Source organism: Cyanistes caeruleus, chromosome 2 (genome assembly GCF_971803275.1).
Source record: "Cyanistes caeruleus chromosome 2, bCyaCae1.hap1.1, whole genome shotgun sequence".
Classification (NCBI taxonomy): Eukaryota; Metazoa; Chordata; class Aves; order Passeriformes; family Paridae; genus Cyanistes; species Cyanistes caeruleus.
This window is the reverse complement of record NC_141702.1, coordinates 81203778-81275866: the sequence shown is the minus strand read 5'-3', so window position 1 is coordinate 81275866 and position 72089 is coordinate 81203778. Positions and strand designations below refer to the sequence as shown.

The window sequence follows — 72089 nt, the reverse complement described above, 5'->3', positions numbered from 1 at the left end:
CCCTCCCTGGCAGAGTAATCTGGCCCTGAGGATCTTGGTGGGAAAGGTTTGCTGCCTTCCGCCAACTCTCCCAGCATGGCTGCTTCCCTCACTGTGCTCCAAGTGAGGAGGGAGGCTCCTCTCCCCTTTAATCCCTCAGCCACAAATACCTGGGGGCTGCTGGGCAGCTGGCAGGCACCAGACCAACACCTGTGTGCCACATCTGTCCAGCTGTGCCCGTGACACACCATCCATCTGCAGCACTTCTCATGTGCTGCTGCCAGTTTCTTTCCCTGGGGCCAGCTGGGAACGGAGATGGGGTCATCAGTGGGAGGGAGAGAGGGAGCAGCAGTGAAATTTTATAAAAATGATTTGCATCCAAATTTATTTCCTCCTGTTGTCTCCTTGCATAGGGCAGGGCTCACAGCTGTTGTGACCTGAGGGTGCTGAGCCCAGTGGGGCCAGGTGGTGCTGGCTGCTCCCTCCAGGGCCTGGGGCTGGGTCATGTAACATTCCTGGTGTGGCTCATTCCAGGTTAGCTAGGGGTTCCCATGCAGAATATGGCTGAGAACCCTGGTGCAGCTACCCAACACTTTGCATGGCTCAGGCACTCCAGGGATTCACTGTGTGTTTTGTTTTCCCTGCCTTGCCCAGCTTTATGCCCAGAACAGTCGATGTCAGCAGCAAAACTTCCCCTGACTTTGCAAGGACCAGCAGGGGGCTCTGGCCTCTGGATGGGCAGCAGAAGAAGCAGACCACTGCTCTTCCAAATTAATCCTGGAGTCTCACATTCACTGGAAACTGAGGCCTACATGATTTTGCTCACCTTCAGAGACTCGCAGGAAATGAAACAGTGCTTGAGCAGTAGTGTGCTCTTGGAGATTTGATGGAAAAGCTTTTTGTGGCTGTATTGAGGGTCTCTGACCCACCACCTAGCATGCACATGGCCTCTCTCTTGGCATGTGGCTCCCAGGGTGGCCACTCTCTGAGTGTGCACCTCTCACTTGGGCACCTGTCCAGGCAACTACAAAGGGCCTAGCAGAGAAAGGAGGACACTCCAGAGAAGTGAAAGATGTGGACACCTTGGTGTGAGCCAGGCAAGCAGTCACAGCGTGTACTGGCAGTGTCACCATGGCCTTGCTTAACCCCTCTCGGAGCGAGACTGGATGCTAATTAAAGGGATGCTGGGTGCCAGTGAAGCTGGTGGTGTTGCTGCTGGTCAGCATCAGTTCAGTGGAAGATTTAACAAAAAAACCCTTGGCTCCCTCACTGCATTTGCTGCAGCAGAGGGGTTCACCCCTCACTGCCATGACCCGCCCTCCCATCGCTCACCACACACTGGGGCACAGCGAAGTGTTTCCAGGCACGAGGTCCCTGGAATGGACAGATGGGAGCAGCCAGAGCAGCACTTAAGAGCCTGCTTCTCCCCTGATGGGAATCCTCAAGTTTCCAATGCTTTTCCACAAACTCATCTGTGACCCAAAAATTCTGCATCCTGCTCCTGCTTTTTGCTTTGCAATCAAAAGGCAAGAAAATTCCTCCTCCTACCACCCCGCCCTGCATGGAAAAGTTCCTTCCCCCATGCTCATTGCTGCACTTCCCAAATGCCTTTTGCTTTCTTGCTTTTCTTTAAATACGTGCCCTAGTTGTCTTGTCTGGGTCAAACATGAGCTCACTGGTTCCTACGTCATTGCGCTCCCAGCTCAGCACATCCTTCCCTTCATCGTCATGCAGAGCATCATTTTCACCTGTTACTGAAAATTCAATATTGGGAGCTTTTAATTCCAAAGATTTTGATTTTTCAATAAAAAAGTGAAAATGAATCTCGGCAGGATTGCGGCAGAAATGTTGCAAATGAGCTGGTCGCATAAGGCAGAGGGGGAAGAAAAACATGGAGAAAGAGAAGGACAGAGTGAAAAAGATGTTGCCCTTCCAGAAAAAAGCTTAAATAATTCAGATGAAAAGTATGACCAGCAGCAGTGATGTAGGTTTTTGGGCTGCTACGCACAATCCAATGAAATATAGTGCTGCTTGTTTGCTGCCCTGTGAGTTGGCTGGACCATAACCCACTGCCTCAGCATCCCTGATCGCCCTGCTTACTTCAGTGCTCATGTGCCAACAGCTCAGTTTAGACCTCTCGCCTATCAGGGCCCCCAAATTTTGCAGTCATATTATATAGCATGTCTATATGTCCTTGTCAATATTATCCTCATTAAATCAGATGGGACTTTTCTATCAGGGTTAATTGGATGGTTAAAACAACAGAAAAGTGGTGTTTAAAAAAAAGAGTTTAATAACCAAAGTTAAATATGGGCCTTTTTCCCCTATTACTTCTAATAAAATAATGTATAGTAAGTATTAACATATTGCTTTTTTGGTCTTCTTCATAGCCAGAAATATCAGTGGATGAAGGGGAAAGTGTTAGTCCTTTGTTAGCCACGAATATATTTTTTCTCCTAGATCTAGTGCATTACTGGAGACTTGACTCCTACCCAGATGAGAATCTGAAGTCTCATCTTTGTGTGGACAAGCAGGGATGAGCTTGCATACAGCAAGGGTAAAACACAGCTTCCCATCTTTTGTCTCACCCTTTTGCAGATGGATCCCTGTTTCTGAGAGCTCTGCACAAGCCATTCTTCCCCCAGCATTCTCCCTCCATTCATGCTTCCATCCGTTTCTCCTCACTGCCTCTCCACAGAGTCACCTGGGCAGCGACTCCTGTGGGTGCCTCCCCTGGGCTCACATCCAAGCTCACTCTCTGCTGCTTGCAGATTCTTTCTGCATAACATCTCTGAGATATGGCCTTCCTTACCCATCTGTACAGCTAAAACTCTTGTCAAGACTCTCAGCATTTCACATCTCAATTACTGTAAAATCCTTCTTGCTTGGCAAATGCAGTCTCATCCAGCGCTTCCTACTCCATCTCCCTGCCCAGCCACTACCATACCCGCCAACCACAGCTTAAAATCATTTATGCTCAAAAGGATCACACACAAACACCTCCTGCAAGTTATTTTTCTTGCTGGTGATCACAAAACAACAGTGATGGCACACGTTCCCATCTGGATGTGATTTTACAGGTGCTGCCCTTGATGTTAGGAATGGTGAGCAGGAGCTGGCTCACACATCTCACGTCGCACCAAGATCAAATAAAGCACCTGGGGCCAACCTCGGCCGTGAAGTATCCCTGCCTTTAGTTCCTGCTGGGAATGCTGTGAGGGCGCTGGCCGTGGCTCAGAAAGGCCCTGTCCCCGCAGTGGCACGTGCCATCCCCCAGCACTGACCCATCTCCAGCCCTACTCTGCCTTATGCCTTTTGCCAAGAGGGAGTTGCTTTCCGTGGATCAGCCCTTTCCTGTCCTGTGTGTTTCATCCTTACAAACCCTTTTGCTGTTGCTCTGTAGATTCTTACATTTTCTTCCCTCATCCTCTCTTCCCTGAGCTGCTTTTCTTCTTCCTTCTCCTCCTGCTGCTTCTCTCTTCCCCTCCACCTCCCCTCCACCTTGTGAGGAAGCCTGGAGCTGGCTCCCACATTTCACTCCTATTTATTCTCAGGTCTGTGTGGCTTTTACTTGCTGTTTTCTATTATGAAGATGACAGCAAACTGAGAGCTTAAACAAATTTGGCTTTAGGTGCTTTAATGAAAAATTAACAGGTTTAATACTGGCTTCACCATCAAAAGAAGAGCATTAATGTTTTATATTTAAACAATGCATCTTCACAATCATTCCATCGCATTTCACATAAAGAACTCACAGTAAATGCCTGGGGTAAAGCAATGAAAATCCAAAACTGTAACACTATTTACTATTTTAACTGTATCTTTCACAGTTCATACAATACTCCTCTACAAAGAGAATAATTTTTTAACGACAACTCCCTCTGTCCTCTGCCACCACAAAAGATAAGAATATTAGATTTCAGATCACAGTCCTGGCTCCTTATGCCTTTTTAAGACCAAGGACATGAAAATCTTACGCAAATGGGTTGCCCTTTAAATGTATCTTTAGGGAAAAAAAAAAAATGTGACAACACCTCACTGAAAAATGATTGAGTTGACATTTCATCCACAGCGCATGCTGTCCAGGTAGAGGTCTCAGAGAAAAACTTCAAATGATAAAGAGTGGCTCCAGCACCCATAAATTTGTGACATTTCCCCAGATTACTGTATTAAGGGGATTTTTTGCCTTAAAATTGAGCTCTGCCTTTCATGGTGGTCAGAGTATCACCCCACACGTGTCCGGACTCACTCTGGCCAGGAACACCTTTCCTGGAAAGGGCAAAACCATCGTGAGTTCCAGTACTTTGGGGCAGATGTTGATGGTGACACTTGGCCTCAGGAGGAGCTGTGGGCTTGTTCTCTCTCCATTTTCCCTTCAGCTGAGGGACAAGACTTCTGTATGTTCATTATTTATGAATAACCTTTGACTACGCAGGGCTCTCCCTAATACAGCATACAACAACTTGAGAGAAAAACACCTCACAAAGGAGGAAACATCAATTACTTTGCATTGCCTGGACTGGCTTCGAGATCCCTTTGCATGTAAAATGAGAATGATTTCTGAAACTGAGAGTATTTAATTGGAGAAAAGATTCTCACTCTGGGAAATCTTCATCTATAAAAAAGCATGATCCAGCTGGATAGCAAGAAAACAAATCACGTGCACTGTAATACAGAGGAAAGAATCTACAATGCGTCCAGATTACAGGAAAATAATTAAATAGCAGCCCAGGTAGGAGACATCATGTTTGAAGTAGATAAAGAAGAAAGCTTTGTTGACATGAACCCAGAAATAAAGCAGAGGAGGAAAGCACTTAAATATAAAAAGTAATCAAAGAAATTACGTGTCTGCCTTGATCGTGCTTCCAGAAAGTTTGTGGGTCATCTGTCCATGCAGTTTTCCTGCCTCCAAATCTAAATCCTGTAGCATAACAACTATTAGACAGGAAGAGGTGGACAGTGAAACAGGATGCAGACAGGGCTTCTCGAGCCACGACAAGAAACATCTCCTGACGATGCTGATTAAAATGTCTCGGCGCACTTTACCCGGCACAAATAGGAAGGTAAATACATCATTAGAAAAAACGCTGGAATGTGACTTCCTCAGCCACAGAGCTGGGACCCCTGCTTGCATGAACCCCTTGCTATCCCATACACCATGAGGTCACACATTAGGATGTTTTGATTCCCCAGGTAAAAGATGTTAAGGTCAAGAATGTTCTTCTAAAAGCTGCCACGTCCAGACAGTCATGGAGTATGTGTGCTGAAGGTTAATGTTGTTTTTAATCATCCGTCTTCCTGGAGCGGCTTGGAGAACTGTTTGTATGAAACGTAATAGCTTCCAGGTGTCACCCCCCTCCAAAGTTCCAGTGTCCCAGCACAGCCAGTCTTCTTGCTGATGGCTACCACACACCCTCGGTCTGTGAGGCTGCAAGCAGTCAACACAGAGCCAACCCCCTCCACTCCTGTTCTTCGCAGCATTACCCAGCTGCCTTTTTGGTTCTGCAGCTCTCTGTGATACCCTTAAGGCTTCCACAAACTGGGAGCATTTCTTCCTGCTCCTCTCCCTGTAAACTGTGCCCTCCACTCCCAGTAGAGCTGGCTTCCCTCCCCCAGGCAGGCTGATGGGCTCTGGCTGGGGGCCATTTTGGCGGGGTGGGAGGAAGCACCCTGCTCAGATCGCAATCAAGTGGAGAACATGCCGTCCTGTAATTATGCAGTTGTGCATGGCACAGTGCAGAGGGTCCTGCAATTCAAACTGCAGCTGCAATTCAAATCACAAGTAAAACGAGTAAATTTTTCAAGGGGAAACAGTGACACACAAGCCCTGGCTGCACAATGCCTAATTCCACTTTCCTTGGCTGTAATTTATTCCCCCAGCAATCTCTGCCCCATCTGTGAGGTCTTCAGCAGGAGGAAGACTTCACGTTGAGGACATCAGAAGGGCAATGTGGGGACACACTTCGACGCTCAAGAAACTTGCCTCTGTGCTGAATGGCAGTTTTGTAACAGGCTCAGCTTCTCTACGGTCTGTATCACATTCAGCAGCAGTGTTACATGTGCAAGATAAAGCCTTTTAACTCAGCTTTCTCACTTGTTTCCAGAAATTTTCACTTGTGGCAAGTACTAGGAGAGGGAGATGCTGCTTCCCTGCAGGGGCAGGTGATACCTGCTAGTTTAGGACGGTTTCCATTAGCATACGAGGCCAGGAAAATGTCAAACTAGGAAGGAGAAGAGGAATGGCCTCAGATGCACTCGCTGCACTACTCTGGTAGGAAAAGCATTTACTTCATTCAGTTGCTTGTCACAGCTTTTTTTTTGTGTTGGAGCCATACACAACTATGCACTTAGAGCCAATTTTTGCACACTCTTGCAGGCCCTTCACCTTGGGTACAGGAACCTGGACTTGCTGTTGATGCGCAGTGCAAATAAACAGGGTTTTATCCAAGAACTTCTTACTGTTTTGTAAGTTTGCAAAGAGCTTCACATGAAAGCCTACATTGTTTTGAAGTGCTAGACATTTTCCTGCTCTAAAGTTTCTAACAGGGAACTTCTGCTTGGTTTTGGATTCAGGTCTTGTCGGTTCCTTGGCTGCCAAAATGACTTTTGTGAAGCAGATAAAACTTGGAATAGATCTGGTTCAACCTTTGCAGCCAGCTCCTACGCCTATGAAGTTTCTGAAACAAAACCCAGAGTCTCTGCGGGAAAGAAAAAAAAAAAAAAAAAAAAAATCCATCCACCTCCAGCACTTTCGATTGTGGTTCAGTTCTCAGTCGGGTTTTATCGTTTGGGCTCGTCGTAGCCCTAAAAATCGGCCAGCGAAAACCCCTTTTGATGCGGCCGTGGCTTTAATTTTCCTTTTCCCTCCGGAGGTGCGAGCCCCGGGCAGGGCGGGCCGAGCGCGGTCCCGGGACATTCCCGCATCCGCCCCGCACGGCGCTCCGGCCCGCGCCGCTGGCGAAAACACCTGCACGACACGGTAGAAGAGAACAGCAAATAAAAAGACGACAGCACGCTAATAATGCCGGAGGCGCTGAGTTGCTTTGAAAGCCCCGTTCGCCGCCCGCTCCCTCCGCCCGCTCCCCGCGGGCCCCGCTCTTGGGGAGGCTCCGAGCGGAGCGCTGGGCGCGGCGGCAGCGGGCTTTCCTCGGCGCCGGCGGAGCGGAGGCGCTGCCCGGGGGCGGCGGGGAAGGGGAAGGCAGCGGCGGGGCCCCGGAGCCGCCGTCCCTGGGCCCCCGCCCGCTCCCGCCCGGCGCGGTCCCGCTCACAACCGCGAGCGGCGAGGGACCCCTGGCGGCCGCCGCCCGCTCCGCCCGCAGCCCCGGGAGGCGGGGAGAGCCCTCGCCTCCCCTGCCGCCGGGTGCAGGCTCCCCTCTCGAGCTGCCCACTCGCCTTCGACGGGGAAGGACAAACAAAAAAAGTGCGGCCGGGTGGTGGTGTCGGTCCCCCGGGGATGTCTCGCCGGCTTGGCCGACCCCCGCCAGCACCCAGCGCTCCAGAGGGGTCTGGCACGGCAATCGAGAGCACAGGGGGGCTCTTTCCTCGCAGAACAGAACCCTTAGAGCCCCCCTCGGGCAAGGGCAGCCTGGGTCCACCCCCACACTTAGCTCTTTCCCGGGGGTGTGGAGGGTGTAGGGATGTGTCGGACTGCTTTTCTCTGGAGGGGCAGCAGAAGAGTTGGTGTTTGGGCAGCTGCTGTCACTTCGCAAAACTTTTTAACATTCAGCCCGTGTCCAGAAATACAAAAGGTGCTTTTGTATGTGTACGCACAAATAAGTATATATTATAAATAAACATCATACATAAATATAAAACAGGCTTTTGTATGGAGGCAGCTCTGGAGGCCTCTTGGCTTTTCCCTCTGCAGTTCAGTAACATCTCACGTGCTCATGGGCTTCCCTGGCCCTTTGCCTGCCCTTGGCCCTGCTCCCTGCTGCATCCCCCTCCCTAGCCTCATCCCACTACGTACAAAGCAGCAGAAGAGCAAAACCCGATGCATTTCTCTCAAGGAAAACCCAAAAGTGACTTTAAAGAGTAGAAAGGTTGCATTTGTATAACTCTGTACACGAACTGCCGAGGTGATGCTGTGGCAACCATCCCACTCCCTCTCTCTGGCATATTCATCACCCCACCATGCAGGCACAAGCACCTCACTTTTCCAAAAGCACAACCCAAGACTCAGGCACAGCCAAGCCTTGGCTTGGGGGATTGATCCCACTTCACACCAAGCCTTCACCAGCAAGCAGCCACCACTTGTCAGGAATGGTCAATGGCATTGCATTTCTTCACTCTAGAAACGAGGGGACAGAGGGAGGACACGGTGATGAGGAAAGACAGAGGCAGTTTTTCATGCTGACTGGAAGCAGAGAGGGAAGTGGCACTCACAGACGTCTGCAAGGGAGAGTGTCACCCAGAGAAGTGCTGCTTCTTGGCTCAGCAAGCAGGCATTCACTGTGCTCACCCTTTTTTTGGGAAAGGGCTTTTAAACAAGAGCTGGGGAGAAAATGTGCAGGGGCTCTTTGCAGAGGTTTCCCTGCCTTGCACAAAGGATCAGCAGCAGTTTTTGGGCACCCTACACACATCTATGGATGGCACCTGAACAAGTGAGCAAAAAAAAGGGGTTTGGTGGTTGTCTTGAGGGACCTCAAAGTGTGTGCATTTTGAGATTTAGGAGCCTGAGGAGAGCAGAAGTCTGGCAAGAGTCCCCAGCTGGTTTCACAAAATACCTAGCAGAGCTGCAGAACCAGCAGCAAATGCAGTGCCAGAGCTGGTGCACAGGCAGATGTTCAACATCCTGAGGCTCAGGGCTCTGCCACTCAGTATCTCTGCTGCTTCCACTCTCCCCATAGTCCAGACCCGGCCCCTGTTCCCTTTGCCCAAAATCTGTTTGCCCTAAATGGTTGCCTCCTGAACTCAGCCTGCAGGCAGTCAATGTTTGCCCTCCAATGAAATCATCCCCAAGCAGCTGTTGAGTACATTGTGAAATCACCACACCTATTTCTGACTGTTTATGAGCTCTTTTAGCTCTTTTGTCCTTCCTCTGCTGAAACATCCAGCACTACAATAAAGCCATTTCTGATTCCTGCTCTGTGTCTCCTCTTGTATGAGTCCGCCAAAAGTCAGATGCTGATGTACAAATACGTGACAAAATTCCTTTATTTATGTGAAAGAGAACTGGAAAAATCACCTACAATACAAAGAGGGTCTATTTTCCCACCATACAAGGTAATGTTTGCCTTGCCCTGCTTTTTTTCTTGGAAGCCTGGAAGGATGACAGAGGAGCTTGTCAGATGGAGACAGAAGAGGAAAAAATCAGGTGAAAATTGATTTGCAGGGAAGTTACTTAATCATATTTTTGTACTTTTCATTGTGCCTCGAGCTTTTGTTTATATCTGCATATCTCATATATTTTGGAGATGCTGGAGATACATGACAGTCCTGTTGATGCATCAATTAAGGACCACAGTGACAAGTGCCATGCTCTCTGAGGTGCCCAATGAGCTTTCCAAGACAAGAATCAATGTTCCTGGAAAATGAACCTCAAAAGGAAAACAAATGTCATGGCTGGGATATCTTTTATAATTTTATCTAGAAAAGTAAAAATTGCTTTTGCCCTCGTGGCCGTATATCATGAGCAATGAAGCAAGACTGTCCTTTTATTTTTTTCCAGAGAAAGCTGCCTCCAAAACAGGCAAAGAAGAGCTGAAAGACCTAAGTATGGAGGAGGAGGAGAAGCAGAATTGTGCATGCCGATGCCATTGCGTGCATATCAATCTTCCCACAGTTGTACAGAATGGTGCAGACAAACACACGTGCCTGCCTCTGAGCCAAGTGCATCCTCAGTTATGGAGAGCCCTTGTGTCCTCCCTGCTGTGGAAGCTGTGCTGGACCCACTGTGCTCATGGCCTGAAAAACATCATCTTAAAACAAAAGGCAGCAAGACACCTTCTGGGGCTGAAAATTGCTGGAGGCTCTTTGAGGACAGTCAACCATCCTGAGGCAACGTCCACCAGCTCCTGCAAGGTGGCCCCTCAGCATCAGCAGCAGACAAGCAGAGGGGCCATGTGCAGGGACAGGCTTGTGGTGGGGTCTATAGACCATTCCCAAATCAGCAGTGCCAAAAACTGCAAGGCCCCATCAGCTGAGTCGGGGAGGATAGGCTCAGGCAAGAAGAGTACAGGAAGGGCATGGAATCCAGGAGAAGAGGAGATGGTTGAGGGTACTGCAGACCAGAGAATGCAACCAAGACATGATCTCCACACCAACACATGACCCAGAAAGTTTGTATAGAAGAGCAGGTGAATTAGGAGAAAGCAATAAGTCACTGAAGGGCTGATCCATGCAGTTTACCAACAGTGGCTCCATCCCTGAACTGCCAAGCAGTGGGCACAGGGGAGGCATTGCAAGGTAGGTGTTTGCCACCTGTCTCCCAGTATTAGAGGGACAGGCTGGAGAGCTGCATGGACCACTGTGCTCCAGCACAGCCTGCTCCTGGCTGGGCAGCACAGCACCTTACTAGGGCCAGGACCGTGGTCAAGGAGGAGAAGGGAAATGCTGTCACTGGAGATGAACAGAGCCAGACTGCAGGGGAGATGGCAGTGGGCGAGGCTCAGCCTGCGTCGTGAGGGAATGCTGGGCTCCTTGTTAGCTCCACGTTTTCCTTTCCTCTCCCTGCTGGTGTGAGAAAACGCACGCTGCATTTGTTCAGCTGCCAGGATTATGGCAGCTCAAGCACCATCTTGTTAGCTTTGCTGTGTGTCTTTTCCCACAGCATTGCTTTAAATAATGAAGGGAGTCATGATCCACCAGCTGGATTAGACGTTATGAACTTATCTGGCTCAAATCCAATGGTGATATATTTGGCCTCATTATTTTATGCACAAATGCCACAAAACAGCACAAGATATTTTTTTTTCCTAAATACTCTTTTTCTTTTAGCACTGACATTTCTCTTATTTGCATTAAGATTTGCAATGAACAGCCTGTGCCAGACCAAATTTGTCAGATACTTCTGCTTTTATAGATGGTTTGTTCCAGGAAATCAGGGTTGGAATTGTATGCCCTGACCTCGGAGATAGGCCAGCAAGTACTCCCAGAATGGGGAACATCTTTTCACTTTCAGGGACCTACTGTGGAAGAAATGGGGGGGGGTGGGGGGTAGCTGGTGACTGCGTCATGGTGCCATGGCCAGGACATCAGCTTAGGAAAATTGAAAACGAGGTTCTCATGTGATGGGGCTTTTAGCAAGCATCTGAGCTGTAGAGGGAAGATAAAAACAATCAGCCTTCCTCCTAAAGTACTCAGAGGCTTACAAGACATTTTTTAAATGTAGGTCTAGATGGAAGAGGTGGGAAGTGCTGTTGCATGAACCACACCCATGCTCTGGCTGCTCCCAGCGCAGGGACCCAACAACGCTGGTGCAGGGTGACAGATGCAGCGGGGTAGGGAAGCAGACACACAAGACTTTCTATCCCCTGCGGTGGGAATCAGCCCCACGTCACTGGGGAGACAGAGACGGGGAAGGTTTTGCAAGGGAGGACAGCTGACTGCATGCAAAAGCCAGAGATACAAGAAGATCAGAGGTCAGGGATGGATGAGAAATGCTTTGAGCACAGAAAGATTAGAGGGCAGAAGCCTTCACTGTGGATGCTTTGAGCCTGAAACAATACAGAACCTACAGAGTCTGGCCCTACCTGAGAAGCATGGTATTGCTCCAGACCAGGCTCTTGCATCCTTTGCTGTTCTAGCAAAGTAAAATAAAAAATTCACAAAGAGACCCCAGCCACCTGGGATGTTAATACCCATCAGCTTCAAAATGATGATTTTTTAGTGATAAAAGTTCAAGAAATGAGGGTGCTGTGTGGGATGCTTTACCTAGCCATCCTGGCAAGATCATGCTGTGTTAAATTCAATTCAGCCTTCAGGCAATGCACTCCCCCTCTGCATCCAGAACCAGTCAATGTCTGCTCTGAGTATTTCATCTGACAGTCCAGAGAGAACAGGAGAATAGAGAAGCAGAAACATACAGCATTTAGGGGGGAAAAATGAATCTTTTCCCCTCACTTTTGTTTTGTGTTTCATGTAGTGTTAGTCCTGTGCATGCTGTTTCACTGAGTCTGCTGTTTGAAGTAGCTTCTGAGAAGTCAAGACCAAATTCATGAGAATCTGGAAAAAACATGAACACAATGAACCTGAAAAGCAAAATCAGGCTTTCCCCATTTTGTTTTTCATTAAGCAGAAAAATGGAAGAGAGTGCTCCATGTATTCAGCCATTCAAGTGCCACGTACTCGGATACCGTCTGGGTGAGCCGAAGCATCGCTCTGCAAATATTGACAGTCTCTTCATTTAAGCAAGAGCCCTCAGAGTCTAATTTTAAGTGCTCATTTTGTGTATTCCTCGATAAAAGTCAGGCAATTAGGGGAAGAACAAGCCTGAGTGTGGTTGGTATCTCTTCCAGACATTTCCACCCTGTATGACAAAGCACCTACTCATGACACGGCTGCATCGTTGCTATTGTCAGAAGCAAACCTCCTCCCCCAACAGTTCAGCTCCTACATGGATGTTTTAGTCTCTCATGTGAATCAAATGATTTAAGGTGAAACCTAGCGCATTAAATTAATGAAATTATCCTTCTATTTTTTCTTTTTTTTTTTTTTTCTCTCTAATCTTATGGTCTTTAGCATACTCTGGGACATTTTACAACCTGATTAAAATGCCTGCTGAACTAAAGATTTCTTCTCAAGGTGCTAAGTGCTGTTCCCAGGCACTTCACAAACCAGAATGACACGTTTGGATCTTCTGAATTCACAGTGGAAAAATTCCCAGTTCTGGGACAACATGAAGAAATTGTTTGATTTCCTACAGTTTATTAACATAAGTGGAAAACTCAGGGCAGGAAGGAGGTAATGCCTCTTTCTTGCAATATAGTAAGGATGTGGGATTTAGGAAGCTGGAGTGCATTTCCACCTGCACACAGACACAGACACACACACACACTCACACAGACACACACACACACACCTTGAATGTGCTCAGGACATGGGTATTAGTCCTGCAAAAAGCACCACTGGATGTTTAATGGCCACAGGTGGCCAGGATTTTGACTACACATCATGTGCAGACAGTTCAATAAAAGAAAGGCCAGTGAGCTTTCTCTGCTGGGACAGTTCCTAATCCCATGGCTCCTGACGTAAATCGCAGGCCATCTGTGCATTAAGATGGCCTTCTCTCTTTTCCTGGGTTACAGAAATGAGATACAATAATTAGGTCCTTTGAGCTGAAAGGACATAGGGCCATGCCTCCTCCTTAATGCGATGATACGAGGCGACAGGCAGAGGTTTCAGCAGCATTTTAAACCCGCCAGATAATCAATACAGAGGTTGAGGAGGAATGGTGGGGTTTACAGCTAAACTGATAAGGTGTCGCATCACGTTTGACCTATTTCACAGCATAAGCATCACTTCTGCCCCAGTTGTCTTTTAAAAGATATCAGTGGATACCACTACCACTGCAGAACTAGAGCTAAACATCGCGGTCATCAACAGGGTGTTGAATGGGCTCCCTCAAGAGTTAAATCACCAATCCCCAGTGCAATATCTTTTGTAACATTAACACTGAAAACGAAAACAAACAGTCCAATGGTTCAGTGGTTCAGGGCAGACTGTCAGCAGGCTTCTGCTTTCTCATACCCATTGGTCCACTCAGTCAGCATCAAGTGTATTTAGGTCCCTCCCAGGCAGCCCCATCCCTATGGAAGAGTGGGGTATCGTCACTCCCATTCCCACTCTCCTGCAGCCACTACAGGCTGACTCTTGCCAAATTCAGGGCCCTGCCAAGCTTCCAGACTGGAGTAGGCAGGCCCAACAAGGTAGGAGTGCAATCATCCCAGCTCATCTTGTAAAATGAATCCTTGCTACTGGAAAAACAAGGCCATGCTGATCAGCAGGTATTTGTGTGTCGGGGTCCTGCCCCAAAGAGGTGTGTTGGCTCATGTCCCAGCACCTATGGAAGGTCAGGCCCAAATGCCATCACATGCCACAAGAAGTTGCTAGGTTAGGAGACTCCAGCCATTATCCTGCAAGTGTTGTACTGGAGGTATAAGGCCACTAGGTCAGTAAAGGTGTAGGCAATGAGGAACTGGTCCAGGTTCCTCACATATGGGGGAGACGGCAAAAGCAGCCGCAAGGACCTTTTTTCCAAGTTGTCCCACTACCTGAATGGCTGGCACTAATGACTGCCTCCAGTTTTTATGTTTCAATGTACAGAAATACACAAATGATAGATGGTTCTTCTTCCCAACGAGGGCACAGATCTGCCTTGGGTGAAATCCAAGAGCATGCAAGAGAAGGACTATCCCTGACACGGCACAAAGTGCTTTTCACCGCTGGGACTCCATGCACCACGTAATTTCCTCCTTAGGAAGCTGATCTTACACTGTGCTCCGGATCTGTCGTTGCAGGGTGAAGTGAAGGCCTATGTCAAGGATATTTAGAAACACAGGTAGCAATTTGTATCCCTCCTTTAATGAACGAAGCCTCTATGCTAGATTGAAACATGAACTACATGGCTTGGATCCTCATCTGGCATTTAATGAACTCTCCTCCTGGTGCTACTGGCCAGGAAACAAAACATTTTGGATATATCTGATTCATAGGCAGTGGGCCTGAAGAGGACTTTCAGCCTCTCTGAACCCCTCACACATGAAGAGAGGCAGGAGAACACTCCTCCAGCTTTCAGGTTTGCACACCTTTCCACCCTGTTCTCCCATGTTGACTGGGCACTGCCATTCAGTGCAGCTCAGTGCAGTTCAGGACATCTCCTATGTACCCTAAACTCCGTCCTGTCAATTTCAAAGTACACAAACATGTTTCAGCCCCCTGGATGGAGAAACTCATGGGAATTTCAGATTCAGTTTGAAACTGAATTACAAATTACAAATAAATGCTGCTAGGCAGATGAAATTCTGCAGGTTGGATCTGTAACCGCACATTCTGCTCCTGAGTCACCTTGTGTCTAATGTTCTCCCTTTAGCAATTTCTCCATTTTGTGCTGCAAAAGGCAGATATCTGCTGCTTCGATGCTTGTAAATCTCATTTCCTTCATGGCACCTGCTAATGCTGCTCCTGAGGTCCTGCAGGTCTGGGTTTGTTTTCTTCTCAGGTACCCATTAGGACAAAGGAACCCAACTGCAGGGACTGAACACCTTTGAGAACATCACCTTCCTCAAACTGGGCAGAAAGTTTGGGATTCCTCTGGAGAGAGCTAACAGGATGATTGTCTTGGCCTTGTTTCCACATGAAACAAGGTTACATAAAAGCCCCACAGATAAAAAATTATGGAAGCCTCTTTCAGCCTTAGGAGAATCCTTTGCTGTCATCCCCAGTACAGCCAGCTGGTACTCTCACCCTTCCTCTCCTCACAGAAGTGTGCCAGACACCGAGACTATGACCTGTGTCGCTCACAAATAGTCTCAATTTTTAGATTTCCTTCCCAGCCACTGTGTGTCCCCAGGGAGACCATCATCTTATTTTACAGTAACAGACTAGTTCAATCTGGTTTACAAGTTGCTTCCAGTTCCTGGGTCCTTCCCTCTTGCTGCCACAACCCAAAAGCCAGACAGGTTTCTGTGGGGTGGGAGCTGACTTCTTGCACCCTTTGTTTGCTCCTGCTCACGCCTCACTGATCCCCCTCCAGCACGAAGCTATCCTACATCTTTCCATTCTGTGATAAGGGCAGCATATGTCTGGATCACATATCTGGATCAAAGATCCAAGCTGTATCTTTAGGAATCGCCAAGAAAAAAATACTCCTTGATCCAGCCCATGTGTTGCTTCTCCATCCTGGTGCCAGAGCGTATGATTTGAGCGAGGCACCCACCCACCTTACGCCTCCTGAGGAGAGCTCTGCATCAAAGTTACGCTCGTGCACGAGAGCTGAGAGCTGCACAGTGCTGCTCCTCTTCCTCTCTGTGAGAGTTAGATCCAGGCTGTCACACTCCTTCGCTTTTCTTGCTATTGCAGGTCAGCCCTCCCTGCAATAGTGGGTGCTTGTCCCTGGCATTGTGGGGGGAGTGTTCTGCCTGGGTGAGCCTTGGAGAGCAGTTTTCCCAGAGCTGCTGTTTATGTTAAATCACTCTGTTATCTTCCAGGGAAATTTTTTTTTTTTTTTTTTTTTCCCCAGATGAAGAACATTAATGCCATTAAAATAATAAGAGAGTTGGAGCATCCCTTTGTTTATAGAGTGACATGCCACAGTGACAGGCACTATATAAATAGCTAAACACTGAGGTAACCAAACACTTAAGCTGATGAAAAAACCCCAGCATTTTTCTCATTCCAAATTCTTTAGAGTAATCTGATTTGACCTCCAGCACAATGCATACTTTAATGATGCCTGAATAATGACTAGGCAAGGAATTAACTCCTACAGTGGGTTAATGCACTCACTTTCACCCAGAAGACCTAGGCTCAAATCCCAAATAAATCAAATGGATTTGGTGATCTCATTCCAGTTCCTCACGGTCCTTTGTTCACATCCCGTGATTTGATGGAGCCGGCAGCCCCTGCCTGCCTCCTGCAGAGAGGGGCCAGCCTTCAGGGAACAGAGATGGTGTGGGTTGGGGGGGGTGCAGTAGCAAAAACCAGCAAATCCCTCCAGGGATCTCAGCTACTGAAACAACAGGGACAGGGATAGGGAGGGCTTTCACAGATCAACAGTGTTGCCACACCACTTCCTGAGTCCGGGACATTCACTGTTGTCAAACACCTTGATGTTAAAAAAAACCCCATTTTTAACTGCATAACTGGTGCTTGAATATAAAGTGCCTAAGTGTGACCAACCAGAGATTTGTCTCCCCAGGTTTGCAACCTCTGGCAAGGTTAAGGGAAGTCTTGAGTAGGTGCCTGTGCTGACAGTGTTTATGAATCTTATGAAGGTGTCAGCAGGGTGGGATGAAACCATGCACCTATCAAACAGGAAACACAGAGAAAAGATATTTTTCTGGTGTCCGGTTTTCTGCATTACTTTTGTGATCACTGCTAAGGTCACTTGGATGACAATGGAACCTTTGGGTGGCATTTCCAAATCCTGTAACCAAAAGCCAGACTGCTGGCACCCATACTGGAGCCTACAAAATACATCAGTGAAAGCTGGAGTTGTCCACAACTATGAAAATTACATCACTCCTGCCTAGGAACTCCACTTTGGTTGAAAAAACTTGAAAGGCTGCTTTGTTTTCTTCTATTTTTTTTATTTTTTTTTAGCTTCTCCTGCTAAGACTGTACCAAAGTCACAACCAGTAACACCACAGACAAGTCCCAAGGAAATAAATGAGGGAGAATATCCTTTTACCTTTCCAAAGGTGGGCAGCAAAACATGAAGGTTGATGAAACAAAGGCCGCGTATCCATGCAAATGTAACTGGTATTAAAAACACCATGTGGGTGGTGTGCTCTATCCCAAAGAAGACAGAAACATTGGTAGTTTTACTGATTCAGCATGGAAATCTAAAATGACTAAGTGGTTTTTAAGATATTAACATGGACAAGTTTTAACAAGTTTAACTGTGCCTTTTTCTCCAAGTGCCGTTGACTGCAAGGCAGAGGCCCCCAAAGCGATGTGAAGAGAGTTTGTGAGAAGCTGAGTAGCGCCAGCCGGTGAAATTCTGGTTACACCAGCATCCATGGAGGTTGCACCATCATTTAAATAGTGACAGGATGTCATCCTGTGTTTTCAAATTCTTGATGCATGTATTAATAATCCAGTCTTTGTGATGATGCCCATTGCAGAAACACTTAACACTTAAGAAAAGAGTTTAAGTTTCAGTCAGGAAATTAGAGGAATGTTGCTAGCACCAAGCAGGATATCCTTCCTGTGCTGACTTGACAGTGAGAAGCTTTACTTCACATGTGAAACACACAGGACAAACCAATGCAGCTGAATTATGAAGCCCCAATGATGTCTGCCAAGCAGGCACAGTCCTCAGCCTTTGTCACATCAATCCTATTTATTAGCAGTGGCAGAGGGGGTGTGCAAGGCTCTTTTCAAGCTGTAGCTCAGCAGTTAATGTTTCTGGGCTTAGCTCAGTATTTGTGAGCCATACCTGAGGCACAGATGCTCTGTGCTGACAGAGGAAACTAAGGCATGCAGGGATAATGCGGCCCCTCAGCCTGATCTCTGGGAGCAGTCACATCTGGGGAGCAGAGCTGGGAAGTGATCCCAGCAGGGCACCACCCTCTTCCTACCTCAGGAGCACCTGTGGCTCTTGCCTGGGAAGTGCAGGGAAGTCCATGCTGCGTCTCCAGGTATGGAAAGCCACATCCAAAACCACATCCACTCTGTCACAGCTCACCGCCCTAAGCCAGCACAGCCAGTCACCAAGTTCTGGTTACTGGCAGGAAGCAGGAGCCAGCAACCACTGAGGTGGGTGGGAAAGGTGGCAAAACCTTGGGTTTGTACCCAAGTGAGCCCACAAACACCCTGATCTTCTGGGTACTTCAGCAGGGAAAGCACTGCCACGCTGGGAAGTCCACAGCAGCTCCCAGGACGTGACCCACGTAAGCCACGGGAGGCTGCAGCAGCAAAGGATGGCTTTTAAAATAATCAGGCAGACCTGCAGGAGCCGGATGGGATCAGCCTGGCTTCCCAGCAGAGCAGCCAGCGGGCACAGAGAGGACACAGGCTGGCAGAGGTGCTCCTGCCGGCGCGGAGAGATGAAGCCATGGAAGCGGGCAGCGAGGGACCGAGCGGGATTCACCTCGCCCAGTAGACTGGGCACACGCACCGGGGGCTGCTGCTCCCACAGAGGCCGGCAGTCAGGAGAGGCTCCTTCTCTGCCGGGAGGGTTTGCGGCGCTGGTACAAGCTCGAGGTACAAGCCCGCGGCGATGGCTTTGCGGCAGGGTTTCCTGAAGCTCTCTGGCTCCCGAGGGATTTCCGGAGGCCAGCAGGGCCGGGCAGGCAGGCTGGCAGCCGGGGAGCCTCTGCCTGCGCCGGTGCCCCCGGGACAGGCACGGCGGCCCCGGGAGCCGCGCGCGCCGCACTGTTTGTGCTCGCGCTGTTTACACACACCAATCTAAAGCATCTCCCCCGGTTTCTCCGCAAATTGCTGCATTCAGATGAAGTGGCAGCTGCTGTAATTAAGACACAGTTAATTACATATCCCCTTAATTGCAATGATAGGATTTTGTCAATTTGGTAAATAAGAATTGTTAGGTTTCTTCCGGCAAGTGCAGCCTCAGCAGGGCTCAGATGCGGCTCCCTTTGTCTCCCGGCACGGGGCGAGCGGGCCGGCCCCGGGCACGGACGGCAGCGCTCAGGTGCCAGCGGTGCCAGCGGTGCCAGCGGTGCCAGCGGTGCCAGCGGTGCCAGCGGTGCCAGCGCGGCTCTGTCGGGCTCCTGAGCAGCCCTTGCAGAGGGCAAATGTTGAGCCTGAGATCCAATGAAAGTGTGGTGCTGCGAAACTTCAGGGGCAGGGCGGGTAAGTTGGTAGGAGAAGCAAATTTTCTCCATTCTTTTTCTTTATTTATGAAAGAACAAAAAAAATGGAAATTAGTTGGATTCCTGAAATCTCCCACTCACCTGCTGCTGGGCACAGACCGTGGCCCTCAGTACGAGCACTGTCACAACCTTTTAAATTCCAGCTCTGCTCCCAAGAATGAGTACAAAAAAAAACTGCTTGTCTATTTCTTTATTTACTGTGTCTGTTTTTCTCCCTTACTGCCTCTGTGGAATTTGCAAACTGTTCTTCCAACTCGCCAAGCTCTAGCACATACCCTCTGTCCCTGACAATTTCTGGCTCTCACATCCTGTGCAGCCCCACAGCTGGCAGGCTTCTCTTCCAGGGACAAGACTCCACCTGCACCAAGATTACCACGTTGATAGAATTTTGTCTGAAAGGAGAAAACAGGAAGACAGAAGGGCTGCTAAACGCGAGGGCTGAGTCTAACCATCATCACCTGTTTCTGGATGAGAGCTGAACTGGGCTCCTGCAGGAATGGCCAGAGCCTGGAGTGAGCAAAGCAGTCGGCATGGAGACCCCTTTCCATCCTGCTCTGGAGGCTGCTTGGTACCGATGAGATGTATGTCCCTTTTGGAATTTTAGTGATTCGGTATACAGAGCTGTCATCCACATTAATTAATGAAATGTGGTTGACTGAACAAATATGCTCAGAGTGCTTGCACACAGAAAGAAAAGTGGCAGCAAAAAATTATCTAAATACAGCCAATTATTTAAGATCACCTAGACTTAGTAGTTAGTTATGATTATCTAGAAAATAATGAAAATACTGTTTATTTGCCTCCCAATTCTTCATCCAACAGGCAAACTCAACCTTTCCCCTCATGGGAAGCAGCAAGCACCACCTCTATGTGAGCAAGGCAAACTGGTTTGGCACAAGGCTCAGCAACCAGAAAGCAAAGATCAGGGTATTTTCTTGACAGCGTTGGAAAGCTGTTGGTATCAGCTCAAATGGTGACACATTCAGACTTGTAGGATGTTTTCGTAAGCCAACAGAGGAATGTGGTTGGATGAAACTACTTTGGAGTAGGTGCAGAGTTGGTCAGGCAACAAACAAAAAAAATCACATCAAGCAAGTGGTTCATCTTCAAACAAGCAATTCAGTGAATGGGTCCTGTTTCATACAATTCAAATTTTTATCAGTGAAGTCAGCAATAGTAAAAAGAGTGTCCTTAGTAAATATGCAGGTGATGCAAAGCTGAAAGGAACTAAAAGTACATTAGAAATCAGGGTAAGAGTTCAAAATAATTTTAACAAATTAGAGAAATGGTCTGAGAAAAATAGGCTGTAATGCACTAGGGCTGTGGGCAAGTTTCTAAGTGTAAGCAAAAAAAATATCAATAAAGCAAATGGAAAATGGACTGGAATATGAATCAGCAAAGCAATGACATTGAAAAGCTGGAAAACATCATACCACAATCCATAATTAAATTTCCTGATACAAGATACTTGATTTCATCCATCCCTTACACTCACATGCAAGCATCAGTGAACAAACTGTGACCATTTTCAGGTCTCAAGTCCCCAGGGACAGAAAAATATAAACAAAACACACCACTTTGGACATCTCTAAAAATTACCTGCAAGCAGAACCTCAGAGAGTTAATCAGCCTGAGGAAAACACTGGGACACAGCAAATACACAGAACAGTACTGCAGGGAAAAAAAGGGAATAACCTGTCCTCCCTATCCATAGCAACAGACCACAGAAAAGCCAAGCCTAAATTTGCTGAGGAGGGCTCTAAATGGCTGGTAGGAGAAACTCTCCAAGGCTGAAACACTGGAACAGATTAGTACAGAGGGCTATGAGGTCTCAGGATAAGAGTTGAGGTCTCTGTCAGTAAAGGCAGAAATCCTCCTCCTATCCCAGAACCTCACGGTCTCTCCTGGCTCCAGGACATTGTGTCTCAGAAAAAAGCAAAGTCCTTCCTTCTCCCCTGCCCCACCTTGTTTTTCTTGAGGTCTCCCTATTCCAGTGCCAAGATGTAGGTCATAGCTCATATGACAGAAGGGTGCATAAAAAAATCCAGACTCAAATTACACCTAGGCTTCTAATTCCAGAAAGGTTAAAGAAAGATTTACCTTCTGTCTACAGCAAGTAAGATGCACTGGAGAGTATGTCCAATAAGACATCAGAAGAAGATTTACCCTTTAAGACCCAAACCTGGCCTCCCTTCCATGTCACATCTTTTATATTTTCTCACCCTTTGATATTCTTCTTTAAACTTCACCAGTTAGGAAATGCTTCTACACTTAGATCTAGGAGTAACTTGAGGAGAATGCAACCTGAGGATTAGCAGGTACTAGAGTTTAATTTACCAAAGTGCAGCAGCACTCAGGATGATGACTCAGGTATGCAGGGACACAAGTTTCCAAGTGATTTGTTGACACATCCTCTCCCCTGTCCAGCTCTTAATCTCCCAAGACACCACTCCATTTTGTTGTGTATATACTCGACTGCAACTCTGCCAGTAGCCTCACAAGGCTGACAACTGTGGGACTGCTCCCCTTACCCCTTGAAAACCAGTAAGGAAAGAAGGAACTATTACAAAGCCAGACTTGGTGAGGTCTTGCTCCCAGCAGCTTAGCAAGGCAAAGGGAGCCCAAGCTGACAGCACCTGTGATTGTACCTGCAAGATTTGCCTTTCCTAATCTTCATCATTTATCTAAGTCTGTAACCTCACTGCATGGATGAGGAAAGGTAAGTTCACATGGCAGCCTCAGTCTTTGCCCAGTCTGTAAGTAGAAATACCACTTTGTTAAAAAAATATTGCTGCTATGGCCTTTCTTGGTTCTCAAAAGCAGTGTAGATTTCATCCTAGAAAAACAACTCTTTTTCAGCATATAAAGTTTGAAAAAGTTCAAAATCAAGATTAGGCTATTTTTTAGTGGATTATTATTTAGCACAAGAAGTAGATTATGGATGGTCCTGCAAGTTTAATTGCATGGCTGTGGTATTTGGATGTACTGCTTCCCCTTGACTGCACATGCTCCCTGCAGGTCCCTACATGAAGTATTTAACCTTTGCCTTAAAACTCCTCTCCTCCTGATGGGGCTGTTAAGTCTGTTAAGACTGGAGCCACTCCTGCTCACAGCATGATGAGGTTTTTCAATGCAGCAGGTTTGAAAAGGTTCTGAGATTTATAACTAAAGTTTTATGTGCAAAGTTACTAGAGAAAGATGTAACCCAAGCATTCTAATGGCAAATTCAAAAACTATTTCTGGATGTATATCCAGGGTGAGAGATAAAATTCTGTAACGAGGGCCCTTGAATTGTACACCAGGAGACAGACAAGCAACCCAAAGTTTGGAAGAAACCTTGTAGATTCTGTAGTAGACACAGTCACTACTGGCATTCTCTCAGGTAGCTGGGCTGGCAACCTGAATACATGATTCCTGCTGGAGGAAGAAGATGCAACCTCCCCCATTTCCCAAAGATGAGGGATGAGAAATGCTTCCTGCTGAAGCCACGCCAGGGTAAAACTGGAGAAGAATCACCCCCGGGGACGAGTTGGGGAGAGGAGAGGAATCTCTGTTGGTGCTGCTGACTATGATGAGGACAACAGTTGTGCAGAACTGGCTGACAGGGATATGGAAATGTTGGTAAATATAACAGTGATTCTCAACAGCTCATATTGTGTGTGAGTGTTGGAGTTGTCACTTTTGTATGTTGTATAGCTACATTTTCCAAGATTGACTGAAATTATCTAAAGCATGAAAATACATTCTTTTGTAGACTGGATTGGATAAGGAGTTTTTACATCGTGCTCTGCAACTAAGTGGAAGATGCAGTGGTCTTAGTTTCAGAAAAAAATGGAACTGTGGATGTGTTCAAGGAGTTTCTAAGATGGTTGTGTCATGATACTATTCAAAACAATACTCCTACTTAAGATCCCTGGTGAGAACGAATTTTAACATCCAACTCCTGGAGCTGCAATATTAATTCACACTCCAGTGAAGTATTGCCATGGAATAGCCAAAACATAATTCATCGACTTTGATGGGCAACAAAGCACAGAAAACATCTACTTTGTTTTCCAAATACTGGTGAGTCAGTGTTTTACACACAGCAGCCAAATTTCATTCCTCAGGAGGCAGAATAAATTATTACTTAATTGTGACAAACAAGCAGACCATATCAGACCATGGATAAAATGAATCAGTTTGTGAAGAAATTCTGCCTTGAGTCACAGAACAGCACATTTTTGTCCTGTAAATAAGTCAACCGGTTCCTGCATTAGTTTCTAGTCTAAGACCTGCCACTAATCATGTGCAGCTCATTCTAGAAACTCCCTAGTTCTGCAAAATTTAACCTTATGTGAACCTTTTCTGTTACATGCAGTTGCTGTTTCTTTTCTTCCTGAGGGTTTCCCAATAGGCATGCTATCCCATAGTGAATTTTGCTATCAAAATGGGGATTAGTACATTCAAGCCACATAAGCATATTGTTTTAGATCCAGCAGCAGCTCCTTAACAAAAGCACAAACCAACAAAACACCCAAATATTTTACACTAATGCTTGTAGGAATTTGGCATGTTACACTCTGCAAAAGAAGCTAAGGGAGTTTAACAGATCCTGCACCAATCTTGCCACCAGCCTCCTAAACCACAGAGCACACAGTATGTGCACAGGTCAGGCTATCAGCTGCATAAAAAACATCCACTCTAGATTCTTAACATTCAGAGCGGTACATTTTTGGAGGGAAAAATTTGCTCAGCTTTTAATTCTTCTATTCAATAAATTGCATTCATCTGCATAAATTCACATTTTTTTAACAGAGGCAAGATTTTTGCCTTGTGATCAATGTCATCCCCTTATTCATTTGTAAGCTCTATACTGGGACAAATGTATTTCTTTTCCATGACCACTATACAAAAAAAAAAAACAACCCTTTCCACAGCATGGGTGGGATTCTTGCTCTCTAGTCTGCTGCTTGTACCTTCACTTCACTATCTTCCATTTGCTTGCTTCATCAGCTCAGCTGTTCATCCTGCAAAGGATGTCTGGTTTCTGTCACGAGCAGTTAGGATGGCTCCACAAGTCACACGCATCCACAGGAGCTCCAGGCTAAGTTTGTGCATTGAAGTAAACCCGTGAGACCTGTGGAATAAGCCTTCCCCCTTTTATGCCTATTGTGGTCAACACTGCAACAACTTCTAGAGATTTATTACTTTTATCTACAAAAGTAACAGGCAGAGGAAACCAAAGCTACATTCAGAAGTTTTTTTGCCATAACAGGAGTGCTGCATGGCCTGAATTTATCATAAATTTGAGAATCTTGAATGGAAATTGCTGTAAAGAAACCTGGATTTTTTTTCTCCCCCATGAAAATTTGTAGTATTGCACATTGACTTTGAAGTGCTTGATGAAAAAAAAGAAGTAAAATGTTGTAGGCTATTTATATTGGGTACTCAAGGCTTTGAAAATCCTATTGATACTGAACTAATGCAGTTAGTTGCTTGACTGCAAGAGGCCCAACCCTTATCGGGCTAATTAAGTCAGATGGAGCCAATCAAACAATACTGAATTATTAAGGTCTTACTGTACATTCTCAGGCTGTTAATATCTATTAGATTACAGCTGCATTATACTGAGTGCTCATTTCAGCAGGAGATTAGAAAGTACATTTATAATGCTGGCTACCCTTTGGGTGGATCATGGTATTTACATACCATATGTCAGCATGAGATTACAGAATGATTTATGCTTTTTGCCCAGACCTTTCAGTAAACTGCAACTGGCACCAGTAAACTACAAAGCTGAAATGCCATTCCATCCTGACTCTGACAATTCAGCTCTCAGAAAAAGATCACCAGTGACTGGTGTCATCACGCTTCATTCAAAGCAAGAAATGACTCGCCCTTTCTCAACACAACAGTTTTCCTGTTGAGAGGGACACAGAAGATAAACCAGGGAGGTGTGCTTCATTATTAACAAGTTAATCCTAAATTGCATGCAGGGAAAAAAAGTGAATAGTCATCTCATGTTTTGGAAAAAAGAGCTGCCCCCAAAGCCATGCCAACTACCAACACTCAGGTACCCCAGTTCATTATGCAATAACCAGACCACCTTTTGTAATCACCAGATTGCTGTCAACCAGGGAACAAGACAAGGAAATTCATCCGTACTTGGGCAATTGTTATCTAAATACAGTTACTCAAATACACTATTGATAATTTCACTAGCATGCATCAGAAGAGCTAGAAAGTACCTGGATGCATGCACAAATAGATTAATCAGTGAAAAAATCTAATGGAGTATAAGAAAATACATTGCTTTGATACACTTGACTAGTGGTTCCAAAGTGGCAGTGAAGGACACTGGGATTTAACACAGTGTTGTCTGTCTAAAGCTGAATGGAAGATATTTGAATGTGTATCTATTGCAAGGTATTTTAAAGACAAGTCAAATGGGTTGTTACACTCCGATCAACAAAAAATGGTGTAAAATTTTAAGTCAATAATGCATCAGCTGTGTGTACAGAGGCATGCACAGCAGTCTACACCTTACCTTCAGTATGTAAAGCTGTCAAACACCAAAAGTGCATTTGATTACTATACCACCAGGTTTGTTAAGTTTCACTGTTTCAGAGACTATGAGCAGTATGGCCAGGAGAAAAAAACTCACCTAACTGCATTGTCTCTTTCCTTCCCAGCTATTTTGCCCTTTATTTTTTCTAAACTACTCACACATTGATGTTTCAGTAAGAGATCTGTCTGTGACAGCAAAAGGTAACTATCATCTTTTATTAGAAAGTAGATTTCCAGGATGATGGTAGATGAAAGCACTGCGACATCAACATCACATCTGCCCGTTCACCTGAAGGTTTCGTGCATTAGCTGCATGTCAAAACCCAATTATGTGTGGAACACAAATGCAAAGGCTAAGCAGCAGAAGTATCCCTCACTTTCCCTTATTTAGTTAGTAAAGGAGGCTCACTAATCTGTAGGGACATAAGGGCTATTAAATGCTATGGTACAGCACAAGCCTGGGAGATTGAGCCTTGTAAATATTTCAGCGGCAGCAAGAACAGTGAGATCAAAATGCCTTGCTGTCATCAGCCTTGTCTGGTCTAACAGGTATCTGTGCCTCCTGTAAACATCCCATTATAAGGAGGGGACACTTGGAGGAGAATCAATTTCAATTACTATCCTATGCTGCCATCCTCTCCCCTTACATGGCAGCGACTGAAGAGCCTTCAGAGAGAGAGAGAGCACAGAGGAAGGGCCCAAGAAATAGATGCTTGTCAAAGTATGAATCTTTTTCTTTTTACCACAGCTGTGGTAAAGCCTGTGACAGACAACAAAAAGCCTTTTGCCAATGAGTGGGGCAATTCCTTTGAGAATTAGTTCAATTCCTTTCTAAACTAATGAAGTAGGGGTGAGGCAGAACATAGAATTTTATCTACAGCTAAAAAACTACATGTCTTCAAAGCCATTTACCTTTGCTCCTGCTGGACACAGAGCTGAAGGTAAAGTATTAGGCTGCTGTTCTCTTCTTCCTTCTTGGTTCCACAGTTGAACATGAGGCTTGAAAGAATCCCTGTAACTTGTGGTATTTGTTCCCACCACACTCAGGGTGGTGATTACATCCCATCTATTTCCCCATCTGTACAAGTGAAATAAATGGGGAGAAAAGGAGGGAGAAATTTGGTAGGGTATAACCCAAGGAAAATGTGCACCAGTCTAAGAATTCACTCCAGGAAAACTTAGGCAAAACTAGCATGCAGAAACAACATAAAACACTTTACAGATGCCAAATGTAACCACCTGAAATTGAAAAATTCTTTGTTCCAGGTCATGGGAATAAGTACACAACAACAGATCCTGGGCCACATATACCTTGGACAAGTACTGGTTGGAGAATGTTTTCAACTTTCCAGGCCTGCCCTTGCATGGAAGAATCAAAGAAAAATCTCAGCTGAATTTAAAAGACATTAAAATAACATAGATCACTATTGCATCCAAGACAATTCTATTTCATTTCTTTCAAAGTACTGCACAAATACTTAGTATCATTTTAGGCTACTGCTGTATTGCTCAGAAACACTGCTGCATTGGGGAATATGAACTCCTCCACTGAAAAACAACGGTAGTTTGTACAGTGGAGTTACAACAGTGGAAAAACTGAAACCTTGAAGGTCTCAGCTTGGCAGAAGTGAAACACAGGTCTATAGATGTGTTCTATTTATTCACTGACTGAAGGAAACATGCCCCCATTTATTTATTTATTCACTTCTTCAACCAGCTAGACCCACAGTCTTTGTCTGGTAGTTTCACTGACAGCACAGATCGCCTTGGTGCCTCCTACAGCTATAGGGGAACAACAATACTTAGTAATTATTACCTGTTGTTCACATTGCAACATCAATTCCCTCTACTGCCTAGAAAAAAAGTAACTTTTTTTCCTTCTAAATAAACTCTGAAATTTATATTTCACACAGTTCTAGCCCTCCTTCTCTCCATCTGGGAACTAGGAAAATATTTTCAATTCAAGATGTCCTTTAGCTAGGGAGGGATAGTATGGTTCTCTCCTGGACTGCAAGGCTGACAGCAAAATTAGATCATCTTCTCCAGAAAAAAAAATTAAAATGTATGACATTGCTTGCTTTTTAATACTAATGAGACTGATCTTTACATGCAATGCTGATACAAAAGTTTCTCAGTGTATTTACCAATTTTCCAGCATTCTGTGGTATCCACCTCTTTCCTCATCTTACTCAAGTAAAATACAGCCCCCAGTAACTGCTCTGTCACATGCAAGCAATTCAATAGAAAATGGTCCATAAAAATCAGCAGTTTTATCCTTCAACCCTCCTGTCTCTCCTCTTAGGATGAGCAATTTTATTTTGTGTCAGTTTAGAATATAAAAACTGTGCTCACCACCTCAGCAGCAGCATAGTCCAATAAATTATTAAATTTCAGGCAATATGTGGTTAGTCAAGACAAACAAGAAGGCCTCGGATGTTTTATTTTGCATTAGAAGTTTCTTATATTCATTCATATATTCTTATATGCAGCCAAAATCTACTAAACTAAATCTAAAACTATTGCCCCACCCTGATACAAACTTGGGTTTAGGAAACAAAGGAAGTTTTATTTGAAGTGAAAAGGAAGCACATGAATACCACAGCACAGTGTACAAAAACAGTGTCATTCTCAGTAATCTGGAAAGGGAAAATGCAATTACTGGGTTGTTGAAAAAATAAATCAGATTCTTTGGAATAGACAATAATGGTTATAAATTTAAATAATTCTTGAATATTTCCACATTTCCCAACAATAATCCAAAGTATGTCAGATGTCTTGAGGTGAACACTTGTTATTTACCCCACACCCAAAGCAAATACATGTAATACATTAAATGTTATTTCTAAAGCATCTTCATTTTATAAATACTGAAGTATCTGCACTTTGGCAATCCCCCAGAGAAGGATCTTCAATTGACTCTGAAGAAAGGAATTTAGAAGGGCATCAAAATGTTAGACTTCTCACAAAACATAAATATAACCCCATTTAATTAGGGGAATAGTTTAAGATGATACACTTGGAAGCAGATCAGAAGCACACAGTTTTTAAAATGCCAGGAAAAGAAGGAGTAACATTATAAAACATTTAACTCAAAATCAGAACGGTTCTTTAATAATTGCAAATGAACCTTTTACAATATCAGGTTTCTAACTTTCTGGGCACACTTCCTGGTAAACACTTGAGTATCCTCTGTGAGTTACAAAGATTAAGTTTCCTGTGTTATACAGCTAAAAAAACCTGGACATTCATAACAACTTGGCATCACATCTTCTTTTAAAAAAGAGATCACACAATAATTTAGACAGCATTTATAGCATTATAAAATCAGACTCCCCCTCTTTAAATCACTCACAAGAGCAGTCATTAAGAATACAACAGCCTTAGGAATACAAATAATGAGGATGTAAAACTATTTGTGCAAAACTGCATTATTTTTACTGTCTAAAATTTCAGGGAAGTAACACCGCCAAAAGCAGAGAGAGGATAACAAAGACAAATAGTCATGAAAGCAATGCTACCTTAGATTTTTCAAACAGGAATTACATTATGAAGTACATATTAGGTAAAGAAAAAAAATCTGATGGCACCTTGAATAACAATGACAAGTGTCCTGGTAATTGCAGTTGAACAGGAATTGATACAGGTTCATGTTATGAGTCTCTTTGAGGAGTAGCAATTGATCTGGGGGTATCAACTCTAGCATTTCTTCCCATGCAAGAATCTATCTTTCCAACATCTTTGCTTTGCGGGCTACTAATGCATTTAAGAATGAGCAGTCTTTTGAGGAGTGTGCTTTCTTCCATGCATCTGAAATCTTTAAAACAGCTGGATCATTGATTCCCTGGATTTCCCTACTCCAATCCATTTAACTGCAGGAGAGAAAAGCAAACTTCTATTGTAAGTAATACAAAGCAAGAGGAGATTGTATCTTAAGATACAAACTCATCTTCTTAAGCACCACATTTTGAACAAAAACACAGCATCTACTATTCACACATTAAGAAATGGTAACTTTGTCATTGGTCTCAAAGAATACACTGATAACTTCAAAAAGCAGGTATTCCTGAAACTGCATAATACATTATTCACTTTTTTGAATTATAAGAGAAAAGATAGTCAGAAACTATCAGAAAAGTAAAAAAATTTGCATCATCTCCTAACTCCCAGCTTTGGATGGAACCACAGGATCACCTTTATTAGGGAGCATAGAGAAATATATCAGCTCAGGACCTCTTACTGATATATACAGTTCATCATACTAATTAATAACCCATAGTCCCACTGACTTGACAATATTAGCAAAACTAAATCCCAATTATAACAAGTCTAAAATACACTTGAGCAAATTACGAAAAAAAAAAAATCAATAATTGAACAAGAACTATAGTATAAGCCAAAGAAGGAATGTATATTAAAATTTCTGAAAATTTTGAGTTCAACAACTAAATAAAAAGTAGCAATACCAGAATCACCAGTGGCACCAGGTACATCATAATAAGCACAGATAGAAAATAGTTTTCAGTATTTTGTGTGTTTGGCATTAATACAAAATACCAAACAGACTTCATGGAGCAGGAATAAACCTGACAACAAGAAAATTTGTTTTACTTACCAGGAACACCCAACTCCATTTCTATAAAACGAACGTAATTTTGTGCATTTACAGGCAGCTCATCAAACGTCCTGGCATTTGATATGTCCGTAACCCATCCTGGGAGTGTCTCATACTGAACCTCTACTTTGTTTAAGACTTCGTGGTTGGCTGAGAAACAAACAGAAACAAAAATTTTATGTCCATGGGTACTGTATATTCTCTATTTTGAAACATCAATGGTAAAGCTTTTATTCTTTCCTTACACACAGAGGTTTGCTCATAAGGTAATACAAGCACTGCAGCCGCTAAAGTGTTGGGTTTTTTGTTAATATAATCATAGGGGGAAAAAAATCCAGAAACCATCACAATTCAGACTTTAGGAATTCCAGTTCTCAGTCACATGCATATATTTTGCTGAAACCATAATTTTTTCAGTTCAGAAAAGAGCTTTTCAGGAAAGTCATTCCCCAAAATGTCCTGATTTTTTTTTTCTTCTCAACAAATACTGAGATCCAGATCCCTCTTAATGAAGGAATTGAGAATGCAAAATTAAGAACCAGCTTGTAAGTATCAAGCAGCTAAAACATATTTTAAAATGGTGTAGGACTGTACCTTTTACTAAACATACGATGTAGTTAAGACTTAACAGACTTCTGATGCACACAGACCCTTTGTCCCAAAACTCTGTGTGGAGTCCCACCGGATGTATGAACAGTAACTGTTCCCACTACTTCTCAGAACAGAAGCAGTATTTTGTCCTTCATTTAGTAACTTGCTACAATGTTGTCCTATGAATCTATGAATCCTGTGATGATTTCTTATACTGAAAAACATGCCAGGCATACTGCTCTGGAACTGAAATACTCCAGTAATTATCTGAACATTAAGTCTTTCAATGACACGGGGCAGCAAAAGAAAGGGCTTAAGTCTGAAAATGGGAAGAGTCAGACATTCCTTCTTGCCTTCTTGAAGAAGAGGGCATAATAATTAATGTTATGTAGGCTCTGTGTCTCAGTTCAAGTCACTCCTGCCAGGACAGCTACTCAGCCTGGAAAAGGGTTTGAGGTACAAGAGGCACAGTAGAGGTGCAACTACAAAACCACACGCTAATCTCATGTGTGCAGCCAGCAAACTCAAGCTCAGCACATTGAACAACTTGTCCTGATGCAGGCAATAGTTCAAGAGCAGCAGTGCTGTATCGCTGCCTTAATGGACTAGGCATTTTCAGAAAGAAAGAAGACTGCTCTGCTGTCCTCCAAGTCTCTAACATCAAATAAATGTGAAAAGTTTTGGACCAAGGTGTTCCCAGGTTAAGGGAATCCTGAACCAGTACTCGTGCCAATGACAACAGACAGGCACATTAAGAATGTTGGTTGTAGGAGCCAAGCTAAGCACTTTATTGTGAGCAGTAACAACTGAGGCGTTGTCTGCTGTCCAGGTGATCTGTACAACAGAACAAACACACTCCAAGTGCAAAACCACAAACTGATCTCCCAGCAGGGCAGATGGTTGCTAGCCTCACTCTTTCTGAAGAGGTAAAGTGAATGAACACCTCATCTTAGATGTTGACAGGCCCTTTTTCTTTGAAGCCTCTCTGATGAGATTATAGGGAGACAGCTGAAAGCATTTGGTACTGAACAGTCTAATACTGACTACAATCTTCCATTGGCCTGTGTTAGTTCAATTCTTTATGTTCCCCTAAGAAAGAAGAAAAAGAAGGGATGCGTTGTTTTATGTTTCAAAGGATTCTTTAATTTTGTTCCAGCAGGTGTGATACAAGATGACATGTGGTAAAGATGAGCCAGAAATTGAGCTCAGTGTAGTACCAGATCTAGACACCATCAAGATTTCTCTTAGATTTTCACAGAGGGGATTTATCTTTAAGGGTTTCTAGAATATTCCTTAACAGGTTAACTAATATAACAGAGCAAATATAATGATATCATAATTTGAAGAGTGATGTGATGTTACTTCCAACTCAGGAAAAAACCCCTCAGATTTGGGACCTGGGAACCTTTTTAAGACAAAGATACTCCACCAATTTCCAGTCATGTAGCTCAGACCAAAGGTGCATCCAGAACAGCGTCCCAGCTCTTTAATCTATAGCAAATGCCCAGGGAAAAAGTGCAAGGAAAAAAACAAGCATGAAAGTAAAGCTTGTCCAAAGTAATCTCCTAATTTCCTAAACATCTGTGTTTTCAAAGTCTCCTGAGCTAGAGGTTATGTCTCTCTGTGCTGAAATCAACTGATGTCTGAACTCAGACAGGAGACTTCAGAGAACTAGACCACAGCTTTCACATTCTTTTTAAACTGATTGGCTCAAATCTAGCAGGAAGTTCTGTCTTCCATAAGCCCCTGTCAATGGCCAGCAAAAGGCTACAGCCTCAGTAACACCAACTGAAGTCAGCTGTAAATTTACAAGACATTTTAGGCTCTTGCTTAAGAGGCAATTATGAAATGCACACAGAAAACTAAGCTAAAAAAAAAACGGAGTGAGACTGGTATGATTCTCTGATCCAGGTGGAAAAAGGAAAAATATATGAAACATGGCACACTTTTCCTGAGATGGTGGGTACTGTGTGCGCTTCAAATTTAGAGACAGTCATTTCACAAGAAGGGTAAATCATGAACATCTCCAAGAGAGTGGGAGGGTAGGAAGGGGAGAAAGAAAAAGTCTGCCAGTAAGAGCTTCCCAGACTAGTTTTCTTCTAAATTACATTCAAATGTCAGTGGCCCATTTGGGGGGGAAAAAAAAAAATTATACAAGCACACAGCATGCAGAAATGTAGACATCAGAAACAGTCTAATGGTCTGCAAAACACAAAGTGGGAATAAAGTTACCTTCTGTTTTTTATGCCAGGGGCAGGGCATGTGTGTTGAAAATGCTGCCACATGTTGAGGAGTACAGCAAAGAGAGGTGTGGAACACACAGAGGCACTGTGAGAGACAGCATCTTCCAGCTTACCAGAAGCTCATCTTAAACTACTTCCTGACACTTTAAGGAAGACAGCATGTTAACAGCTTCTACTAAAGTTCTACCAGAATTCTTAGTTGTTCATACAGTAAAGAAAAATACAGGCAGGCGAGCCACATTGTGCTGCTATGACCAAAGGTCAGTTGTTACCTAGGGGTATACAGGGAACAAAGTTGCTCCCTCAAGAGTTGTATCTAACAAGATTCTGGCCCTGAGACATACAACGAAGGAAAAGAAAGCCCACAAATTACTGACATCTCAATACTCTACAACATGACCACCTGCTTATGTCATCTTTAAGGATGGACTGTGAGAAAAGGTTTCCCTGGCTTAAGCCTGGTCATACAACAGGCTACAGGAAAAGCATTTACTGAGCAAGTCTCAATTCAAACGTGCAATCTCCATTATGTTCAAAGGCCATTTCAAGTAAACACAAATATTCTTAATGTTTGGTATGAGTACCAATCAGGTAATATTTGAGTCTTAAAAAGGAAAAAGTATTCCCTGGTTTAGTGGAAGACGAGTACTAAATTTCCTGAATCAAAGTCATTCAGCATGCATTCAGACTGGAACTGGCATTTCTGTTTCAAGATCCTGGACAGCAAATCAGTTAGAGAACTCCCACAAGCACATGAAGAAACAAAAGGTTTTTTTTAATTCCTTATGAATTACTGTTAACAGATATGTGCTGTTTTCAAGGACTAGTGGCAGATCACCACTTATTCCTTTATACATAATTACTTTCTACTCCATAAATCCTGCTGTGATCACTACAGTTGATGTCCTCACCCACAAGAAGTTCTCCGATGATGATGATATCACATGAAAAATTGTAACCTGTGACCAGCCTCTAACCCTCAGGTACCAATTAAAATTAAAATAGGCATCTATGTGCACATTATGAAAATCAAAAAGCCCAATCTTTACTACTGTTTTATGTTCTTTTTTTTCTGGAATATGTCTACCTATCAGAAACTGAACAAGATCCACTACCAATAAAAACACTGGCTTTGTGACAGTTGAATATTTGAACATGCAGGTACACTCTTGAAGTAAAAATGACCACTGTCCTCCTCAGGAACAACAATTTCTATCATGCTAGAAATAGGGCCATGCATTAGAAAACTGTCTTGCTTTCACCTAAACTAGTTGTTAGTTTCTTGCCCCACCCCTTGTCTCTCTTTCACACTATGTAGCTTTTGTAGGTTTTTGGCTGCTCTGTGAATCATTAAAGGGAAATGAACTGTTAGAAAAGTACAGAGGGAAAGAAAAACTTGGCTTTTCAACAGGACCAGCTCTCTAATGGGGTTTAATGCATGCTTAAATGAAAACCTGGCCTGCTAAAAATGGGCATCAATACAGCAGTGGGAACAAGATAATAGAGTTTAGAGTATGAAACAAGCTTCCAATTTAGTTTAAAGGTGATGCAGCCTGTATAAAATAAAAAGGACAAGTAGTAGCAACATTTATGTTTAACAAGCTTTATTTAGTTATTTGGATCTTTCTAGTAGATAAAACCCAGTATTTGAGGTATCTCTAGGGTGTAGGTACTGGTATGGTGAAAGATATGTCTGGTGCATCTGGAAGACATTAATGGCTTGATGCTGAAGTAAAGTATTGCACTTTTAAGTTTTACAAGTAGAAGTCAAATGCATTTAAAAGTACCACATTACATTTCACCAAAATCTACTATTTTTAAATAAGCAGTCTTACCAGGAAAATGAGGTATGATTTCACCATCTAGTTTGTATGCAACACCAACTTTGATTTCTGGAAATACATCCAGGATATCCAATTTGGTAAGTGCCAATCTATAAAGAAACATTGCTCTGGTTAAACAAGATCAACAACTCTTGAATCTTATCACATTGTTAAAAAAAACCAAAACAAGCCACACAACAAAGAATCAAACAAAATTGGTTCCTGCAATTAATTTTATTTCTTTAGAAAAGTATCTCTTATGGCACTAATCTGTTGCCTGGTCTGAGTGAAAGAAACACTCCAAACCAAAAAAAAAAACAAACCACTGAAACAAGACAACTGCAACAAAAAATGATTAAACAGGATTAGTTTTTGTGGCATCCTTCAATCTACCACTACATCAAAATGTCCAAAAAATCAAAGAACAGGTATTCTCCAAATGAATGAATTTGTCTATGGCTTTAAGTGTTGCAATTCTAATTGGTGAGGGTGCTGCCAAGATACCTAACCATTTAAGGTATAACCATTTAAGAGGACCATTTCATTGCATAATGCCTCTTGGTGTCTGTTCCTGTCCTCTGCCAAATGTTCCTGTCCTACAGTGAAGGCAGAAAAATAATTAAACGCTGGCTCTACAAATACCTGGTTGCATATTATTTAAAACAAAACCCACAAAGAACAAGAAAAATGGAAGTATTTAAATAAAATATGTATTTACACTGTTAGATCTGCTAGAAATCTTCTAGCAGGTTCTTTCAGGCACCTTTTATTTTTATTAACATCCCAAAGACACATCCATATTTTTAATATTTACACATACTAATGGAAATACTGATGGGTTCCCATTTAGTTTTGAAGATAAACTAAGAAAAGAAATCTCCATAAAGGAGAGAAAAATCTACATGTAGGAATATGTCAAATGTAAAAATATTTAATGATAAGAAAAATGAGGAACAGCTAATTTATCAAAATATCAAAACAATCAACAGAGCAATATTAACAGTGCAAATGTTACTAACTAGTATATGCACAATTTACAGTAATCCACAACATTTCATGATTTTCTGTCAAGTTGCCAGCAAAACTCAGCAAACAACTCACGCAGTAAATCCATTAATCATATAGACATATCGGAGTGAGACAAGGTCCAGCCAGCCACATCTTCTCTTCCTACCAGTGGTAACACCAAACTCTTTGCCTCTCTGTTGCAGCAATTCTCCAATTTCCTAACAAAGAATAAGACATATGACTGTGTGCGTTTCTTTTGACTTGCAATACATGATGTAAGTGTTTAATTAGCATTTTACAATATATTGTAAATTACCTTGAAAGTCCTTCCCCCAGTTATTCACAATGCTGTCCATTTGTATGAAGACAGCAACACAGAATGTTCTAATTCATGAGAACAACTTTTAGGCTAACTTCAAAATTTGTTCCTGCTCTAACCTTCTATTCCACAGAAACGTCTAAGAAAATTGCAATCAGGTTTGGCAGTCCTGTAAGCTCAGTCTAGAATCAGAAGATTGAGACATCCAAACACACTGTCACCTATGTACTTGCACTTAACCATTGTTAACACTGACTTAATAAAAGACAGACAAAACACACCAAGTTATTTCACCCAGCAGGTCACACCTGAGGCTGTAATACTCACATTATCCTGTTCAGTAGGAAAGGCACCAATTCCAACTCTGGTTGTGTAGGCTTTCACAACCCCATACACTTCCCCAACATTCTGTGGTGGCATACCCAGACCTGTGCACACACCTCCAACTGTGCAGTTTGATGAAGTCACAAAAGGGTATGTGCCTATTAAAAACCAAAACACTGGCTTTAGAAAGTTATTAAAACACTGGGCTTAAACTGTTTGGTTTTTTAAAAAGCCTAACCTGGTGAGAAATAGTATTTGCACTGCGCTTACCTAGATTTTACAACGCTCAAAACCAAAACACACAATAAATGTATTTCACAGTCAAGAACACATTCAATGGGCTCTTAGCTTTGTATGTACATTGTCTGATCCACCTTCATTAGAAAAGGCAGAAATCTTACTACTTACTTCACCTGGTAAAGACAGACTATATACCAATTCTGAATGACTGTATAGGTAAAAAAACTGGAGTAAGACACACCAGAAAAACATGCCTTACTTTCTTACATTAAATATACTCACTAACTGAACAATGCAAAAATCTGAAGGGAGACTCTTAAGAAAACAGTATTAAAAGGTTAGAGAATAGAGGTTTACTATTTTTCATTTTTGGAGGAAAAAATAAAATGCAAATGCTACAAACTGATTGGCACATTATAAGGATAAGAAATTGCAATGAAATGCAGAATTCTGAAAAGAACAACTTTGTTTGCATAATCAAATGAAAAAAGAAGACTCCTGGAATATAGTCTAGTGGTACAAGTTTGGCACTAGTTAAATATTCAGCAGTCATTTAAAATGCAGCCTGGACTGCAAAGAAAAAGAGTTAAACATCTCAAAATTCTGAGGTTTATACCTTTTTTTTTTAATTAAGTAGTGGAAAATGAAACTGAGCATGCCAGTCCTCAGCAAAATTGCGAACAAATACTTCAGCCTTATTATAACTGCACATAAGCAAGAAACTTCTACCTGTTGTGTCAGACTTTTTTGAATGGCTTTTGATATGAATCAGAGATAAATAAGAAAGGAACAACCAAGACAAAAGGAACTGAAAGCAATACAGTTCTTTCAGCAATATAGACAACTTTACAAAGTCAAAAATCCTTCAGAGACTGAACAGTGAGGTTTCACTCAATGATTATTATTACTGAAGATTAGCTTCAGGTATCTCAAATCACTCCAGAGAAACACTCAGGCTTACAGGTGATATGTAACAGCACTTTGCAAGCATTAATTAGTTTTTAATCTTAGAACACAGTAGTAAAGCTTTTCTTAGTACTGACAGATGAATTTAGCTAGTGGATGTCAAAAACAGAGTCAATGAGCAGTTCTTACTCACTTTCACCTCCCAGCGATATTTACATTTTTATATTTACATTATATAATTTATATTTATTATTTCTTTATATTTACATTATATATTTACATTGTTTTATCATTACTCTGCGCTTAAAAACACGGAAGACCACACATGCCCACACCATCCCCCACCATTCCCAAACAAATGCACATGTGAGTTTCATTAAGGCTCCGGGAAAGTGGAATGAACTGCAAGCCTGGGGATTTACTATCCTCACAGCCAGAGAGACATTCACAAAACTTACTTCATGATTAAGACTTCTATGCAACAAAGCACAGACAACAGCCTCATTCAGAATGCTTAATAATCAAATTGGTGATGTCAAACCTTTTGACCAGGGCTTGCCTATTGTTAACACAAGTGTCCACTCCACTGATGGTATCTACCTATGGAGAGCAGATTTTCTCATATGTTTGGGTCTCACAGCAGAGGCGGGAAAAAATCTAACCAATCTGAACCACTCTGTATGTATTACAGACATACCTGATGTGTTTCAGACTGCCTGCACCTTCTATTCACATGAAATTCAAAATACTCACCATTTACAAGAAAACAACCCCCTAGACTGACTTTTTTACAAATATCTCCATTTTGCATCAAAGATTTCCCAGTGACAAGCATATCTGAAGACATCTTTCCTCTTCTTTTTTGTCTTGTCAAAAAAGGATGTGTCTTCTAATATTCAGATTATCATGACAAAGTTTGGTGCTTATACTTACAGTGACTAATCTAAGACATATCTTACTCTTAAAAAAAGAGTCTTTCAAACTGAGTATGTTTGAAAATGCCCAACACCAGAACTCATATTGGTTGAAAGCTGAGTGCATGCCAGTTTCATAACTGTTTGACAGCAGTCCTTACAGGCTTCAATTTCAGGTGTTGGCATCTTCCTAACAATAAAAATTATGCCATTCCACGGCTAGTGAGACTGAAGAAAAACGTGACTAAGTACAGGAGCCAATCACATAGGCTGCTTACGCTTACACAGAGGTAGCAGATTATCTTGTCATTACAACATAATAACCAAACATAATCATCTCATAAAAAAGAAGCTCCTTCTACTACCTAGAACCTGCTAATTTATTGGCAAACTTACAGTGTTTAAAGAAAAACTGCTTCATTTTGAATATCAAATAGGTTGGGATAATCTTTTCAGTCTTGCCTCATTAGCAATCCAGATTACCAACACCTTTCCCAACAATGTGAAACAGCAGAAAACTAAGTGTTATACAACAATAAAGACATTTTTTAAAAAGCAAGCTGATTTTTCAAAAGTCAAGCAGTATTTTCCATATATGCTTTGCCTCTCAAAACTCTCCATTTTTATTCATAAGTGATTTCCACAGATGCAAAAAATTGTGAGTTATTTAATTTAAAATTTAGATATGCTGAAGTAATAGCTACACTCTAAGAGAAGCCACTTGATGTTTACTGTTAAATTATTACCCTTGGGAGAGTCTACAACTTTTGGAAATAATTTAATTAACACACCCACTCACCCACCCCTGTAATATTTGCTAGTAAGAGTGCTGTTCTTCCAAAACAAAAACCACTTCTGCCATGAGAACAGCTTATTACAGGAGAGTTTATATTTAACGTTCCTTTTTCACAAAAAAAGTGTATATCAACACGTGTCCCAAAGAGACCATACCTACCAAAATCTATGTCCAGCAGTGCTGCATTTGCACCTTCAACTAAGATCTTCTTTGGTGGTCCATGTAAAGCCTCATACATGAAATAAACACCATCCCTTACCATTGGTTTTACTTTTTCCATGTAGCCCTGAATAACACAAAAGACTATTGTATAGTATAATTTCATTATGATAAAGGCAGCCAGAGCAGATTTGCTACTGTTCCCTCATAATAACGCTCATACTCCTTTTGAAGAGGAAAAGCAAACAAATAAATGTTAAATATGCCATAATGTGAACCTCAGATTTACGTAACAGATAAGTACACTCATCCTAGGAGGAAAGAAAAAAGGGGGAAGGATGAGGATGAAAGAAAAATCTAAACTTCTCAAATGCTTTAGAAATATTCAAGCATGAGTATTATCACTGTACTGTATCTGAGCTTTCATTTCCAAGCGTTCAAAATGTCTCCCCCAAAAACAGCATGTAAGGAGTTCCACTTCTGGCCATCTGAAGCAAACAAATGCATATAATTGTGAGCTACAATTTTTAAGTAGAAGTGAAGTTATTTATTGGAATTAAGTATCAAATGCTGGAATAACACTGAATAGCTGGATGCAAGAAGCCAGTAATGTTCAGATTATCACCTGGTACACAGGCTTTCTCTTCCATGAGAACACATGGAAGTTCTCATTTTAACAATTTACTCGACATGAAATGTAACACTTTGTCTTTCAGAATGGAATCAAGTGCATTAGCATAAGACAAGTAATTTTCTTCCAGCTACAAATACATGTGTTCCCACTTAACAAGGAGTTTCAGGTACTCTAATCCTGAAATGCATTAAGTAAACTATAAAGCATTATGAAGCAATCAACTGTAACTGGTCTCTAGACCTACATTTTAGTAAAAATACTCCAACATGTGCAACAGACCTTACTTTAAGCAAAACAAATAGAAGTGCTAAGAGCTCCCATATATTCTATTACAGAGCTGCAAAAATTGAAGACAGGAAGGATGATTTCTTTGGACTGATTTTCTTAAAGAATTATGTGTAATTGTGTGTGTCCTCCCTGCTCCCCATACACCTCAATGGCTTTAAACAATGTCACATTTGGTTGACATTTTAAAGGTTAAAAAAAATATCTAATACAGGTAAGTTTGTATAAAAAGCATGAACAAAAAGGTTGGGTAGAATGGTAAGACACCTCACAGGACTTTCAGATGACTTGGATGCTGTGCAAATTAAAACCTAATTCCAGCAAGGAAACTCCAAATCACAGGGGAAACATCACATCAGAATCCATAATTAACCACAAGACCAGTCTGTTGGTTATCAGGCTTCATTAGTTCTGCTATTATCAATCTCCATTTTTCTGTGTTGCTAGACAGTATTTTTTTTCTTAAGGCTAATTACTTAAAAACTATTTACTTCAGTTCTTAACTTTCTGAGACAAGGATTTAACATTCTGCTTTACAACAAAACATACTTCCCCAGCTACAATCCTGGCTTTTCTCCTAGATTGTATGTTTGAGCAAGTGTAAGTCAAGAAGAAATCACCCCATACAAGCCTTTTTCTTAAAATTCCCAGTATCTCTCTTGAAACCAAGTTTTGAAATGTTGCCATTTCAAACAGAGCCAGGAGCGTCCTTAAGGATAAGCAGCAGACTTGTAACAACACTGATACATATGGTTCCCCATGATATAGTCTAACTCCTCACACAAGCACAAGCATCAGTCACCAAGCAATTTGTGTATCAGTAACTGCACAGGGTGATTATATAATCTAAGAGACAGAAGCAGGCTTACCTTCAGCTTTTCCAATTCCCCTTCAATATCTATTTTTAAGGTAGGATATATTGCTTTGTACTGATTGGCTAACACCTTGAACCTGAAAGGCAAAAATGCTTCACTGAGGTTTCTGTTTGTTTTCCTCCTAAACTCTCCACCAACCCTTGATTTTTAGTGGCTACATATCTGCAGGTATTTGGTAATTTAACCATTTCAAACAATGAATTATGGTAACAATCACAATCATGTAAGTTAATAAAATTATATGCAATTTTTTTATTTTAAAATAACTTTTAATTAAGAAAAGTAACAGGAATCAGATGTAATTGCTTCCACAGGGTACTATCCAGAAACTGAAAACTATGATTACAACTGCATACAGTAATTACCTCTCAGAAAAGTCATCAAAATCAGAAACAAGATCGCACATTCTGAGTCCACTTCGAGCTGCCTTTGAAGAATATACCGGACCAATTCCTTTTTTTGTAGTTCCCAGACTTTGAAAAGATAATAATAAAGAGTTATTGATAAAGTGGTGTTTTTTCTTTAAAGCTATTCCACCCTTAGGATAAAATGTAATGCTGTTAATTATGAGCATTTAACCTTCTTTTAAGCATTAAAAACAAAAGATACTTTTAGGATACAACCTAGTGTCTCTGTTTATACAAGCCAATATGTTAATCTTCTACATACTTCTGGTTTTAAACCAATAATATTTGTACTTTAGTGAACGCTTACCTATTAATTTGTACACAATTCTGAACTTTTATACTTAAGGAACCAAATGTCAAGAAAACATCCTTCAGTATTATGAATTGAAACTAAATAAACATCTTCCTAAAACTCTGTCCTGAAGACCTAAGAAAGTCCTCCATAAAGCAACAGCACAAAGAGTATGGATTTTAAGTTTGTATATAAGAAATATTTCATTTAATTCTAAATACCTCCATTGGAGCCAAGAAAACAGAAAACACTGCCAAACATCCAAAAGAGACAGAGACACTCCAAATTCTCTCTCTGTATTATGAGTTCAGGTACGGATTTTCCGCTGTAGCTGATTCTGAAAATCTGAATTCTTTTTCTTACCCTTACCTGCCCACTCTGCCTGAAAAGACCTTTCCAGCTCAAGTCCTGATGATATAATATGAAACTTGCTAGTACTGACTTTACTGTGAGAAAAGTAGAGCTACTTCAGAGAATGCCTTCTGCCATAGTCATGCTAAGTAGCCATCAAAATGGAGCCCAACTGGACCCATTACAGGCAGATTATCAAATATCTTCCACATCAGGCTCAGTATATTAACTAACTTTTTTAGGAGAAGTGAACAGGTTTGCAGCATTTTCAGAAGTCTGCTACGTGTTGCTAAGCTTAACTGTGCACTTAGCTTTATCTGGTTTGGGAGTCACCCCCACACCACCAGACACAGAAAGCCTTCTCCAGTTATAAATTCTGCACATGCAGAGCGTCCCATAGTTCTTCATGCTGCCTTGAAGGTACCACACTGTAACTCAATTCGAGAGGGTCTCCAGGTAAAGCAGGAGGCACAGGTCATACCTAAACTTTATGATAACGAGCATCACTTGGTATGTGAGTGAACAGAAATATAGTTCATAGTAAGTACATAACTCCTCTGCAGTTTGGATTAGATTCAAAAATACCTTGGAAAAAAATCCTGAATTCTTCCAATTAGACTCAATACCAAGTAATCTCAGGGAGTGATGTTTATCTCCAGTCAAAGAAAAAAAACTTCTAATGAACTTTGCATCACATTGTATCCTTTAACCAGACCTGGACTTTGTGGCTTTAACAACAGACTCTAGCCTCCACCCCAACTCATACTCTCCACAGAGAATCTTTTAAAGGAAGGGCTGGTATCCATTTATTTTGTTTCATTAAGACATACCAATTAATAAAAAAGTTGTCAGAAGACTGTATTTACAGAAGCAAAAACAACTGCATAAGCAGAATATATTGTGTTAGATTAGCTTTTCTATAACCTTTCTGCAAGGAAAGCTATATGATGAGCCATACCAGTGACAGTTTTTGAGCTACATTTGACCAGGCAAAAGCATTCAGTTAAAAGAAAAAATAAACTTACCTTTTAGAATGCTCAAAGTCTTAGGCACAGAAGAATTTTAACACCAACTTGTGTTAAGTAGTCAAATCTACAGTAAGACATGCTAGCAGACTATTTCAATTCCTTGCCCCCAACAAACAAGAGAGTCTTTTGATAATCCATGACAACCTGTTCTTAGCCTGTAGTACTACTCTCCCCATTAAAGCTGTTTAGCCTTAAAATTTAAGAGGAAATAGGGTAATTTTAACAAGCTTGAAAACCATATGTTGCAGAATATCAAGAACTCCACAGAAAGAAGAAATACAGCATTTTTAAGAGTGACTTTACTTGCTTTGAATATAACATTTTTCCTGAGGTGTTTTAAAGCAAATTAATTTGGCTTTCCCTAGCAATCTTTAACACTAACCAATGAAGTGGTGCCTTCTCTCAAGCAGCTGATTTGACTGACAGTGTTTTGAACTGCAAATATTGTCATACAGCAATTTTACACTGCGCTCCATAAATATTCAAGAATAGCTGATACACACTGATAATAGCTGATAATGGTTCATTAAAATAAGAATATTCTTCCATATCTATCTGTATGTCCTGTTTGCTTTTTAAATCCTAAACCAGCAGGTACAAGGGAGCTGGTACAATGCAGGCAAGTGTGAAAATGACCCCTTGTAAAAATCACTAAAAAATCATCACTTAATGGTAACTTGTGTGAAGCACGATACACTCAAATCAGACACTCTTAAAGCTTATTATCATGGATGAAACATTTTTCAGATAAGTGCATCTGAATTACTTTTCATCCATGTAATCTCTCTTTTTGGAAGTTCAAAATTCATTGTTATCTGAGAAGTCTATAGCAGTACACTGCTTCCCAGCAGCAGACCAGGCATGGTTAATTCTGCAAGCTTTTTCCCCATCCCCAAGAACAAGTGAACTACTTGGAAAGCACAAGTTAAAAACATAGCAAGATAGTTTCTAAAAGTTTTGAAAGCTTCTGAAAGTCAGTAGCATTCTGTAGAAAACAATGTGAACATCTACATGCACCTCTGACTTTCAGTTATTTGGAGATGCCGAAGGAGTCCTTCAATATTCATAAAAAGAAATATATTTTTACAGAAACAAATAAAAACACTGGGAAGCAGAAACTAGCAAATTAACAACTAGAAACCTTTTCATAAGGCAAAATATAAAGACAGAGTCCTTTAATTATGCATATAATCTTTCATTGGAAGATAAAGTATAATAAATAATCCCTGCATAGTCCACATTCAAGAGTTACATGGATAATTTTTTTTTAACCCACTGACAAAGCAAAACAGAGATTCAATGTCTTAAGTTCTGTTTGTACTAAATCGTCTCATGTTTGACAAAATAAAACTACCTACTTCTTTCCTGCTTGTTCTTGCCTCTGCTGTTCTTGGATGCCATCAGCAGCTTGGTGGAAATCAAACACTAAGAAAATACAATAACTTAAGTTGAAAATTTGTGAGAAACAAATTACATCAGCAATGATTTCTTCAAACCATCTCTAAACGCATTTACCAATGTGGAAAATAAATACACACACTGAAAAAAGGCAAATAAAATTACAGATTTTTCCTTTCTTTTACATTTTTTCACTGGGAGGATTTATAAGGTTTTTCAGAGACTTTTATAGAAATATTTACTTTGTTGAATATTTGTAGAGTGAGTACACACATCCCACACAGTAACTAAGCCATTTCAGCTTTGTAGTGGCCCCAAAGAATATATAGATAAATGATGAAAAAATGCAGTTAAAAAAAAAAAAAATCTGGAAATAGAATATAGTAAAAAAAGGCCATACTGCTAAAATTTAGGTGAGACCTGAAAGTTAACATTGTCACTCATTCTACAGATTTCTTAAACTATTTTATTTTTATATTTTAGACAACATCAATTAAAACACATTTGAAAATACAAAAGCTCCCACCAATGTCTGTTATGTAAGCAGAAGTCAACTTCATATGCCCTGATTGCTTTTTTATGCATTATATTGATATTAATGCTAAGGATTATGCAAAGTATCTATTTTATCAATACTTTGTCTACAATTAAAAAAAATAAATCAAAAACCAAAACATAACAACAACAAAACTTAAACCACACACACACGCCCCCCTCCATCCCCCAAATCTTACAGGACTCATGTCAAACACAAAGACTGGTTGGCTGGTGCATAGCTTATAGGCTAGCACAATTAATTTAACTGGTTTTCTTAAGTACTATTTCCTGAAAGTTAAAAACTATCTACACACTGCACAGGAAAGACTGATTTAAAAAGTATGCTAATCTCTCCAGAATGAGAGTGGTTTTCCTGTTTGCTGTACCAATTTGACTTTGGGTTTGTTTCCACACATTCCCATATTTTAAAGAATTACATTATGCTCAGCAATATGAACCTACCTTTGGCTGACCTTTTGTTACAGACTAATCATTCACAGATCAATACCCACTCTAGAGAAGACATTTTTATCATGGTAACAGATTTTCAAATTGACATCAAAACTTTCTAAATAGAGGCATTATGAAAGCTCATTTCTGTGAAGAGGTTGAATGATTATGAGTGACAGTCAGCAACTGGTCCTTTTTACTCACAATCTGTTTAATTATAAAAAATTCACAGCATTGCCATTGCAATATAATCACCACAGAACAGTTTTTCTAGTAATCGAGCAATTTCCACATAATTCACCTACATTGAATTCTACTGTCAGAAAAGATACTGGTAGCTTTGAAACAATTACTCAACTATTACAAACTCCTTAGTTACTCCAAAGAAAAAACATATTTACTCTGAAATAAATGTCAGTAAGTTCACTCATTAATCTATTCCAGATTGGTGTAAAAAACAAAGTAAAGCAAAACCAAAGAAAGCAAAACCAAAAGCAAAACCATTTCTCCCCCGTGTTATAAGCTTTTACTTTATAAAGTCCTAAACAGTTTACATCTTCAGAAAATGACTAGCAGAGGCAGCAATAATATTGTAATATCTAAAGAGCTAATCTAAAGGATGAATTTATGTAATAAAGATGTAGTAGGAATGGTACAGGAAATGTTTCTAAAGCTCTGTGTTGGTGGATTAGACTCAACACTATTTTACTACTTTGAACTGCACTGCTGCCTCAAGCACAGGCTGGATTCAGAGCTTCAGTGATGAGCTCCTTGAGAGTAAGGCAGCCATTCTTTCCATCCCTACAGAGTCCTTCCCATAAAATCTCCTTTAGGAAGCATGTGGCAATTTCCTTGGTAGGAAGGCCATTAGTTTCAAGTCACACCCGGTCACCTGATTTCCCAGCAGAAACGTTACTGTGAGCAACACCACTTTTAAACCAGAAGAGGAAATGAATCCTTAGTCAATTCACTTCTGAATGCTTTCTGACTGCTCCATGCTTATAATCTGACTTAGAAAGTGAACCTGCTTTCCTGCCTAGGTGATGCTTATGGAATAGGAACAAAAAATCACTAGAATATAAAACTGGGAGGGGTCTGAGTGAATTTTTTTTTTTCCTAGGACCTTCAATAAACCAAAGTAACCCAGGGAGACTTAATCCAAAGACAAGTATCTATATAAAGAGATGGCTAAAATCCATCACACTTTTACTGCCACAGGGAAGTCCAGAAAAAGCAAAAAGTAACAAACAAAAACAAAACAAACCCCCACAAACAAAGAAAAAACCCAACAAAAAACAAACCACAAACAGGAACTTACCGATATGAGCCCTGTCAGAAATTATTAGTCTCTTCTCCCAGCCTTCCAGTCCTTTAAAGGCAAAATGAAATAGTTTAAATTATGTTTTGTATAGCATTTTTGTCTTCTGATGTATAAAGTATAAATACTTTTCATGCTTAGTCTTCAGTCAATCTATTTTAAGACTGAGCAATCACATTGCAGAATAAAAAAAAAAAAAGGAATTTCAGTAATTAAAACTTGGCATCAACCTATAAGCTGAGAAAATCAGGCTTATTCTGAAGAAGAATTCAAGCTACTAGCTCCTCAATTTTAGCAAACAATTAGTAGCTCTTTTGGTTCTGAATAATCTAGACCATTGATTTTCCCCACTTACAGCAGACTGCTGCCAAGCAGGGCTATAGACATAACACAAAGTATCCAAAAACTGAGTTCTGAATAAAGAAGTGATCACCACAGCACCTGTTACAGGGTCATCAAAGTGTACACCAATATTTTAAGAGGTAAAATGACTTTGAAAAGGTTAACATACTTTTATAAAGCATTTTCACTTCTTAAATTAACTTTTTTAAACAAAGAAAAATGTCTGCAGAAATTCTGATTTAAACTATATTCTGAAACTGTACAGAGATTTCTTTTATCTGCCTTCCCATGAGGGCTCTGGCACTTATACCAAGATGCCTGTCAGAAAGCAACAGCTAAAGGGAGATGTAGAAAAATACACTGTATGTAACCTCTACAGAGGCATCCTTCATCTAAATCATTTGAGCAGTGTCTTGGCTTGCAATGCCAGATGTTACCAAAAGTATGTATTCTATTACCAGGTGGGGCAGTGTTCTTTATCTCTTCCACAACCCATCCTCCCTCCAGGGGGGTATCTTCTGTTAATGGTCATCGAGTCTCACTGCATGACTGATAAAATTACATCATCCCATTGGGAGATGCTCCACCCAGGGGGAGGAGCCAAGCATTCCTATCTGAATATAATCCGGAGATTAACAAAACTACAGCCAGCCTTTCTCCACTGGACTCCCAGAGGAATACTGGACCCATCTATACCACCACTGGACCTCTAGAAGAAAGCTAAACCCTTCTATGGGATCATTACTTCAACAGAACCACATCTGTCACTTCAGGATTGCAGCCACCATTTAATTGGACTGCTACCAACACCCGGACCAACAGGGTGTCAGGTTTTATTCTCACTCTAGCAGTGGGTTTGTGAAGGTTTTTTTTTTTTGTTGTTTTTTTACTACTGCATTTTTATTTTACTTTTCCTAGTAAAGAACTCTTATTTCTGTTCCCATATCTTTACCTAAGAAAACCTTGCTTTCAAGATTATAGTAATTCAGAGATGGGGGTGATTTACATTTTTCCATTTCAAGAGAGGTTTCTGCCTTCCTTAGCAGACACCTGTCTTTTCAAACCAAGACAAGGAGTGTCCCACAAACTATTTTAAAAGTATTATCTTCAAATTCTCACCTTTTCCTTTCTTTAAGTTTTTTTCAGCTTCTTCAAAGAGTCCTGGCAAATGGATTACAACACCATTTCCTGAAGAAAATCATTATACAAAATTTAATTAATTACGTTGATAATTATGTTAATTATGTTGATAATATATTTCAAACAATATATTTATAGTTCAGACACACTTTGTATTTTGTGTGCAGAGTATTTTATTTAAGATTTTTAACTTAATGCAATTTTGATTCTTGGGAATTTGTCTAAGCTGGATTTGCTCCTAAAGTATGCATTTCTACCTACCTGCGTTGAATCTAACAAATGCAACAAACTTTCAGTTTAGATCAGTACAAACAGTAAAGAATGGTAGAACAGTCTGAAGTCCAACTTCCTCTTATCTAAAATCAACTTCCCACTTTGTACTTCATTTAATAACCCTATTGTTTTCTAAAAGCTTAACACATTTCTATCACCATTGTAAACAGTAGCATCCTTGCAGGCACTTTTTTGCTGTAAACAGACCCAGAATATTCTGTACATAGAGGTGGGACAGTTAAGAGACCAGCAAAACCAACAGAGGAAAAAGTCCTATCAAAAGCAAGCTCGCCTTTCTACAGCTGTCCCATTGCCCAGAAAAAGACTACTGGTTCATACAATTAACCAGCATCACTGAGTGCCTAGGAAGGAGCATTCTGCCAGCAAAACTGAACCATCTCAAGGCCATACCAAACCAGGTAGATTCAGAGCTACCAGTATAACATCTAGCTGAAAAAGGGATCTGCCATCCAAAACTATTTGCATATCACCTAATTTCACACCAATAAAAACATTCTAAACATAAATTATTTTAAGACTTCTCTATTATTACCTTCATGATATAGTCCTAAACAATAGGAATACTCTATTATAATACTCCCATCATTTTGCCCTTGCCCTTTTTTTTTTTTTTGAACATACATGAACATCCATTTCAGTGGAATCCTAAGCCATTTTTTTCCCCTGAGATTTTATACATAAGGCATACCTAAAAGAATATAGAAAAAACTTCAGAACAGACAAGACCAAAAGACAGAAGATACAGGCAAGAGAATTTGTAAAAAGTAGCTCTCCCAGCTACTGTATTGTTAAAGGATGGGGGCTTTCCTATTCAACCAAGTCCACCAAAGAACACAAGGCAAACGGGCATCCTTTTTCACTGTTTTCAAGCAATAATCTTAAGAAATATAGCACAGCAACATCAAATAAGAAGTAGTATCATCTGCCTCAGTCCTCAAAACTAGGAACAGTTAACATCCCAAACTTCCCATCATCAACAGGAATCTATTACACTCACTGGCTCCATTTCAGTAGAAGTATTAGGCAGGACAAGTTGATCCGTAACTATCCCATTATCAAGTCACAATGTAACAGCTGAAAGAGGCAATTAACCACCAAATCCCATCAAGTACAGATTTACTGCTGACAGAGTATACAGTCACTACCAGCTGGACTGTTTATGAATCAACACGACTCGCGACAGAGGCTCTTCAGCTGCTCTTTAGCAAACTGTCAATGACCACTTGCTCTTGGCACATACACTAAAGCTGAAAGGCAAGACTGCAGGCTCAGAGCAGTGAGATGCAGAAGTGACAGGAAGAGCATGGCAACAGAATACTGACTTGGAGACATACACTGCCTAAGGGACAGGAGCTCTGGATATCAAAGGAGCAACATGGAAGCATTGCTAAGTCATAGCCTTTAGTGACTCAGAGACCCAACCTGTCTGGTGAAACAGCACTCAATCACAAACATAATTATAATGGTGTGTATATAGGTTTTATGTTTATCTTCATTTTTAGAAGGAAATTCCATGCCCTACACCACATTATTAAGTAGGCTGACCATCCAAGCAAACCAAAGAAAAAAACCCAAATCATGCAGGATTGGAAACAGGATTCCAAGAAGGGAAAGCAGTAAGGACGTAAGTAGTTTTTTAGGGACAACAGATTAGATGGCCTAAATCCCTCTTCACAAAGCAAACAAATCCTGACATCACCTAGTACTGCCACTGCCCTAAACCTTCCAATGTATTCTCCTGAGGGGACTTCTTAGTAAGAACTCTAGAGTGTGGAAGTCTTTTGCAGTCAAGCATTCATTTCACAATCCAATGGAAAAGGGAGGAAAGATCTATGGTTCAAAAAGTACTGGTAAGTACTTACTAGGGCTGAAGATTAAAAGACAGAGCGGTATTCTGAGAATAAAAGAAATAAATGGTAGAGAAAATAAGAGAATGGGAGAATGAAGATACACTGGGCAGCTAGCTAGCATTGGTAGGACAGGTAAGAACAAAGGTGAACTATCCAACACAAAAGAAATTTCTGTAATCCAAACTTCACAATTGAGAAAGGGCAGTATTCAGAAGACAGTAAACAGTCTAGGCCTAGGAAAAACTGAAGAAAAAGAATCCTGATCCTGTATGTACTCACATATATTTTTTGTTATTTTAATGTGTCAGAAGTAACTACAGTACTGCCTGTTTTTTAGAGATGTCCCACTTACCAATGAATGCAGTGACTTTTGGATTGATGATCCCACTTGGCAGAAGATGAAAGTCATACTCCACAGCATCCACAACAACTGTATGCCCTGCATTATTGCCTCCCTGAGTGGTGGGGGGAGGAGAAAAAAAGTGTTAAACAGTTTTTGATACTAAAGACAAATGAACACACAGTACAGAGATCGAATAAATCGGTTCCACGGTTTTCAATTCTGTTACAAAAAAGCATTCAGAGATTTCCCAGGAAATCAGCCAAACTTGTTCTGTCAAACTGGACAATTTCAACATCAGTATTATCTGCCATATAGACTTTGGACAGTGTTTTGGTTCATCAAAGGTACAAAATTGTGGAATAAGATTAAAATGTTTCTAAAATTACCAGATGGAAATATAAATATTCTAGAGCATGTGAAACATTTCTAAAAGCCATCATCAATTTTATTAGTTTTCTGTTACAGTTATGGAAAGTAAAGTATTAAGAGTGGAATTGCAACTTTAGCAAAGTAAAAAAAAAAAACAAACCAAAAAAACCCCAACCAAACAAACAACAAATCCCCAGTTAAACTGGGAGTATAAAACCATACAGTTATTTCGGTAGGTAAGTCTTGTCATCTGGCAACATGCAGGCTTATTCTGAATTTTGGGTTCAGTCTTTTGAGTGTCCTTCTGTGAACAGTAACCTGCAAAACTACCTAGTTCATTCTATACCTCCTTTCTGATAAGAGAAGTTATGTAATAGTAGAAGTCATTTATATTAAATATATGTTATGTTAAACATGCTGTTTAAGTGATGAATCTAAAGACAACTAAAACAACTGTGGTTTCTTAAGTTACCAGAAACCATTTACAGCAAACCAACACTTCAAACATTTCTAGCTCTTTTCATTATGACAAAGAGAGCATTAAGAGATTCATTAAACTGTGAAATCCATCTAAAATACTAAAAGAAGATTGTGACCAAGTCTTAAAGAAGGTCAAGAAAGGCTTATGAAACTAAAAAGATTACAAAACAGTTACCAAATATCCCCAGTTCTTCTTTGCTGTACTTTTGAAAATAAGCTTATACTCTCTTGTGACCCAGCCATTTGTGCAATACAAGGTTACATACATAATGGTTCGGTTTGTCATAACCACAGGAACATCCTTTATAGGCACCTCACACCAGAAGTTAAACAAACTGCTTCACAGAAAGAAAACCTTAAAGAAAGACTTTTAAGCTAAGCCACCTTTCAGCACAGACAAAATGAAGAAAGGCCTTATATGAAAAAAGAGAAACTGTAAGAGTTATTAATGCATGGAATTTTAAATCTGAAATATTTCAGAGTATTGTATCACAGATGAACTTTTCTAAACAATGGACTCAACAGCTACTCACTATTTCAACAATTACAAAGCATGAATCCAATACATTAAGTTGTATCTGACAATACGAATAAAGAGTAGTTGTTGATATCAAACATTTGTGCCAGTACACAGACGCATGCCACAGGCACAAGCCTCATCTCATTGAAGTCAGCAATGAAAATTTTGTAATTTCAGCACTATTTATTTGAGGACTTGCAACCATTTCACCTCCTCTGAAAACAGAGAAAATTTACAAACCTTCACCCAACAAAGCACACGCCTGAGTTTAATAAAAGTTTACATTTTTTAGTAACATACTGCAGAATTTTTCCATGCAGTAAACATTACCTTGAAGTAGCTGTAAAGATTTTTGGATGCGGATTTTCACTGCAAGTGACTCAACCAGACAATGAGAAATTTTCACTTCACAACAAATGAAATATATTGAATGAAGACATAAAGCAGGCTTTTCAAATTTACTCTTCTAAGAAAGTAATAAATGCTCAAGAATAAACTTCCTGTTCCTGTTTGCATTCTTTCTACTCAACAGCTTTAAGAAAGGTTATACAGCAATCTACCACTCCACAATTGTGTTTGACTTAAAAGGATGCTAACTAGATACATTAGCAGATTGATCATTCACAATTATTTTTGAAATACAACACTGATACTCCTGAGCTACTGCAAGTTACTCCAAAAGTCCACAATATTTTAAGAACTATTAAGTTTTATACTTATATAAAATGCACTAGGTATTTTTAGTAATAAAAGACATGAGTTTTCTACTCAGTGTTTGAGATGGTAAGCAAAACCTTGCTTGGCAAAGAAGTTATGCACTAAAGCATTATTTATAGTCAAGTACTTGTGCTGAAAGTGATAGTTACCTTCTTCCACATCAGACTCCTTCAAATTATTCCTTTCTATTAGATTCACTGCTAATATCAGTCTAGACAACTTTAACACGAGCACTGAAGTGCTTTAAATGAAAATTCAATAGATAGGTCGAAGTATAACACTGCAGTGTGAGATATTAGTACTTTACAAATGGGAAGACAAGTCCAAAGTCTCCCACGGGAGCATAAATAAACTGGACTAACCCATAAATAACACTAACACTAGTGAATGACTATTCATTTGAAAATCTCTACTAGCTGGACAAGTTAATTTCATGTTTTGCTTCTCAATTTATCAAGAAGAAAAAAAAAAGAAAAAAGTTCTCTAGTGTCATGAATGCCAAAAAAAGAGGAAGAAAAACTGGCCACTCTAGAAATTAGATCATGATCAACAATACATTTTTAGTGTCCTAAAGTTTGCCAAGTTGCTAGTGCCATTCAGACATGGCAACTTAAAGTTCAGCAGTCATATGTGCCTGAACAAGGTGTACAGCATGCAGCCTCTGACTGCCAGTCATGAGAGCATACTGCTGACTTCTGGCGGTGTCAAGATTTCGTCTTTGCACTGCTGAATGATGCCAAGGGTGTTAGTTCCATGCTCACTGAAAAATACCTCATGGCTGACAGAATAAAAATGGTATTTTACCTTTTAAACCTTGAACTGTTCAGGCAACAGAGATGAGGCTTCACCTAGAAGCAAACCAGTGATATTTAATTCTACATGTTTACTGTGAGCAGCTCTACTTTAAGGGATTTTGCTAGAGACTAAAGTAGAAAATGTGTGACAAATCACCATCTTAAGCCATGTGAATACCTCAAGGTTTCCAAAAGCATACTTTCAGATTAGACCCAAAGTTGAATCTCAGAAATTATTGATTATAATATTACAATGCCTACAATAGGAAAAGACTCAGTCCGAAAGTGCTATTGATGGAAGCTGTCTGGTAGAATATTAAGTCAGTCCTCACATTGCTCTTGATGTTACTCTGTCAAAATGAGCCATTTTGAAAAGCATTTTTAATTTCAAACAGTATTTTAAGAAAGCATTAAAGTAACAGTCTGTCATGAACCCGATTTTCAGAATTCTTCTGCTGATTTACAGGTATCAAACTGTACCCTAACTACAGAAATGCAAGCATGTGGTTACACAGTATGAGTTGTAATATATTAAAATAATGGTTTACACTGTACACTTTACAGTGAACTTGCAGTGAAGAGTACACACGTTGTGTGCTCAGACATTGCTCAACATGGGTTTGGTAAACAATTCTAATTACAGAAATCTGAACTCGGCGTTCTAGTGGTGCTGAGGTGAAGGGGAGGGTTGTTTTTAGGTTATGGGGATTGAATTTGTTTTGGGTTGTTTTTTCCCTTCTCCAGATATTGACGTTAATGCAGGCAACTATTGCCTCTGAGCATAATTTAAGGTTTAAACTGATGAAGTCACTCCTGGCTTCTGTGCTTTCCATCTGGATTTCTCACTCCTCCTCCCTCATCCAACTAAACCAAATGGGACCAGCCAGGTCATTCAAACTAACACTCCTTTGATTCACATATTTAAACATTACTAATGGAGAACTAACTGTGGAAAATATTTTCACTATTAGTTAAACAAAATTGATGCTCAAATGATATGCAAAACCTTATATAAAGCTTTTGCCAGAGGGAAATTAAGACATACAAGTCATTTCAGTTAAGATATACAGACAATGAGGCTGGCAATACTCCCTAGTTAACTAAATAAAAAATCAGTTTACCACATCTCAGTAATCTTTTATGTACCCAAACAACAGGACTTCTCTCCCATATATATGAAAACTGAAATACCTGTGTGCCAACACAGGCAGTGCGCAAATGCGGAGCAAGACCAAGGATGCTCCTGCCCAGTCTGGAATACACTACACATGTGTAGTAGCAGTGGTTTCTTTTGCCTTTTTCCCTGCGCAACAAGACTTCCTTTGGCTGAGCCAACAAGTGCACCATGGCCAAGATACTCAGCCCTGAAAGCAAGGCAACTCTGGATTCAGCTACTAATAGACCGAGACTGCACAACAGGATGGACAGGGGTGAAAGATGGCTTCTTATACATGAGAGATGCAAGATCCCAGCAGAACTCTGAACAAAGAACTTCTTCAGTGGGATACTTTCTTCCCATTCTGCAGAACAGCAGCAGAGGAAATCTCTTTCATCACAGAAAAATGAGTATATAGAACAAAAAACAGAACACAAAACCAATTCTCCATCTGGCAACAAAACAGCAACCCAAAATAAACAGCAGTAAGAACCAGCAACACCCAGCAACACCATGCTCCTTTCAAGGGGCTAACTCGAGCACTATGCCTGAAGTCCCAAGCATACTTTACTTAAATACAATGCCATTTATTTTTACATCTCTATCAAGACATAGCATTGCAGTCTAAGCATACTTTCAGGTTTCTAAAATTGGATTTTCAGAAGTCAGCAACCTTCTTAGCACTGAAATAAGTTAAAAGCATTCCGTTTGTCTTTCTTCCTTTCACTACTTTTTGTCCTTGTATCTTTTGACACAATACTTGCAACAGCTCTCTCTCCGCTCCCAAAAGATTTTCGGTGACCAAAGAATCAGCGCTTTCAGCAGCCCACAGCTTTATCAAATTACAGTGTAAAATCCAGCTCAAAAGGGTGCCAGTTGGATTAGAATGAAAACACTTCCTTCCATTTATTGGGAGACACAGCATGAAAATTATCATGAATAACAAGCATGAACCTTTGCTGTGTGTCTCGACGTGACATGAGCTGCTGAAGCAAGTCCAGAGGAAGGCCACAAAGAAGATGAGGGCTGAAGCACCTCTTCTGTGAAAACAGGTTGAGAGAGTGGGAACTACTCAGCCTGGAGAAGAGAAGGCTCTGGTGCGACCTTACTGCAGCCTTCCATTACCCAAAGGACCTACATGAGACCTGGAGAGGGACTTTTTACGAGAGCATGTAGTGACAGGCAAAGGGGGAATAGCTTTAAACTGAAAGAGGATAGGCTGAGACTAGATATTAGGAAGAAATTCTTTACTGTGAGGGTGGTGAGGCATTGCAACAGGTTGTCCAGAGAAGTGGTGGATGCCCCATTCCTGAAAGTGTCTAAAGCCAGGCTGGATGGAGCTCTGAGCAACTCAGTCTAGTGAAGTGTTCCTGCCCACAGCAGAAGGGGACTGGAATTAAGTGATTTTCAAACTACCTTCCAACTCAAACCATTCTACAATTCTGTGATTTCAGTAGAAGGATCTAGTAAAGGACTTAGTTTGATGCCCTGATGGATGAACAATTTAAAATCCTATTAAGAGATAGTGACTTTTTTCTCCTTGAATAATGTTGCCACTATTTAATTACAGTATTATTTTAAAGTATTTCAAGTGGAATAGGGAAAGTAAGGTCAGGAACATGACTGCTCCTTAATTTGTAATATTTAAACAAAACCTGTATAGGATAACTGAACATATAAACTCTTAAAAGACATTATTACAGTTTTACTAGTGCAGTATGCTTAAATCACCTCCTTGAAACTGCATATGATCCCCAACCACTAGCTGGTAATCTTGAAATATCCAAATTATTCAATGTGTAGAAGAGCTAAATTTACAGGAGACAAAGGTGCCCACTAATACACAAATTATCACACTACTACCGTTAAGATTGACAGCAATCCTTGCAACAAAAACCTCATACCTACCTGCTTTCTATAAACATAATTCCATAAAACATTCACTACAAAACACTATTTTTGAAATATTTTACACTGGTAAGCTGCTCAGAGGTATTTTCATAAAGTAAACAAAAACATCAAGATTTTTTTACCTCAGCTTGTTAAAGATTAAGTAGCCCAAAAATCCTTCTCAGGGTAAGCACCACACCCAAGAATCTGCATATTCAATTCAGATAGGTAGGTCAGTACTACACACAACACAAGATACCATTCTAAAACATACCTATCCTGGCAAATGTTAACAGAATCAGTGACATGCACACAGAGGGGTCATAAGATAGCAAAGGCAGCTGCAAGCATTGCTCATCTGGGAGCTGTTTGATAAACACTCTTTGCAAACACCCTTTTTACAAGACTGTTGAGGGCCTAAAAATACTAATTTGAAAGGGGAAAAAATCATTATCTGATAGCTGACATTTTACTAGAAACAAGCCTGAAATATCAATAAATCAAACAAGTGACTCCTGCTAGCCAAAAGCCACTATCAAAGCACTGGAAAGCAACACTTACCACTAACACTATACTTGTATACCTGAAACAAACACAACAGTTACACAACATTGTGCCCTTGTCCAGACAGCATCACTGGAAAAACCACTGAAGACTAATCAATAGTATCAAAGAGGACACATTTTAAACATGCTGATTGAATAGAGTTTCTAACAGGACATCTATGTCCTATTACATCTTATGACATCTATCAGTTTTAAGGTTAATCATTTCAGCACTTCCTCTGGCTATGCAAAATTACTTCCTTTTACTTTCTGTAGCTTTTAAACACCATAACTGCCAGCATTTTGGGAAGAACAAAGAACAGAACAGAACTAGAAACAATATTAATGGAAGCACCTGACTGCAATTTTACAATTTTTTTCCTTATAACTCTGAAGACTGAAAAAAATTTTAGAAGTGTCACTATTACAGAGTCATGCTTTGGACCCAGACTGGTAAACTCCTAAGGATGTATGAGCAACTTTAAGGATAAGTCTTCTCACTCTGAACCTTCCCAAAGCCCTTTAGATTGCTACATTATGTCCATGCACAACAGCTTTCTAATCACATATACAGCATGGAAAAGAAGCATTAATAACAACATTTAACAGCAATTTTTCTTCTGGAATTGCACTGCTGTACTAGTGAAAAGCCCCCAAGGAACATTCATGTATTAAGCTGATTCAATGGACAAATAAGAACCAACCTTTTTATTTGAGTTATTGATAATTTAATATAGTTAATTTGATGAAACAGTGATGACCTACGCTGGTCTTCAGAAAGTTGAACTGATGACTACCTTAATCAACATTTTTGCACCATGACCTCAACTCCCAGGATTAAAGAGAGATACTCTTTTTTAACCAAAAGATTATTTTCTTACAGAATTAAAAGAGCAAGAAAGTTTAATCAGCTAAGACTTCAAGTTTATAACACTAACCAGCCAAAATTCAGCTAATGAAAGTGGATGTTACAAGCTCTGGTTTATGTGGAATGCCTCTTAACTCAGGAGCTCATGTGAAGCTGAGTGATGTCAACAACCCAGGAAACATGGAATCTCACTTTCCAAAAAGACTGAAAATTATACAAAGCCCTACTCAAATGCTTACAGAGACATCCTGAACCAGAACACCTTTCCTCTGGTGAGTTTGATCAAAGAAGTTCCTTGCTCTTCAGTTTGCAGCCAATCTCACTGGTTTGCCTGAAATGCATGCAAAGGATGTCACCACTTGTCTTTCCAGCTTAAGGGATAAGAATTTGCAGTTCTTCCATCTTCCTGGCACATGGGACTCTTTCAGGAAAAATACACACACTTAGTACATCCATCATTCACTGAAAGACAGTCCCTTTTGAGTTTTAAATTCAGTCTATCTTAAAACTTTGGGGTTTTCCCTTCCTTTTTTTTTTTTTGTTGGCAAAAAAGTGCCAACAATCTAATAGGAAACATGAATGGACCAATTTAGATATTCAGCAAAACCAAAAGGAAAGGAGTTCTTATTCATAAAATAAAAGCAAAAATCTAACTTCCCACTATAACGGAAAAAAAAAAAACAGCTAAACATTCCTTGTCCTGGAAAACCTTTGTGTAGAGCAAGAATATATGTGTGCCATGTGTGTTAGCCAAATATTACAAGTGCACATACGTAAATAGAAGATGCTAGTAAAAAATCATTGCAGAAACATGTAGTGCGCATATGAAACAACATGCATGAGGAACAACAGCGTATCTTTCTCTAGATTTTAGATCTACATACGTTAAAATCAGGTATTTTATTTCCAGAGCACATCTTCGTTAGTCAAGGGCAGAGTAGATGTTAGCATAAACACCAGAACTGTTAAATCCCTTCTGAACACATCAAGACAGTTCAAACCACCTTGCCTACAGCAGTCCTCCCATCGCTGCTAAGACTGGTCTGCATTACTACAACTTCACTTCGCAGTGAAGGTGCTTAGGGAAAAAAAAGATTTGAGGAAAGCAGACTGAAGTTGCAATTAACACCATATTGTGAAATGACTCTCTAAACTGGTACTAAATACAAGAGTATTCAGAGCAGCTTTGAAATACTGACATGTGTATTTAAGAGAACCATCCACCCAAAAAGTCTATGATGACAGTCACTGCCTTTTCTTATGTCACGATCATGCCAAGTTGTCTATCTCAAAAATATGATGCCTCAGGGAAGAGCAAAGAAGTCTTTCAAGTTATTTCCTCTAGAATAAAAATTAGTTGTCTACTTTAAAGAGATGCTATCTCATGCAACATTAAGGAAGAAGCCATACACTCCTCTCAACTCTCTCCATCAGATGTGTGTGTGTATAATTTTTTCTACAGTTTACTTTTATTGCTACCACATTCCAGCATTCATTTTTAGCTCAGGGCAACCACTGTTGTTTCTGAACTAGCTATCCAAGTGACTGCCAAGTTGGGCAAGAAGCAAGTCGATGTTGCTTTGGCATCATATGGTTGTAAACATTTTCATTTAACTCTTAGATGAAAAGTCAAAAATACACCAAGAAAGCTGGATATTACCATTACTGACAAGAAACATATGAAAGGCTGCTTCTTGCTACAATCAGATTCTGAATGCTGAGCACACCTTTAAAAAGTTCATCAGTCTAGTGAGGAGGCATGTATGAACCCCATGATGTGTCTCAAGCAGGCACAGCTTTGCAATTACTATGCTATCCATTCCTCATTTCAAGACATATTGTCAAAATTGTATTTTGAACTTAAGACTGCAAACTATCCCCCTTTTAAAAATGTATAAACTATTTTAAAAACCACAAGGTTTTTCTATTAATTAATTTTCTCACATTCTCATATATTTTGTGATTAATTTCTCTCTCCCCTCTCCATCCACAGTGAATAAACAGCTAATAAACCCCAGTGTATAACCTATTACTGAATTTCAGTACAAACAGCAGCCAGCAGCTAGCCATTTTCTTAGTTTAAAAATCCATTCATGTTTGCAAGATCCAAACCTAGTTCAAGGAGCCATCATGTTCCACGCTTTATAAAGGTTTCTCAAAATTTGGCTAGACTTCAGAAATTTCTGAATGTGTAGTACAAGTGTTGTCACATCAAGATTGTGGTTTGAGGCAGAATATAACAAAATAAGAACACTATGTTTTACATATTCACCTGTTTTCTCCTAACAAATAAAACATTAACTTTACTGAAGGCTATTAATCTTAAGAAACTCTATCCATTTCTCTATACGGCTAGAATTAGCTCTGAGAACTACTGTTGAAAGGAGTTATTCAGAAAGACTCTTTAGAGATGGTTCTGACTTGACCTGCAAAACTTTATTCTGCTGCAATGTCTATATATGCTAGGTAGGAAACAGGAGTCATTATTCAAGTCCAAAACAAAGACCAATCTATTCCTAAGAGATAAAAGAAATCAAGTGAGGCAAGCAGATAAGGATCAAGAAAAACATTCAAAGCACAGATATGTCCAGCACCACATTGCTTCAATGCACAAAACCAATGTCTGTTGCATTCACAGCAATATTCAAGAAAGGACATGAAAAACAAAAAGTGACTTTGGGAACACTTACAGAAAACACCTTCCAAATGCATGAAATAGTACACTAGAAATAATAAAAAAAACATTTGAAATCTTAATGAGCTGCTACAGAGTACTGCATCTCAGTTAACAAACACATAAATTAAGCTTCTGTAGTAACAGGTGACAGTAAGATGTTAAGAGCATTGAGAAATCAGTAGATCAAGGTATAATTTGATCTTCAGTGCCTTTAAGGACTTCTTTGTTAATAGTACAAACTTTATGAGCTGGACAATCATATTTAAACTGTTCTTCTGTTTAAAATAATGTAGATACTGTGTGATTGTTTACAGTAATAAGAGATCACCTGCCAGTGATGCATTAAAGTAGGTCTGTAAGCACTGATGGGGTAGGCCAAAGACATCATTTTAGTGACTCTTTCCTCACCAGAGCACACCACTGGTATGCTGCCAACCACTACAAGGTCCAACAGTGCACCCAGCACTTAAAGAAAGCTCTAGCTAAGCATCACTTATTGAATGCCTGAGCAGCTAAAAAATAAACACCAACAGCTACAGCTATTGATTCAGGTATTCCTAATTCTGCATGGCTTGCATAGACTGTAAACTAAAATATTTTTCAAATAAGAATATTTAGAAAAACAGTGGGCTTGGCAAATGGAAGATTAAAAAAATTCCCATTTTTTAAAAAAAAAGGTAGCCATATAAAATCTAGTGAAGGTATCAGGCAGCATTGATGTGAGGACTTCAGTCAGCAGCTGTTTGATAGCTGTTTGTGATCCTTAACCACAAGGATCTAAACACTGAAATCTTCTCTAGATGTTGCATTACAGTTGACACATTACAGTTGACACCGAGTGATTAGCAGTGGCATTGCTGTACACACTGCTGTTGGGCAGAGGAGGAAAAGGGAGTATGAAGATTCTACACACTGCAATTCCTTCACGTTAGCAACCCAGGAGCAGAATCCCACAGCAGGCAGATCACACTGAAACCAGATGTGAAGATATGGTAAGAAGCTGCAATTCTGCTTTGAAGTAGCAACAACATGTAGGACAAAACTAAAGAAGAAGGAAAATGGGATTCTGTAGCATGGGCAATATGGCATAAAAAAAATTGTGAAAGCTTAGAAATCTTCTGTGAATTGTAGCTGCTGAATATATCAACTACTTCCAATAGTAAGAAAAGGAAGTGACCAAAAACTTGCCGATGAAATGAGTGAAAGAGAACAGAACTGGTGCAGATACGACATTTTTTGCTGCATGGTAAACACCGGTAGATTGGGTGGAGGGGTGCTGTTACTCTAAGAGATACACAGCATCTTTTGGTACTCCATTTCTTTTGAAAAATATTATCTAAAATAACTTGCATGCATTAATCTGCCATTTCCATCACTCCCACTAACAAATGAAACTCTGGTATTTAATTCCCTAACTTGGCTGCACTCTGTAATGGTAGGAAGTCCTTAATTAGAACAAGAAACATTTTCCTTTAACTTTCCATTATCTGTGGAATTTACGAAGCACAAGGTAACCTTAAAAATTACCAGGTTTGCTGGCATCAAGGCTACCTGCTTACTAAGAGGAAATTACAACAATCAAATAATACAAAACCAAAGTCTTTTTGGCAATTATTCCCAAATCTCAAATCAATTCTTGCTCTATTTTATTGTCTGAACAATGACTTACGTGATAGCAGGTACACAGACTTTGTTCTTTAATACACTGAAGACAAGATAAAGGTTTAAGTGCAAAAGTCTCACCAATCTATTCATTTTATCAATAGTATAATTTTACCAGAAATCTCCAAGGGGTAAATCAAGAGCAATTCAGATTTTACAGTGGAACAACAACTAAATACTTCACTTGTTACGTAGACACGTTTGTATTAATTGTATCTGAACCCTGTGCACTAGCAGTATCTTCATGAAACTATCGTAGTCGCCAGTACAGTTGCATTAGCAATCACATACATGCAGCCCCTGGACATATTTTACTTTTAGCTTAGCTTCTTCTAATAGTTGTTTTTGAAACCATAATAGTAACTCTGATTAATTCTGGAGGTACCTTCTGAAAAGAAAACACCATTTTCTTCCTCTGAGCACAAGACTTCTTTTCACAACTCCTAAACCTAAGATAAAATACTCTAGAGGGTGCTATTTAGAAGTAGAGTCATAACACAACTTATTTCCTGACACACTTATTCAGCTAACTGCACCCTAGTAAGCACCTGGTTCCAGATGCCACAGTTAGTTGATCAAATTGGAGTCATCAGCACACATGCCTAGAAGGCACAGCCACAGATTTCAGAGCACTTCTCACAATGCCTCTACAGGCATTGTAACAAGAAGTGGTAAGTCACATCTTGCTTCTGGGATGGGACCATTTTCATACTCTGCATTTGCGCAGAACAAAGGACAGTGAGAAGAACTTAGAGTATTTCACTGCAAGTACAACACAAGTTTCCAAGACATATCAGACCTGCTAAATCAACTTTCCTAGGCCTCCAACACTTGTACTAATAAATTTTCCACAAAAGCACGCTGGAAATGTTTGACATCATCTGCAGGCATTCTAGCAACTCTGTGGCCTTATGAACAGAAGGAACCATCCTGGAAAAAGTAAGAGCATAACGGTGAAATAAGAATCAGAAGCTCCAATTACAGAAAGCCGATATTAGCAAGTGCCAGACCAAGTGTGTGACTTTCTTTCTGGACTTGTACCACTACAAAAAGCAAAAGGGTCACACTCCAATTTACCAGCGGTAACAAAAAGTTCACAAATATGCTTGTATACACAGCAAGAATATTCGATAATAATAAATTATTTTATCAGTGCCACTGAAGGAGAATATTCCTATTTTCTCCTTTCATTCTGAGAAACCATTCTTTGTGGTTTTCCTGTCCTGGACCCCTCTTTTCACCAAGGTCCTCTGAATCAATAAAATCTGGTTTTATTTACAAGAACAGTAGAAAGTAAATCAAACAAGTAAGAGTTTCCTGCCACTCTGATGAGTTAAATCAACTTACAGTAGTGTTCAAGTCCCAGAGCTAATGCATGGGTGGAGACTCGGGGAGCACAACCATCAACAGGAAAGGGAAGAAAGGAGGAAGAAAAACTCCTTCCTTCATCAGGAGCAAGAAGCTGTTAGAAATGGCAGAAGTTCATGGCTTGGGATATGGCCATGAATTTCAAGCTTGAGATAACATCAGAATTTTTCCCCTTTCCTTCATCCTTTACCCAGCTGATTCAAAACAAGTAACAAGCACATTATGACACGTGCAGACATAAATTCACTATTTGCCTCTCTTGTCTCTCCTCCAAAGCTTAGTATTAAACATACATGTTTATGTGCCCTTTAGGTTTCAAGAACAAGGTCATAAAAGATGAACAGAGTGACTCAGTTCATCTTTTACCCACAAAGCCAGGCAGTTATACCACAGCACCACATCAGATTTTATTATTAAAAAAAAACAACTAAAAAACCAACAAAGCCAAACCCAAAAAGAGACAAGCGGAAAAAACAATTCATTTGTGAAAACAGCTATTTAAGAATATATTTTTTTACTTCAAAATTTAATTCTCTGAAGTTCAAGGTATTGATTTGTCAGCTTTGCAACTGACTTGTTTTTGGAAACACCAGTTTATGTGCAGTTCTCACTGGAATAACAACCAGTTCAGCGTTTGCACTCTTTGGGGAATGGTAGGCACTTCCAAAATGTGTTTATTTAAGAGCAAATTTAATTTGCGCATTCAACAAAAGCACAGATAACAACACTTGACGCGAAACCTGCGCATAGTACAGGCATTTTATGTTGCTGTATCTCTCAACTTCAAGGAAAAACTGTGCGTAGCTTCAGCTCACTGTGTTGTGCTCTACAGAATTGCTATACTAGAGATACTAAGAAAAACATCTCCTCAGATCTGTGTTGTTGTAACGTAGGCATTAAGAGTACTTTGCTTGCAAGCTAGACTCCCTTTTTTTGCTTTTTGGCTGGAATAAGGCCTCCGTAGAGAGGAAAAAAAAATATAAATATATAAACAGGTAAATGTAGGATCCCATTGGTACAACAACGATCCTGGAGCAGGGGCAGGCGAGTCATTTACCAGACAGTTTTAGCTGGAAACGACCGAGTTGTGGCGGACTACACGAATCCCCCACGTGCATCCTACAACTCGCGGTCGGTTTCGCGCCGCTCCCGGCGCTGCGGCCCGGGAGGGCTCCAGCCACCACTGCCGGGGCGGGATCCCGGCCCCGCGGCGATGCTGCCGGAGCCGCCGAGCGCGGCCCCTTCCCGGTGCCCCCCGGACACAAAGAGTGGGAGGCCTGGGGGGAGGGAGGACGCGACCCCAGGCGCATTCCTCCTGCCAGAGGCCAGCTCTGGGCGGCGAGGAGGGCGCCTTCCTCCTCCTCTTCCCCCGGCGCCGGGACAAAGGAGGCGCGGGAAGGCTGCGGAGCCCGGCACGGGGCTCTCGCTAGAGAAGGCTCCGCTGCCCCGCAGCCCCCGCCGCCCCCGGCCCTGCGCCTCCCCGGGCGCTCGAGATAGAACCGGGGCGACCACAAGAGCCCGGCGGGGCCGGCGGCGGGGCCGCCCGCCTCAAGGTGACACTCGCGGCCTCCCCCGCGCCCCGGCCGCCTCCCTCCTCCTTCTCACCTGGCACCTGCAGACGATGTCGGCGTCCTGCGCCAGCAGATCCACCACCTTGCCCTTACCCTCGTCGCCCCACTGGGCGCCCAGCACTACGGTGACCCTGTTGCCGGGGCGGCGGGCGGCGCACTCGCCGTTGGGGATGCCGGGGCCGCCGTGCTCCGCCATGGCTCGCGCTGCCCGCTCCGGCGCCGCTCCAGGCACATGCGGCAGCGCGCGGCGGCCGCTCCGTTCCCCCCGCCTCCGCCTCCTCCTTCCCCTCCCCGCCAGGCGGGCGGGCGGTGCCGCTGCTGTCGCGTCCAGGTGCCGCCGCCTATCGGCCTGACCTGCCCCGCCGCTCCCCGCCAGCCCGACCCCTGCCCTTAGCCGGAGCTCGCCGCTCGCTCGCGTGGAAAACCGGAGCGGCCAACGCCGCTCACGGCCGCTCTTTTCCCTGCCGCTCCCCTACTACGCCTGCGAGCCTCGACTACATTACCCAGCGCGCCGCGCGGCCCCCCCACGCCGGACGCCGCGGGAAGCCGAGCGCGGAGCATGCTGGGGCGCATAGTCCCCGTGGGCCGCACCTGCGGCAGGAGGGCGCCTTGGCGATTGCCCCAGGCGGCCCCGCGGCAGCGTGAGGCTGAGAGGCGGGGCGGGGGCGGCCATGGCGAGCAGGGATGGCGGCGCTGAGGTAGCGCCTGTACCTGCCGGCCGTGGGAGGAGGGCACCAGGGTGCTGATGCCGTGCCCGTCCCGCAGAGTTGGCTCTGGCTCCCGTTACCCCAGGGAGGTTCCAGCTGCCGCGGTACCTGCGGCTCCTGCCGTGGGTGTCAGGGCTGCACGCGTGTGTGCAGGTATCACAGCATTGCCTACGCGCTTTGGGCTTGCTGAATTAATGATTACAAGACTATAAATTAAAGTTTGGGGGACGAAGGCTGAGTATAAGAGGCCATTTTCTCCAGAGATACCGGAACATGGCCCCAGGCTTATTCATGAGGAAAAAAAAAAAAAAAATGGAAAAAACCATAGCAGAGAAATGCCTTCACCGTGCTCACTCAGAAGAGGAACTGATGTCTCAGTGGCTGTCTTCATTCCTTCCTCCTTCACAGAACCAACAACCCCGAGGGAAGATTTTTTTCTTTTTTTTTTTTTAATTTTTATTTTTCCTTTTTTTTCTGTAAAGCAGCTATTAAAAAGGCATAAAAATCTGAATGATGTAGTAATTATTGCCAAGACAGTTATTCAAAGACCTGAGTCACTGAGCAGTCACAGTCTGCAGCTGTCTGGCGGGCTGTAGTGTTTGATTTTGCTTCCTTGCGCCTTCAGATTTACTCCAGCCAAGGATCTATAAAAGCCACTGGAGTAAAATTTAACTGTGTCTTGTAAAGCTAGAGAGGTATGTAATGCATAATTAAACACAACACAATTGACAGAAAACTTTTTTTTTTTAAAAACAACTGGAAATATAAATCCTGAATGTCAGTGCTTACAGATGCTATGACAAAGTAGTCAGATCAGAATAAAGATATTGAGGAACTGCAATGATGGGAGGCAGTTGTTTGTATACAATTCAAGGAGCATAGTTCCGTACCTTATAGTCCATATTTTGTCTGCTTTTGCTAGAAAAAAAATATATAGTCATGACTTCTGTATCTCTCGACAGAGCTTGTGGGAAGTCACTGAAAGCCACGTGGAGCTGCTGAAGTAATTTGTCTCCAGTCTTGACACAGTGACAAACTTTGCTCTAGGGCACTCACTTCTGAGGCCGTAGATAATCTCATGACTCCTCGAGCAATGGTCAAGATGGTTTCAGGATATGATTTCCCAGTATAGCTGAATCATATTAACACTTCACCATTGCCAAAGTAAATACTACCTTGGCTCTCAAAATAAATTTGAGTTCATAGTGTCATAGTAATGGGACATTAGTGTAATGTCACTTTGTAAAGAGTCTCAGACACAAGAATCTGTTGTTCTGCTATTTTCATTTGGTGTAAGAGAGCTATGAGATTATGTTTTGGTATGGTTTCTTGTTAGGGAAGAAAACAATAAACACTTCACTTCCAGAAAACCTGTAAATATTTAATGAAGATCAAGTTAAAATCAATACTGGTTGGTACTGCAAGGTTTAGAATTTTTATGTAATATGTGATATTATGTGGGCCCATCATCCATCCCCTCTCCTTTGCAAACTAAATGGAGGCTTTCATTCTAATACTAAAAGATACTAAATATTCTTAATTGGCACGATTCACTATCTGTATTTATAGTATACTTCTAAAATATGGTAACTTGTGATCAAATCACAAACACAACTGGTGTCCAGTGTTCTTTATCAAAATCATGCACTACACTTGTTGTGGCTCCTCAGGTATAAGCAAGAAAACCAGCAAGAACATGCAATGCTACTGTACTGGGTTTTTCCTCTAACATACATGAACTGTATTTGCTTTTTTCACTGCTTGGTCAAGCTGAATCTGCTCTGGGAGAGGTCAGATGGCCATTTAGAGGTGGTACAAAAAGGCAAGAGTTTATGTTAAAGAAGTGAAGGAATGTGACTGCCTTTTTTGGCATTAGCAAGATGGTATGCGGGATTGACTTTGTAAAACTGAACCATGGAAGAAGTGTACACTGGTAAAGCTCAGGTTGTATTGGCTTCTGGATTGTTTAAAGTGTTATTAACTGGACATGAAGAACTGAGGCAGTTACATTTATCACAAACTTCACTCTATTTTGGGTACATATAGGCTTTTCATCTGACTGCATTTCCTGCCTCCCAGTAAATGGAAGAGATTCAGGAATTTTTGATAAACACTGAACAGAAGCAGTGTGAGATCTGCATTTCATTCAGATGTATTAAAGATATATGTGAAATTGTTACATCCCTGTGTTTTCAATTATACTAATGAAGTATCCCATGTTTTCTGATTATGCATTTAAAAAAATTAAATAAATAGTTTAGAGGAGAATTTGGGTAAGAACTTCAGTAGTTCAAAAAATCAGGAGCATGAATGAAGGGAAAGTGGTATAAGAAGCAAGAGGGCCAGCTGGACTGTCAGCTCATGGCTGATGGGTGCTATTTGTTTCTCCTTAATGATACTTCTTAATTGTGTTGAAGGACTACTGAGACATGTTAATACTTTTCTGATACGGTTTTGCCTACTGTAAGCAATTTCTGAGTCTCAGGAAAGATATAGATTGAAGAAATGACTGTTAACAGTGAAAATGTCAGGGCACATGGCCTATGGTAGGACTTTTCTGTTAAAATTGGTTCTGCCTGTGACAATGATGTGATACACAGATATTTTACAGGGAGGTCTTATCTACACTACAACAGTGTTTGCAGGAAAGTAGTCTGTGGGCCATGGTTAGCTAATGTGAATGTGTCCTACAGAACAGTGTTAAAGAATAAAATTTTGAAATGTTTCACTTATCTCATTAAAGCATCCAGTAAAAGATAAATTAGTTTTAGTTACTGATTATTTACAACATCTTTAGAGCATTTTCTTATCGGAAGTTGATGTTAAGATGTAGAGTGACTCACAAAAAATATTAGATTTTGAAAATGTCAAAGTCAAAAAAAGCCTAAGAATCACTGTGCCAGACATGGTTGGCAGTAGTATCTGTAGTACTTCAAACTCTCCACAATGCTGTCAGCTTAGCTTAGGAGGAAGAGAAATCATTATACAGTCAGGACATACATAATTTTATTTGAACAGTGTGCTAATATAATTGATCCTTGCTTGTTGCCTGTTATTGCTATTTTAAAATTAGCTTTTCCATTTAAAATTTCCCTTAATTATTTTTGTTACATTCATTAATCTTTTTTCATCATGATAAAAATGAGATAAAGAACATTACAAATTAATGTTTTTGTATGTTGTCACAAATTATATATTTATATGCACTAGCTAGTGTTTCAACCCTTTGGTTAGATGTATCTAGAATATGAAAGAATTTATTGAGTGGAAATTTCCTGATGTATATACTGCAGAAGATGAAAGGTAAACAATCATAACATCACCACAACAGCAAGAGTTTGAATTCAGTGGGAGAACAGCTCTGATAATACAGGACACTTTGGAAATTTCAGTAGCAATATACAGATGCACGTTTTTTAAATGCAAGTGTAAATGAGATAGCAGTTGACAAGACTGGAAATAGACAGGAAAATAAAATACTGTGGTTGACAAGTTTTAAAGCTAAATCCTGTGCCTGAAAATGAGATTTGTAAATTATTATTTGTTGTACTGTAGTTGTATGGCAAATACAACTATCTTGTATAATAATACTAGAAAAAAAGTAAACAATTTTGAGTTCTTCAGATCTGCATACTCCATTCTTGTCTAAAAGAACAGTAAACAAATTGCTGCCTTTGCAGAGCAGAAATGAAATTCAGATTTCTGTATGTATGATACTGGAATTTAAATAGGTATATGTTAAAGAGCTTGTAATATGTTGAATATGAAAATGGACATATATAAGTTAGCTTTTATTACAGTGTTCCCCTCAGAATTTCACTGCTATTTGTCATTTGAGCAGCAGGTTATCCCTCCAGGCAGCTGTAAATAAGTTCCCTGTTCCACAGTGTTACAGGTTAAGTGTGTACAAAGACACTGTATTGTCTCAGTCTCTAATAGCATCAGCCATTGTAAGTCTAATAGAAAGGAAATGTGGAAGATACTGGGTGATTAATTGTTTTTAAGGACTTTATAGATGTATAAATTTCTCAGAATATGCCTGAGTCAGAAAGAATTAAGCACTATGTAAAGGAAAGAAACAAACAAAAAATCCCTAATGAAGCTATAAATCTGTTTTTATTCCTTAAAACGGGATGCCAAATATGACACAATATTTGAAAAAAGAAAAATACTGAATTTGCTGAAAGCATTCCCTTTTTCCTAGGTCTGTTCTTTTGTTAGAATAGTTCCCTTATCTGGGTCATTGCAAGAGTGTCAGCTCAAGGGAGGGGAACACAGTAGCCCCAGTTTACACAGACTTAATCTGTTTGAAAACAGTACCCTGAGTTCACAATTTCTTGAAAGTGCAACTAGGGCTGTGGGTAAGAGCTACTGCATCAACAGAAATGCAATTTGTTGTTGTTAAATACAGGTTAGAATGAAGAGTTTTGTCTTTGCTAACCTGAAACACAAAACCCCAAGTCTTGAAAACTGTTAATTTCTTTTGCTACTAATCCTATCTGATGTTTTGGGCCATGATAGTGTGAAACTAAGCAGGTGAATGGATCAAAGTGTGACCTTAAAGGCAAGTGATCAAGATGTCTCGACCTCTAGAATGACCCATTTGGCATTCTCTGAGAGCTCTGGGGCTGGGAAATGCGCCCTGCCAGCTGCCTGTCACTCAGAGACTTGTTTATAGAGCTGTTGAGAGACAGTCGTCTTGTAGTCCCCCAAGTGTCACTGATACTGTACAGTAGCCAGGTTGTCTCACATACATGTAAGAAAAGCTTGAGCCAAAAGCTTTATGAATATTTTACATGCTTTTAGGCTCAAGTTTCTCTCAAATTATTATTTCTTTTTATTTTTCTCTCTCTTAATGGTATAATCATTCAGTCTCAGAGGTGTAGATTGTCTGACATTGGAATGCTGAACTGTAGATATATTCTCAGTTTAAAAGAAATGTAAGGTTTTTCTTGGAGGATCCTGAAATCTTAAATTTTCAAGGTTTAATCTAAATAAATTCTTAGTTGTCCTTATCTCATGCTAATGAGGGCTAAGTATTTGTGTGTTATTTTTAAAAGAATCTTAGTTCACCAAAACCAACACTGACTGTCCATTTACTGAGACTTAGATAGTAAAACAAGAATAAAGTCTGTGTAAATAAATTTATGGTCTGACCATTGTATACTCGTGATACTTTGGATGCAGATGTCTCTCAGAGCACCATAGTCTGTAGTGAAATGGAGCTTCCAGAACTGGATATGCTATTTACAAAATAATACA

The 72089-nt window shown here is 40.9% G+C and overlaps 1 protein-coding gene across 1 annotated transcript; it reads right to left on the bottom strand.

Moving 5' to 3' along the window:
- Positions 1–28424: 28424 nt before the first annotated feature.
- On the bottom strand, positions 28425–70996 carry ADSS2 (adenylosuccinate synthase 2). Its single transcript, XM_086878178.1, has 14 exons — positions 68854–70996; positions 66155–68552; positions 51513–51615; positions 48996–49064; positions 47535–47585; positions 45190–45256; positions 42119–42226; positions 41748–41829; positions 39960–40086; positions 36948–37102; positions 36395–36519; positions 35306–35403; positions 30637–30786; positions 28425–29893 (listed from the first exon to the last, which is right to left on the bottom strand). The coding sequence occupies exons 2-14, from the start codon at positions 66314–66316 to the stop codon at positions 29841–29843; spliced, it is 1350 nt and encodes a 449-aa protein (XP_086734304.1). The 5' UTR covers positions 66317–68552; positions 68854–70996; the 3' UTR covers positions 28425–29840.
- Between the last annotated feature and the right edge of the window lie 1093 nt (positions 70997–72089).

What these genes read in the sequence shown, in the direction of transcription:
- ADSS2 (XM_086878178.1), bottom strand. Translation starts at nt 66,316, where the DNA reads ATGGCGGAGCACGGCGGCCCCGGCATCCCCAACGGCGAGTGCGCCGCC. An exon ending in TTTGATGACTTTTCTGAGAG is followed by an intron (nt 41,830 to 42,118) that starts GTAATTACTGTA and finishes TTTGCCTTTCAG; the next exon opens with GTTCAAGGTGTTAGCCAATC. An exon ending in GGGAATTGGAAAAGCTGAAG is followed by an intron (nt 40,087 to 41,747) that starts GTAAGCCTGCTT and finishes TGTGTTATTCAG; the next exon opens with GGCTACATGGAAAAAGTAAA.